Here is a 71,102-nt window from a genome sequence, read left to right as displayed (position 1 = left end):
ATGACCAGCATTTGAGCAGAATTAGAGAGTAGGGTTTAGTAATGCCCTTACAATATCACTAAAATAACAGACAGGCCTTCTGGTGCGTAGCTTCACCTTACATGGAGGATGATGAAGGAATCATTTTCATGGATGTCAACAATAATTAGGAACTGGCAAACATTACCTTCTATGGAGATATATTAACCTTCTACCTTCTGTGTCTATTGGCACACGATCACATGGTTGGATTGTATGGTATCCCTCTCCAAGCTAGAAGAAGACAGACCTGCTTTGTTCTTGTCTTGTTGGGGCAGACAATAAACACATTTATTTTATTGCTGAATATCATTTTGCTTCTTAAATGTACAAGAATTACATTTTTTGAAAAAATATATATTAAATACATCTGTAGCAGCTGTTGTCTTATTTTGACATCATGTCTTAGGAGAAAGTTTTGACACTATTTAAAATGATTATTTCGTTCTCGAAATGAACTCGGTATGGGAGGCAATTTCAAACTATCTACCATAATGAAACAATGTTTTTGCTTTGGAACCGGCCTTTTTCTGCTCTAGCAATTTATGCTGCCCCATTTTAGACCTACTACATGTATTACCACTTATAATGTTAGTATGTCTTATGCTATTTAATTATATACCTGCCTGCTAGATAATTTATGCTTAGGCCAGCTAGATAACAGAAAAATAACACTCCTACTCCACAGCTCACTGGCAAGCAAATAATCCCAGACATGACCCCTTGACTCTTTAGTAGATTCACAACCATGCCTGTACTCCCACGCAGTGTCCTCTCACATTCATATGACTGAAAACACTAGAGCAGGGCTCTCCAACCCTGTTCCTGGAGAGCTACCGTCCTGTAGGTTTTAACTCCAACCCTGTTCCTGGAGAGCTACCGTCTTGTAGGTTTTAACTCCAACCCTGTTCCTGGAGAGCTACCGTCCTGTAGGTTATAACTCCAACCCTGTTCCTGGAGATCTACCCTCCTGTAGGTTTTACTCCAACCCTGTTCCTGGAGATCTACCCTCCTGTAGGTTTTAACTCCAACCCTGTTCCTGGAGAGCTACCCTCCTGTAGGTACAACTGCAACCTGGCCAAGATAAAGCAAAGCAGTTCGACACATACAACAACACAGAGTTACACATGGAATAAACAAACATACAGTCAATAATACAGCAGCAAAAAAAGGTCTATAGTGTGTGCAAATGAGGTAAGATAAGGGAAGTAAGGCAATAAATAGGCCATGGTGGCGAAGTAATTACAATATAGCAATTAAACACTGGAATGGTAGATGTGCAGAAGATGAATGTGCAAGTAGAGATACTGGGGTGCAAAGGAGCAAGATAAATAAATAAATACAGAATGGGGATGAGGTAGTTGGATAGGCTATCTACAGATGGGCTATGTGCTGTACAGGTGCAGTGATCTGTGAGCTGCTCTGACAGCTGGTGCTTAAAGTTAGTGAGGGAGATATGAGTCTCCAGCTTCAGTAATTTTTGCAGTTCGTTCCAGTCATTGGCAGCAGAGAACTGGAAGCAAAGGCGGCCAAAGGAGGAATTGGCTTTGGGGATGACCAGTGAGATATACCTGCTGGAGCGTGTGCTACGGGTGGGTGCTGCTATGGTGACCAGTGAGCTGAGATAAGGCGGGGCTTTACCTAGCAAAGACTTGTAGATGACCTGGAGCCAGTGGGTTTGGCGACGAGTATGAAGCGAGGGCCAGCCAACGAGAGCGTACAGGTCGCAGTGGTGGGTGCTTTGGTGACAAAATGGATGGCACTATGATAGACTGCATCCAATTTGTTGAGTAAAGTGTTGGAGGCTATTTTGTAAATGACATCGCTGAAGTCGAGGATCGGTAGGATGGTCAGTTTTACGAGGGTATGTTTGGCAGCATGAGTGAAGGATGCTTTGTTGCGAAATAGGAAGCTGTTTCTAGATTTAATTTTGGATTGGAGATGCTTAATGTGAGTCTGGAAGGAGAGTTTACAGTCTAACCAGACACCTAGGTATTTGTAGTTGTCCACATATTCTAAGTCAGAACCGTCCAGAGTAATAATGCTGGACGGGCAGGCAGGTGCGGGCAGCAATCGGTTGAAGAGCATGCATTTAGTTTTACTTGCATTTGAGAGCAGTTGGAGGCCACGGAAGGACAGTTGTATGGCATTGTAGCTCGTCTGGAGGTTAGTTAGCACAGTGTCCAACGAAGGGCCAGAAGTATACAGAATGGTGTCGTCTGCGTAGAGGTGGATCAGAGAATCACCAGCAGCAAGAGCAACATCATTGATGTATACAGAGAAGAGAGTCGGCCCGAGAATTGAACCCTGTGGCACCCCCATAGAGACTATCAGAGTTTCGGACAACAGGCCCTCCGATTTGACACACTGAACTCTATCAGAGAAGAAGTTGGTGAACCAGGCGAGGCAATCATTTGAGAAACCAAGGTTGTTGAGTCTGCCAATAAGAATGTGGTGATTGACAGAGTCAAAAGCCTTGGCCGGGTCGATGAATACGGCTGCACAGTAATGTCTCTTATCGATGGCGGTTATGATATTGTTTAGGACCTTGAGCGTGGCTCAACTCTGAAACCAGTTTGCATAGCGGAGAAGGTACGGTGGGATTCGAAATGGTCGGTAATCTGTTTATTAACTTGGCTTTCGAAGACCTTAGAAAGATATGGTAGAATAGATATAGGTCTGTAGCAGTTTGGGTCTAGAGTGTCTCCCCCTTTGAAGAGGGGGATGACCGCGGCACCTTTCCAATCTTTGGGAATCTCAGACGATACGAAAGAGAGGTGGAACAGGCTAGTAATAGGGTTTGCAACAATTTCGGCAGATAATTTTAGAAAGAGAGGGTCCAGATTGTCTAGCCTGGCTGATTTGTACGGGTCCAGATTTTGCAGCTCTTTCAGAACATCAGCTATCTGGATTTGGGTGAAGGAGAAATGGGGGAGGCTTGGGCTAGTTGCTGTGGGGGGTACAGGGCTGTTGACCGGGGTAGAGGTAGCCAGGTGGAATGCATGGCCAGCCGTAGACAAATTCTCAATTATAGTGGATTTATCGGGGGTGACAGTGTTTCCTAGCCTCAGTGCAGTGGGCAGCTGGGAGGAGGTGCTCTTATTCTCCATGGACTTTACAGTGTCCCAGAACTTTTTTGAGTTTGTGCTGCAGGATGCAAATTTCTGCTTGAAAAAGCTAGCCTTAGCTTTCGTAACTGCCTGTGTGTACTGGTTCCTACCCTGAAAAGTTGCATATCACGGGGGCTATTCGATGCTAATGCAGAACGCCACAGAATGTTTTTGTGCTGGTCAAGGGAGTCAGGTCTGGAGAGAACCAAGGGCTATATCTGTTCCTGGTTAAAATTGAAAGGGGCATGCTTATTTAAGATGGTGAGGAAGGCACTTTTAAAGAATAACCAGGCATCTTCTACTGACGGGATGAGGTCAATATCCTTCCAGGATACCTGGGCCAGGTCGATTAGAAAGGCCTGCTCGCTGAAGTGTTTTAGGGAGCGTTTGACAGTGATGGGGTGGTCGTTTGACCGCAGACCCATTACGGATGCAAGCAATGAGGCAGTGATTGCTGAGATCTTAGTTGAAAACAGCAGAGGTGTATTTGGAGGGAAAGTTGGTTAGGATGATATCTATGAGGGTGCCCGTGTTTATGGATTTGGGGTTGTACCTGGTGGGTTCATTGATATTTTTTTAATTATTATTATTTTATTTTTATTTTTTCTCTCCCCTTTTTCTCCCCAATTTTCGTGGTATCCAATCGCTAGTAATTACTATCTTGTCTCATCGCTACAACTCCCGTACGGGCTCGGGAGAGACGAAGGTCGAAAGCCACGCATCCTCCGAAGCACAACCCAACCAAGCCGCACTGCTTCTTAACACAGCGCGCCTCCAACCCGGAAGCCAGCCGCACCAATGTGTCGGAGGAAACACCGTGCACCTGGCCCCCTTGGTTAGCGCGCACTGCGCCCGGCCCACCACAGGAGTCGCTGGAGCGCGATGAGACAAGGATATCCCTACCGGCCAAACCCTCCCTAACCCGGACGACGCTAGGCCAATTGTGCGTCGCCCCACGAACCTCCCGGTCGCGGCCGGCTGCGACAGAGCCTGGGCGCGAACCCAGAGACTCTGGTGGCGCAGCTAGCACTGCGATGCAGTGCCCTAGACCACTGCGCCACCCGGGAGGCCGTTCATTGATAATTTGTGTGAGATTGAGGGCATCAAGCTTAGATTCTAGGATGGCCGGGGTGTTAAGCATGTCCCAGTTTAACTCCAACCCGGTTAACTCCAACCCTGTTCCTTTAGAGCCACCCTCCTGTAGGTTTTAACTCCAACCCTGTTCCTGGAGATCTACGCTCCTGTAGGTTTTAACTCCAACCCTGTTCCTGGAGAGCTACCCTCCTGTAGGTTTTAACTCCAACCCTGTTCCTGGAGAGCCACCCTCATGTAGGTTTTAACTCCAACCCTGTTCCTGTAGAGTTACCCTCCTGTAGGTTTTTACTCCAAACCCAATTATAACTAACCCAAATCAGATTATCAACCAGCTAATTATTAGATTCAGGTGTGCTAGATTAGGGTAAGAGTGAAAACCAACAGGAGGGTCCTCTCCAGGAACGGGGTTGGAGAGCCCTGTACTAGAAGCATGAGCACAGATATAATATTTTTGCACAGGGATGGGCAACTCCAGTCCTCGGGGACCTGATTGGTGTCACACTTTTGCCCCAACCACAGCTAACACACCTGAGTCCAATAATAAACCTATCACAATCATCAGTTTAGAATGCAATTAGTATAATCAGCTGTGTTTTCTAGGGGTGGGGAAACGTGTGACACCACTCCAGCCCCCAATCCCAAGTAAAACACCAACGACCTCATCAAAAGGTTTGGATCTCTTCATGTAATGGCTAAGGTGTTAAAATGACAGCCACAGTGTCATAGGTTTTCCATTCGGGGTACCCCCAGAAATAGCTACACTATTATTGAGAAATTAAGTTAAGACAATTTCCCAAATACTTTCCCATACAGCAAGTGTTCCTTGCAACTCTCCACTACCCTTCCTCTCCACTAGTGTTCCTCCTCACTACCCTTCCTCTCCACTAGTGTTCCTCTCCACTACCCTTCTTCCCCACTAGTCTTCCTCTCCACTAGTCTACCTCTCCACTAGTCTACCTCTCCACTCGTCTTGGCCTGTTTCACCTTGACCTGTGTAACTGCAGCTGTCCTCGTTGGCTCCCTGCCCACTGCTGTCAATGGGCCTTTTGTTCCATGATGATCATCACTTCTGTTTCATAAACACACAGCTCAACTACTGTGCTACCACCATTTTCACATGCTTCTCCATTTGCTTTCATAGGCCCATTAGTTATGGTGACTACCTCACGCTACCTCACTGCTCCACTGTGATAAGGGGTGAGTGGTGATGTTTCTGGTGCAAAATGGCTGCCATGTCTTGGCTAAGGTGGGTGCTACACATTTGTTCCCCCATACAATGTAAAAAGCTATACATTAAATTGTTTTAATAGTAATAATTATAAGAGAATGTTTGTTTTCATTAGTGCTGATAAAATCGGTAGTGCAGACTGCGTTTCTGTCAGGAGAGGTAGGCTTACCCATTTTGTTAGTTCCCTTTATGCTGCTGACCCTTTATTGAAAAGGAAGACTTTCTTTACTTCCATTTCCAATTGGAATGTTGAACTGTTGGTGTTAGCAATAGGAAACAGTTAAGCATCCAACCTCTTCAAGGCTAGGATCTCTAGAGTTACATTAATACTGTACACAGTATTGCAAGTGGGTGGATTATCTTGCTCCAGTTAACCAAACTATTGGCTGATGTCTTTGAATATGCATAGGTTTCTGCTTTCCTGCACTCATGCACTATATGTGTGCAGGCACGCACGTTAGCATGTACAGCATCCACGCACGTTAACATGTACAGCATCCACGCACGTTAGCATGTACAGCACCCACGCACGTTAGCATGTACAGTATCCACACGTTAGCATGTACAGTATCCACACACGTTAGCATGTACAGTATCTACGCACGTTAGCATGTACAGCACCCACGCACGTTAGCATGTACAGCACCCACGCACGTTAGCATGTACAGCATCCACGCACGTTAGCATGTACAGCACCCACGCACGTTAGCATGTACAGTATCCACACGTTAGCATGTACAGCATCCACGCACGTTAGCATGTACAGCATCCACGCACGTTAGCATGTACAGCATCCACGCACGTTAACATGTACAGCATCCACGCACGTTAGCATGTACAGCACCCACGCACGTTAGCATGTACAGCATCCACACACGTTAACATGTACAGCACCCACGCACGTTAGCATGTACAGCATCCACGCACGTTAGCATGTACAGCATCCACGCACGTTAGCATGTACAGCATCCACGCACGTTAGCATGTACAGCATCCACACACGTTAGCATGTACAGCACCCACGCACGTTAGCATGTACAGCATCCACACACGTTAGCATGTACAGCATCCACACATGTTAGCATGTACAGCATCCACACACGTTAGCATGTACAGCATCCACACACGTTAGCATGTACAGTATCCACACACGTTAGCATGTACAGTATCCACACACGTTAGCATGTACAGCATCCACACACGTTAGCATGTACAGTATCCACACACGTTAAAATGTACAGTATCCACGCACGTTAAAATGTACAGTATCCACACACGTTAAAATGTACAGTATCCACACACGTTAGCATGTACAGTATCCACACACGTTAGCATGTACAGTATCCACACACATTAACATGTGCAGTATCCACACACGTTAGCATGTACAGTATCCACACACGTTAGCATGTACAGTATCCACACACGTTAACATGTACAGTATCCACACACATTAACATGTGCAGTATCCACACACGTTAGCATGTACAGTATCCACGCACGTTAGCATGTACAGTATCCACACACGTTAGCTTCCCAGTGGTCTGGACAGGAAAAGTTCTTGACAGAGTCACACTACTACTTTGGACTTCACACACATCTATTGTCTGGACTAGCTCTTCAACCCCAACCCACCCCCATGCCAAATACAACCTCCCTGAAGTTCAAATCTGATACATATTTGATAAGCGACGGGGCACATTTCACAGCATGGGCTGTCTAAATTATGCAAACTCCAGCATCCTCTTATGTCCAGAAGTGGAGTTGTGCCTAGTTGTCAGAGGGAACGCACTATGACAGGCCCATGCGATGGGGAAGGTGGTGTATGAAATATTTATCCCGCTAAGTAAAGCCTCAGCTGGCGCTGGTGGAGTTGACTGGAGGCGTTGTGTAACGTGCGATGAGCCTGCCAACCCCATCGGGCGCCCCCGGGTAATGCACTTCACTTTGACTAAGTCTGGAATGTTCCTTTTTCTGTTCCCATTTCTCCCTCCCCATTACTGCTTCCCTTTAAAAACTCCACCTGCTCAAAACTCAACCTCCTCTACCTACTCCAAAACTTTAGATTAACTTGAGGGAAAGATCAGCAGAGCGATACAACACCAGGGTAAGAGTGTGGCTCTATCAATGCCAGGGTTGTGGGTTCAATCCCGCTGGGGCTATAATGCTCAAATGTATTATGCACTCTCTGTAGATATTTTGGGATAAAAGGGTATAGGGTAAAGGGTATAGGGTTTAGGATAAATGGTCTGCTAAATGGCATTATATTGTGTATACTGTATATACAGTTGTCGGAAGTTTACATACACCTTAGCCAAATACATTTCAACTCAGTTTTTCACAATTCCTGACATTTAATCCTAGTAAATATTCCCTGTCTTAGGTCAGTTAGGATCACCACTTTATTTTAAGAATGTGAAATGTCAGAATAATAGTAGAGAGAATGATTTAATTCAGCTTTTATTTATTTCATCACATTCCCAGTGGGTCAGAAGTTTACATACACTCAATTAGTATTTGGTAGCATTGCCTTTAAATTGTTTAACTTGGGTCAAACGTTTCGGGTAGCCTTCCACAAGCTTCCCACAATAAGTTGGGTGAATTTTGGCCCATTCCTCCTGACAAAGCTGGTGTAACTAAGTCAGGTTTGTAGGCCTCCTTGCTCACACACGCTTTTTCAGTTCTGCCCAAATTTTCTATAGGCTTGAGGTCAGGGCTTTGTGATGGCCACTCCAATACCTTGACTTTGTTGTCCTTAAGCCATTTTGCCACAACTTTGGAAGTATGCTTGGGGTCATTGTCCATTTGGAAGACCCATTTAATACCAAGCTTTAACTTCTGACTGATGTATGAGATGTTGCTTCAATATATCTACACAATTTCCCCTCCTCATGATGTTATCTATTTTGTGAAGTGCACCAGTCCCTCCTGCAGCAAAGCACCCACACAACATGATGCTGCCACCCCCGTGCTTCACGGTTGGGATGGTGTTCTTCGGCTTGCAAGCGTCCCCCTTTTTTCTCCAAACATAACGATGGTCATTATGGCCAAACAGTTCTATTTTTGTTTCATCAAACCAGATGACATTTCTCAAAAAAATACGATCTTTGTCCCCATGTGCAGTTGCAAACCGTTGTCTGGCTTTTTTTATGGCGGTTTTGGAGCAGTGGCTTCTTCATTGCTGAGCGGCCTTTCAGGTTATGTCGATATAGGACTCGTTTTACTATGGATATAGATACTTTTGTACCTGTTTCCTACAGCATCTTCACAAGGTCCTTTGCTGTTGTTCTGGGATTGATTTGCACTTTTCGCACCAAAGTACGTTCATCTCTAGGAGACAGAACGCGTCTCCTTCCTGAGCGGTATGACGACTGCGTGGTCCCATGGTGTTTATACTTGCGTACTATTGTTTGTACAGATGAACGTGGTACCTTCAGGCGTTTGGAAATTGCTCCCAAGGATGAACCAGACTTGTGGAGGTCTACAATTTCTTTTCTGAGGTCTTGGCTGATTTCTTTTGATTTTCCCATGATGTCAAGCAAAGAGGCACTGAGTTTGAAGGTAGGCCTTGAAATACATCCACAGGTACACCTCCAATTGATTCAAATGATGTAAATTAGCCTATCAGAAGCTTCTAAAGCCATGACATAAATTTCTGGAATTTTCCAAACTGTTTAAAGGCACAGTCAACTTAGTGTATGTAAACTTCTGACCCACTGGAATTGTGATACAGTGAATTATAAGTGAAATAATCTGTCTGTAAACAATTGTTGGAAAAATTACTTGTGTCATGCACAAAGTAGATGTCCTAACCGACTTGCAAAAACTATGGTTTGTTAACAAGAAATTTGTGGAGTGGTTGAAAAACAAGTTTTAATGACTCCAACCTAAGTGTATGTAAACCTCCGACTTCAACTGTATTGTAGCGAATGGTGGGGCAGGAAACTCGGGTTGCTGGCATGAAACGCAATACACCCTACGCGTCGCTCAAATAGGGTTAACCCACTTGGTGGGAATTGTAATGTGGCTCATAAAGCAAGGATCACTACTATATACACTACCCGTCAAAAGTTTTAGAACACCTACTCATTCAAGGTTTTTTCTTTATTTTTACTATTTTCTACATTGTAGAATAATAGTGAAGACATCAAAACTATGAAATAACACATATGGAATCATGTAGTAACCAAAACAGTGTTAAACAAATCAAAATATATTTTATATTTAAGATTCTTCAAATAGCCACCCTTTGCCTTGATGACAGCTTTGCACACTCTTGGCATTCTCTCAACCAGCTTCACCTGGAATGTTTTTCCAACAATCTTGAAGGAGTTCCCACATATGCTGAGCACTTGTTGGCTGCTTTTCCTTCACTCTGTGGTCCGACTCATCCCAAACCATCTCAATTGTTTGAGGTCGGGGGATTGTGTAGGCCAGGTCATCTGATGCACCACTCTACAATATAGAAAATTGTAAAAATAAAGAAAAACCCTTGAATGAGTAGGTGTTCTAAAAATGTTGACTGGTACTGTATATATATGCAATTAGAGTTAGGAAGTTTCATTGCAAAGAGCTGTGTTAACACTGGAAGTGTTGGCCTCGTTTCTTGTGGTTTACAAAACGCTTCTTGTTGACAAGATCTACAAAGTGTGTTGAAGTCACCTCTCTCTTTGCCTGCATCAGCTACATTGTCTGCATTTTGTCTATATAAATCTGAAGTGGAAGTGGTGACACAAAACAGCATTGACCTTATTTTCTGTAGGTTTCTTCTTGGCATAGTCTACTCTTTCAAAATGGCCGCTCCAGGTTTCACTTCCTGTACACTGTGTTCTATAATTCTGAAGCTTTGTCTATGTTGGATCCTAGGGGAATCCTGCACCACTGAACCAGTCTCCAAACCAGGTTTAATATTTGATGAGATTAGTTCCGCTCACTGCTTCTACACTGTTAGTTCTGCTGACTGCCTTAGAGTCTAAATTGAGCAGGTGACTCAAGAATCCAGCTTTCTTCTGTCCAGATAACCCTCTGCTGGTATGCACATTCTAAATAGGGCACCAATCAGAGAGAAAACAGATTTTAGCCGTAAAAGTGTGTAATCCCAGTTTTCCATCTGTAATGATGACCATTGTCATTTGATGTCCAGATTTTCAGAGGCAAGATACATTTGAATGTGATTCCAATGATCCCTGAGAAAAGAAAGAAGATTGAACAGGATGTAGCACTGGCCATGTTGTGTTTCCCAATGACAGACAGGACTAATGTCAAAAACACAACTGGTTCTTGTCATTAAACAAAAGGTGGACATATGGCAGATTTCCCATTAAGACTTTACTTAATAACATGCGATTCCTGCTTTTTAGAAGTGTTGAATTGCAACTAACCGCCTGAAGACAATCTGCTAACCACCTACAGCACAGGTTTCAAGATGATATATTGGAAGAAAAGTGTTTATTTGGATTAGATTGATTTAGTCCCTTTAAGTCAGAAAGGACTGTGCTCTGCCACTAGTAGGGACTTGACGTTGTCTGTTAGTCAATAGATGTTCTGAGAGGTAGAAAGAGCAGGAGGGGAGGTGGAGAGTTAATTATATGTTTGGATTTAGGTTCTTTGATTGATGTTCATTTAGACAGCAACAGACAACACTCTCTCTAAGTACTCCGCACTTGTAAAAGAGCAGCACAACAGGGCTTTTAAATGCAAAGTGTGGCCAGTAAAACTCTAAACAAAGTAAAATCCTCGTCAAACTACAACGTAAACAAACAGATGTAAGAGAGGGGACAGACATGTCAGGGTGTTATGGTATCTGTGGTTGAACTAAGAGATGGAACAGACATGTCAGGGTGTTATGGTATCTGTGGTTGAACTAAGAGAGGGAACAGACATGTCAGGGTGTTATGGTATCTGTGGTTGAACTAAGAGAGGGAACAGACATGTCAGGGTGTTATGGTATCTGTGGTTGAACTAAGAGATGGAACAGACATGTCAGGGTGTTATGGTATCTGTGGTTGAACTAAGAGAGGGGACAGACATGTCAGGGTGTTATGGTATCTGTGGTTGAACTAAGAGATGGAACAGACATGTCAGGGTGTTATGGTATCTGTGGTTGAACTAAGAGAGGGGACAGACATGTCAGGGTGTAATGGTATCTGTGGTCGAACTAAGAGAGGGGACAGACATGTCAGGGTGTTATGGTATCTGTGGTTGAACTAAGAGAGGGGACAGACATGTCAGGGTGTAATGGTATCTGTGGTCGAACTAAGAGAGGGGACAGACATGTCAGGGTGTTATGGTAGCTGTGGTTGAACTAAGAGAGGGGACAGACATGTCAGGGTGTTATGGTATCTGTGGTTGAACTAAGAGAGGGGACAGACATGTCAGGGTGTTATGGTATCTGTGGTTGAACTAAGAGAGGGGACAGACATGTCAGGGTGTTATGGTAGCTGTGGTTGAACTAAGAGAGGGGACAGACATGTCAGGGTGTTATGGTATCTGTGGTTGAACTAAGAGAGAGAACAGACATGTCAGGGTGTTATGGTATCTGTGGTTGAACTAAGAGAGGGTACAGACATGTCAGGGTGTTATGGTATCTGTGGTTGAACTAAGAGAGGGGACAGACATGTCAGGGTGTTATGGTATCTGTGGTTGAACTAAGAGAGAGAACAGACATGTCAGGGTGTTATGGTATCTGTGGTTGAACTAAGAGAGGGGACAGACATGTCAGGGTGTTATGGTATCTGTGGTTGAACTAAGAGAGGGGACAGACATGTCAGGGTGTTATGGTAGCTGTGGTTGAACTAAGAGAGAGAACAGACATGTCAGGGTGTTATGGTATCTGTGGTTGAACTAAGAGAGGGGACAGACATGTCAGGGTGTTATGGTATCTGTGGTTGAACTAAGAGAGGGGACAGACATGTCAGGGTGTTATGGTATCTGTGGTTGAACTAAGAGAGGGGACAGACATGTCAGGGTGTTATGGTATCTGTGGTTGAACTAAGAGAGGGCACAGACATGTCAGGGTGTTATGGTATCTGTGGTTGAACTAAGAGAGGGAACAGACATGTCAGGGTGTTATGGTATCTGTGGTTGAACTAAGAGAGGACAGACATGTCAGGGTGTTATGGTATCTGTGGTTGAACTAAGAGAGGGTACAGACATGTCTTTCTATATTGGTCAGTGTGTTTATCTTATCTCTGAGGTAAACATTCTTTCTTAGAAACAGTACACAGCAGATACTGCTAGAGATGTAGAATAGTGTACATTTCAGTATTCCTCAGCCCTTTAAAGAGGCTGTATGGAACATAGCTTACTACATTTCTTTTTTTACCTGATCATAAACCAAAAACACATTCCTTGTGGGACATGAAATATGGTCAGGCCTATGTTGTTAACATTTGCAACCTGCAAGAAGGAGAACCTATTGCGAATCAGGAAGGCACTGCTGTTGAAGATGGGAGGACCAGACACTCAGTAGACAAGCAACCTTATATTTTCAAATTATTCAAATACAACAACAAAAATATTTCCAGGAAAACTATACCTTTACTACTATATATCATAGACATTACAATCTATTTGTGTGTGGCACTATTATGGAATGCTCCTTTAATAGGCCTAGTTAGAATGTTGTGTTACAGAGGGAACAGGCAGTCAGATGTTGATCTAGCCAAAAGACAGACAAGCCTATAGAGGAGTAGTTGAACTTGAGTTTCTAAAATTAGCTTGGGAAATGTGAAATAGTTCCGTCCCATGGCTATATGACAACACAACACACATTTACCCATACATGGTCTGCGAACCAAGTCTTTCTCTCTGATGGCATCATAAAATGTAATTAATAAGATCACTTACCTCAAAATTACTATAAGACACTGTGGAGATATGACAAACACAAACACAGTTTAAATAATAAGTGGAGGTCGCCATGGTTACCACCAAAACACAGTAGCCCCCTTAGTTCGAGACATTTAAGTAACTAGAATGTGTATCATAAAGTCCAGTCCCAGTCTATAGTTGGTTATAGAGTCAAACGATAATGATAATATTACCTTTTACTTTATTCATATTATTCAAAGTCTGGGTTTTAGAACGGATAAGCAGGGGCTCCATTGCGAATGAAAATGATAACTACCCGAGAAACGTTGTTTTTGTCGTTGAAATTTACAGAATGTATTTGTACTGTAGTTGTTGTGGTTACACTGATAATTATCCATGTACATATAACCAAATATGTTGACAGGGAAAAACATCTTAAAGTAGCCCGATGTTTACTTAACAGGTCATTCTGCCCATTAGAAACCATTGTATAATGTTCTAGTCTAAGGGTGTTTAGAGCACAGACTGTCTGGTGTGATTCTTATCAACAGGCCTTCCTGTCTTTGAAATTCCAGGGCTGCTTACATGGGCCCATGCCCACTTCCTTCACAGTTGCCTCAGACATTACAACTGCACATAAACACGCGGACATCACAGCACATTGGACAGTGATTAGGGGGTCCCAAAAGGAGACAGAGGCAAATCCAAATTAATACACTGAGTTCTTTGATGTTTTCTCACTGAGTCACTGCAGAGATGTCAGTAAAATAATTTTATTTGCAGACTGGGGTGAGGGGTATCAACGCCAATGTCATTTAACTAATTTCATACATTTCAACGCTTGTCTTGCTATAAATATAAAGTAGAGATTCAACCAGACATGAGTTCAACAATGTGAACAGTTCACAAATGTTTGCTAATAGTCTAATTTGTCTATATTGACTTGTTGCTTGAGAATTGTTGTAATGGTTCAACACGCTGATGCACAAATGATATTCCTAGTTTTGTGTCGGAATCTCCTCCAGGGATCTGGCCCCATTCCCTTTCAACGGACCTCTTCCTCCATCCCCCTCTCCCCTTGAGAAACTTGCAACATAGTTTATCAGATTCCTCTTCCTGGGAATATGTTGCCCTTTGGTTTTAATAGCATAACCCTCTGTGTCCATGTCCCATACTTCAACAGGAAGTGGAGGACTGTTGTAGAGAAAGGACATTGAGAGAGTGTTTGTGTTTTCACTGAAATGTATCCATATTATTATTTGTTCTGCTGATACCCGGCCGAGAAAGTCCAGAGTTTTGGGACTGAAGGTTTAATTCTTAAACTGACACTAATAGCAAGACATATTATCAAAATCATAACATATAAGTAGGAATTTAGCATTTGCTAGTAAGCCAGTGCTGACATGTTAGCCATGGTTAGTTTGAATAGCACAATTCAGATCATTTCACTTGTTGTTGTTGTTGTTATGACAACAGCTATGACATCTATTACAGGCTGTGAGCGTGCAACAGAGAGTACAGCAGTCCTTTCCCTAAGATGATCTGTCCTTGTCAAAAGGTTGAACGAGAAAAAACAACCAAGGGTGTTCTGTCATTCACATGCAACACATCAGACACTATCAGTTCAGTTCTCTGACTGTAACACTGTTGTTCAGGGAGCACCAATGATACAGTCACCATCATGATAACATCTCATGTCATATTGCAACTCAAAGTTATTGCATTCTGTTCTGTATAAAACACTAAACAGCGGCTACCTTGGCACTAACTTTGTTTTCATTGTGGGGAAGGAAGAAAAACAACCCCGAGTTTAAAGGTGCAATGCAGCCATTTGTATCTAAATATCAAATCATTTCTGGGTAACAATGAAGTACCTTACTGTGAATGTTTTCAATTAAAGCGCTCAAAAAGAAACAAAAATTGCTTCTTAGCAAAGAGCCATTTCTCAAGAAAGAATTTAGCTAGGACCTTCGGGGAGTGTTCTGAGTGAGGAGGGGAAAACAGAAAATTAGCTGTAATTGGCAGAGAGGTTTGGAACTCTCTTTCTTATTGGTCTATTAACTAATTTACTGCCTGGCGATGTCACCATGGAAGGCCAAAACTCCATCCCACCAGAACAGGCTGAAATGTCAGGACGTCTTCTCAAACAGCTCTTACACTAAAGGGGCATTCTAATTATTTTCAAAATGTCACAGTGTTATTCCAAATGCATAGTGTGGAAATATATAAAAAACACAGAAATATCACGTTTTTGACTGCAATGGGCCTTTAAGAAGTGGTGGAGGCAATGAACTGAAGTTAGAGTAACTTTGTGGATGTTTGTGTTTCCTGGGTTGTGAATGACAGCCAACATGTCAAAGACTACTGGAGTCTCTGGAACAGTCTACCACAGCTGGGCAGTGTGCTGATGGAAGAGAGAAGAGATCATGTTACCAGTGTTTGATGTTGTGATCTAGAGGACGCTCTATAACAGAGATTCACCATTTAAGAACATTGTTTTATCTGTGACCTGTGAATCTGGAGACCAGCCTAAAGGCCAACCTGCCAAGGGGAGATGACAGTCACGTTTTCTTTCCTCAAGCTACGGTCGGTGAGGGACAGAGACTGGGTCATGTTCAGTAGGACTCAACTTCGCAAAACGTTTTACAATATTATGAGCGTTGTTATTGGACAAGTTCAGGTAGTACCTCCCCTTTTCAAAATATATGGACATTTTTTCTACTGAACACAGCTCAGTCAGGTAATCTACAGTCAGAGTCTGGTTACATTACAGTCAATGAACTAATCTTACTAGACCCAGCTGCTATTGCATTGGCATCTATGGGAGAACCACCCCGTTAAGCAGACCGGAACTGACACATTTTTTTCAGTGGTAAACGGCCTGAGTGAACTATCTTAATTTATCAACCCATTTTGCTACTGTCTTCCCTCTTCCTGTTGACTCCCGGAAGCTACACCTTGCCCCCCAGAAGCTACCCCTTGACTGCCAGAAGATACCCCTTGACTGCCAGAAGCTACCCCTTGACTGCCAGACGCTACCCCTTGACTGCCAGACGCTACCCCTTGACTGCCAGACGCTACCCCTTGACTGCCAGACGCTACCCCTTGACTGCCAGACGCTACCCCTTGACTGCCAGACGCTACCCCTTGACTGCCAGACGCTACACCTTGACTGCCAGACGCTACACCTTGACTGCCAGACGCTACCTCTTGACTGCCAGACGCTACCCCTTGACTGCCAGACGCTACCCCTTGACTGCCAGACGCTACACCTTGACTGCCAGACGCTACCCCTTGACTGCCAGACGCTACACCTTGACAGCCAGACGCTACACATTGCCCACCAGAAGCTACCCCTTGACTCCCAGAAGGCTATGTGCCACTACAGTGTCGACCCTAATTGGGTCAAGAACAGAGTCAACTATATTATGTAACGATTAATAAAAAATAACTGAAAAGAACATTAGGATTATATGATTTATATATTTTTTATAGTAAAAGCAGTTTTAATAGTAAAGCCAGTAAAGCTATGTTTTTGTTATTTCTAGAAAATACCTTGATTCTCTATATTCTCTCTCTATATATTCTCTATATAAACCATCCATAAAGGGATATACATATAAATGCACATCCCTCTGTGCGGGCGAAGTCTTCAAAGTTCCTTTGGACTTCCAAGTGGATGTTTCGCTCAGCCACAGAGGACACCAGGAACACAAGCTAAGTGCTTTAGCGGCCGGTGACACTAACGCAATAGGACAGAGTCAGTGAGGCGCTGCAGAAGAAGAGTGCTGTGTGAGGTGACTTGTGGGACAATGGGGCCGCTTTTCACAAATAAAACACAACGCTCATCAAGAGCCTCCACTGTGTACTTTGGCTTTGTGTCAGGTGTTTATCTATAGCAAAAGAGGACAGGGAGACATCTGACCTGATGATAACAAAAGCTGTAACTATTAGGGGTATAGTCTACAGTAGTCTACATTTCTCCCTCTTCCAATGGTGGAACACTCTATAGTATAGTTGTAGAAACTCCACACTAGTGATGGTGTAAATGTTTTTCTATTTTAAAACAAACAGAATCATAAATAGATTTTGTTTCATATAAATGCCAGTGGCCAACTGAAATGCATCAGTCTGAGGATGGTATCAGGACTAACCTGCATTATGATATCTCTAGATTCCAGAGCTGTAAGACTCGCTCATGCCTGATACACCTGCATGGTCAAACAACACCTCAAGCTGAGGGGAAATCTAGTCACAACAACTTTTCTGGGGGGAGGGGAGGTTGTGACGCTTTGATATTCCTTTGCTTTCTCATGCTTTGCATCAGGTTACCTGTGTACAGTTACAGTACGAGGCGTAAGATATTACAAAATGGCTGCCTTCCATTGAAGGCCAGAAGGGTAAACATCTCGCTATGATCTTAGTCTAAAAAGTTCTATAGTAAATTATGTAAAGCACCGAGAGTAGTCCTGACAAGGAACAGGGTCTGAATTTAGCTCAGAGCTCATCATTTAAAATACTTCTGAGATTTGATGTCGATGTCCCCTTTAAATCAGACTGGAGAAGGCCATAAAGAGATGACCATCCAGCTTGTCTCTGGTTGAGAGTATGGTATTGACGTCTCTGGTCGGAAAGAAAGTAGCTTGTCTCATTTTTGGCCATTTTCCGTTAGTTTACCACGATCCCCAATAGTTAAACCTCTGACATAATGGAGTTTACACTGTTCTCACCGCTTTACATTAGACGTTTGACTCAAGACACCATCTTCTACGTTTGTGTTTGAATCCTGTATATTGTTGTATTAAAGATACACTGTGGATGCTAATATCTCATGAAGCCACACCAATCTCTAGTTTTAGGCAAACTATACTGAACAAAAATATAAACGCAACATGTAAAGTGTTGGTCCCATGTTTCATGAGCTGAAAAATATTCCAGAAATCTTTCATACGCACAAAAAGCTTATTTCTCTCAAATTTTGTGCACAAATTTGTTTACATTCCTGTTACTGAGCATTTCTCCTTTGCAAAGATAATCCATCCACCTGACAGGTGTGGCATATCAAGAAGCTGATTAAACAGCATGATCATTACACCTTGTGCTGGGGACAATAAAAGGCCACTTTAAAATGTGCAGTTTTGTCACACAACACAATGTCACAGATGTTTCACGTTTTGAAGGAGCGTACAATTAACATGCTGACTGCAGGAATGTCCACCAGATAATTTAATGTTAATTTCTCTACCATAAGCCTAAAACATAGTTTTAGAGAATTTGGCAGTACGTCCAACCAGCCTCACAACCGCAGACCACGTGTAACCACGCCAGCCCAGGAACTCCACATCCGGCTTCTTCACCTGCAGGGTCGTCTGAGACCAGCCAGCTGATGAAACTGAGGAGCATTTATTTTCTATAATAAAGCCCTTTGTAGGGGGAAACTAATTCTGATTAGCTCAGCCTGGCTACCCAGTGGGTGGTTCTGGCACCCAAGAGGGTGGGCCTATGCCCTCCCAGACCCACCCATGGCTGCAACCCTGCCCAGTAATTGTGATATCCATAGATTAGGGCCTAGTGAATTTATTTCAATTTACTGATTTCCTTATATGAACTGTAACTAAAATTATTGAAATTGTCGCATGTTGCGTTTATATTTTTGTTCAGTATACATGCTCATGGGCGTGGGGGAGGTGTGCCCCTTTCTATCCAATGAGATCACCTCTGGATAATATTTCTGCCCATGTATGAGACCCCTTCTTGTCTCCAGAGCATTCTGAGAGCCATACGTTCTGTGTAGCACCTTTAATTGTAAGCAGCATTTCTCTTTTTTTATCCCATCCATTTTCCCTCTTTAAAAACATAATGCGGGGAAAGTATTTTCAACTTTGCAAAAGTAATGAGGCTGAAGAATCGACTGTGTGGAAGCAGTGCAGTGAGATGGAAGGACCTTGGAGGACTGCTAAAAGCAAAGCCGCTGAATTCTTCCCTTCCCCCCGGCAGAGATCTATAGGACATTACAACTCAAACAGAATGAGTCTGAAAACAGTCATTGAACACAGGTTTGATTTTCAGAGCAAACATTTAACTGTGACTGACTGGATTTAAACCCAGCTCTGCTATACACCACAAGACTGTGTCAGCCCGCTGCAGAAGCTCTGGGAGCTAATACTAGTCGTGAGATTGACCTATATAGGGCTACCGAGTGGCACAGCGGTCTAAGGCACTGCATCTCAGTGCTAGAGGCGTCACTACAGACCCTGGTTCGATTCCAGGCTGTATCACAACTGACCGTGATTGGGAATCCTACAGGGCGGCTCACAATTGGTCCAGCGTTGTCCGGGTTTGGCCGGGGTAGGCCGTCATTGTAAATAAGAATTTGTTCTCAACTGCCTATCCAAGTCAAATAAATAAAATATACAGTGCAAGTCGTGTGAAGACATTGAAACGCTCTGTGTAAATCCATTCCATGACTATAGCCTGGCTGTCTTCTCACTCTGTGTAAATCCATTCCATGACTATAGCCTGGCTGTCTTCTCACTCTGTGTAAATCCATTCCATGACTATAGCCTGGCTGTCTTCTCACTCTGTGTAAATCCATTCCATGACTATAGCCTGGCTGTCTTCTCACTCTGTGTAAATCCATTCCATTACTATAGCCTGGCTTTCTTCTCACTCTGTGTATAATGTGACTGACTGATGCTCTCTTTCGATACCTCTCCCTCTCCATTGGATCCAAAGATCTTGTTTTGCAACAGTGAATGTCTACATATAAATAACTACCCTCCTGGGATTGATTTGACCTATATATAGCCTATAACCCCAGATGTACAATAAACATGGTCAAAGCATGATAAAAGGATGCTCTATAGTTAGATGCAACTGTTTGACATATTGCCTTTACAGAGTAACAGAGGCTAAATATTTCCATGACTGCGTTTCACGCTTCTGCCCAGTCTTTCCCTGATTGTGTTTCTATACAAAGTGTTGCTGTACAAAGTCAGGAAGCTGCCTGCCCTTTGAGATTTAGTAAGGCCTTGTTGAGAAACACTATATATAGAAAAGTATTTGGACACCCCTTCAAATGAGTGGATTTGGCTACTTCAGCCACACCCGCTGCTGACAGGTGTGTAAAATCGAGCACACCGCCATGCAATCTCCATAGACAAACATTTGCAGTAGAATGTCATAACTGAAGAGCTCAGTGACTTTCAACGTGGCACCGTCATAGGATACCACCTTTCCAACAAGTCAGTTGGTCAAATTTCTGTCCCGCTAGAGCTGCCCCGGTCAACTGTAAGTGCTGTTATTGTGAAGTGGACATGTTTAGGAGCAACAACGACTCAGCCGTGAAGTGGTAGGCCATACAAGCTCACAGAACGGGACCGGTGACTGCTGAAGCGCATAGCGCGTTAAAACCATCTGTCCTCGGTTGCAACACTCACTACCGAGTTCCAAACTGCCTCTGGAAGCAACGTCATCCCAAGAACTGTTCGTAGGGAGTTTAATGAAATAGGTTTCCATGGCCGAGCAGCTGCACACCATGCGCAATGCCAAGATCACCATGCGCAATGACAAGTATCGGATGGAGTGGTGTAAAGCTCGCTGTCATTTTACTCTGGAGCAGTGGAAAGCGTTCTCTGAAGTGATGAATCACGCTTCACCAACTGTACAGTTTGGTGGAGGAGGAATAATGGTCTGGGAATGTTTTTCATGGTTCGGGCTAGGGCCCTTAGTTCCAGTGGAGGGAAATCTTAACACTACAGCATACAATGACATTCTAGATGATACTGTGCTTCAAACTTTGTGGCAATAGTTTGAGGAAGGTCCTTTCCTGTTTCAGCATGACAATGCCCCCGTGTACAAAGTAGGGTCCATACAGAAATGGTTCGTTGAGAACGGTATGGAAGAACTTGACTGGCTTGCACAGAGCCCTGACCTCCCGCCCATCGAACACCTTTGGGAGGAATTGGAACGCTGACTGCGAGTCAGGCCTAATCGCCCATCATCAGTGCTCGACCTCACTAATGCTCATGGCTGAATGGAAGCAAGTCCCCGCAGCAGTGTTTCAACATCTAGTGGAAAGCCTTCCCAGAAGAGTGGAGGCTGTTATAGCAGCAAAGGGGGGACCAACTCCATATTAATGCCCATGATTTTGGAATGAGATGTTCGACGAGCAGGTGTCCACATTCTTCTGGTCATGTAGTGTACGTGAGATACACCGGCCACTGGGCATTTCTCCAGCATCATGCTTTGGCATAAACTTGATGTAGTTTTGCTTTAAACAATTTCAATATTTGTTCATCACAATCTGTTCATAAAGCTCAACATAAAATGCATATCATAAAACATAAAAAGATGTATAGGATTCTGTATACTTCGATACAGAATAATTGTATTGATTCTGTACTATTAACTTTGATTAAAACATTTGACTAGTCGTTAATGCAGTTTAAGAATGCAGTAGTAGCAATCTATGTTATAAAAAAAGAAAAACATGTACATTGATTTGAAAATGTGAATAGAAGCTCACTATATACTATAACAGATAATACTTTGGGATCATATGTCATAATCTAATTAAATTAATCGAAATGTGATGTTATCTAAGCATTTATTCAGGATTTAAGTTAAATATCCCTGATCTTTGTCTTGAATAATATTTTCAGCTGATGGAATCATTACCGTTATGCATTATACAAAAGAGCATTTTAAAGAAAACAGACATGGGAAATATTTAGCCTAAAGTAGGCTTATATTGAATATCAGCTTTCTAAAATTAAATTCGGCTAATAAAAGAGAATGTTTTATCAGTGATAATCAATCGTATTAGGCTATATAAAACAAATATACAACTCACAATTAAATAATATTAGCCAATGATACACAAAAATATATTTTTCTAATTAAAATGGCCTATAATGTCACAAATATTAAATATAAAAGGCCTATTCATTTGGTATTAAATACTAAAGTATCTCAAATAACTGGCACAAATAATAGGTTTACGTTCGATGTGTCTGTAATTCTATGGCTGTTTAAAAAAAATTTTTTAAGTCAATTGGTATCCAACAACACTGAAATTGTATATTAAATAATCTTCTTTTTTTTATCATGAAAATTTTCTCAGTCATTATTTAAAGGATAATTTGATTTGACAAGAAAATAAGATACTCGAAATGCATGTCAAACAACCATACCTTGAGATGTATAGGTCAATAATAAAACGTGTGGGATGCTCATTTTATAGGCAGACAAAAAGAGAACGTATGGGTTGATAAAATATGTTCTATTGGCTCATGGTCTCCCATAGAAACGGTGATGCAGTTATGAAGGGGCTGGGTTTGACACCAGCTGAGGCGGATCTCCAACATGATTACAGCACACACAGGGCTGGAACATAATTGATGACCTAATTGCAAAACAGGGGAACGACCGCGGAGACGCGCTCCACTGAAAAAGTTTACTTGTTCTCCCACCAGATTCCCCAACCAAACGCAATTGATGTGAGCAGAGGTGCATTCGAGCACTTCTTTCCCACTGTCGCACCTTCACACTGCACTTATCCACCTTTAAGTTTATTTTTTATGAATGATTATCTCTCGCAATACATCTTTGGATACCTCGGCTACACCACGAACTCACCTCGGCACATCTTTCTTGAAGTCTAAACGCCACCAAGACTTCTTCAACCACAAGCGCACTTGGAAAATACTCTGAACTTCACATTTCTTCTAACTGACGCTGAAGTAAACCTCAACATGTCTATCACAAGTCTGAAGTCTGATTCCGAGACGAATAACGTTTCCATAGAAGAGGAGGTAAGAATATGGTCTCTTTTTTTGTTGTCAAAAGTTCTGTATCATAATGTCTTTGTTTGGAACCGGTTGTGAGCGTGGCTACGAAGTCTAGTCTGGAAGAGATGTAGAGTAGCCTGCAAATAGTTTTGCTCCCCAAAATTGTAGGCTAATTAATGATCAACTGATTTAAAGCCCATTGCACGAGAATAAGGGTGTGAATGTGACGTTCCCTTTTTAGGTATGGTTTTTTAAACAGTCGTTCGAGTCCATTGGAATCTCTGAAAAGGGTGTGCCTCCGTTTTTATAAATGGACGTTTACATTTTGTGATCGCAAGTAACACAGGATTGTGTATTTAAATTTTTTTGCGAGACTTGCTGTCTTTAAATTAGGCCTACAGTAGATTGTTGTTATGGCCATGTGAAATATTGGTTTAGACTATAGCCTAATTGCAATGACATTTGTGCTGAATTTCAGGATTTTATTTGCTTTTAAACTCCCAAATCTATAAAATTACAATTGTAGATCTATAGGTTATACTTAATTTTAACATTCGTTTTTCAAATCCACACTAGGCCTAAGAATTTCAGGTTTCTGTCCTGTCGCAGTATGGACAGACCCACCTAATTTCATATACTGCGGATCAACTTCATCTCACACGATCGGCACCTAACAGAACCTGAGACTCTTTATGCCATAATACACATTTCCGATCCTTATCTGATCTGTGGTCAGTAAAGAAATGTTAAATGTATTTTTAATCTTGCAGTGTAATTTAAAAAATTTCTTCTGTAGGCCTACAGCAAGTGGATTGATGAATTGCCAAAAGGACTCAATTTAATTTACATTTATTTGTATTTAACTAAGCAAGTCAGTTAAGAACATTCTTATTTTACAATGACTGCCTACCCCGGCCAAACCCTCCCCTAATAACCCGGAAGATGCTGGGCCAATTGTGAGCTGCCCTATGGGACTCCCAATCACGGCCGGTTGTGATACACCCCGGGATTGAACCAGGGTCTGTAGTGATGCCTCTAGCACCGAGATGCAGTGCCTAAGACCGCTGCGCCACTCGCGAGTCTTTATCCCAATCACTTATTTAATTTTGATCCAGATTTCCGCCCTATTCCTTTAGGTATGGTTTTATTGCCTTTGCCTTGTATTATTTAGGCCTACACACACTTGATGCATTTTTTATTAACCTTCAACATTCACAATTGTCCAAGAAACCATATTGTTCTGAGTTTAAACCAATTAAAATCATTACATGAAATCTGTTTACAGTGAAGCTTATCTTCTATTCCCTAGTCAGATGTTCTAATTAGTCCAATGAATTTGTCTAGATGGGATGTGGCTTACATTACGTGCCTTAAACTTGCATGCGAGTTCTGTCGCCGGAGCACCTGAAATGTTGGAGCCGGGCTGTGGTTCGCAGGCGCGGGTCAAAGGAAGGAAATGGTGTCACACTGTGCACTGTTGTCCGCTGCTGTTCCTCTGGCAGTCCATTGTGCTGCACGGGCCTCCCCACAGAGTGGGACCCAATGGCCCTTCTGTAGGCCTGTTTATTTCCTCAGCCACTGCAGGATCCAATGGACAACATTACAGGCCCATGTTTGTTGAATTCGCATGTGGAAATCCAACCCTTTCCCCCTCACTAAATAATGGCTGCATTTACACAGGCAGCCCAATTCTGATTATTTAAAAAAAATGTATTGTTCTTTTGACCAATCAGACCACCTCTGAAAAATATCTGATGTATAAACATAATTTAGTGGACCTTTTTTTAGATTTGGGCAGCCTGTGTAAACGCAGCCTGAGTCATGAGGGGCTGCACATCACTACTTTGTACTTAGATGGTCTCAAATTTGACATTCCTCCAGTCCTCACAATTTAGGTGGTGTTTGTCGCCATAGTACATCCTTTGTTGGTTTTTTATACTGCATGTTCAAGGATTTGGGCTGACATCTGGGGGGGGGGCTTGTAGAGGGACAGTATCCCAGTCATTGAGTTGTTGTGGTATGGTACCAGGTAGAGTAGTGTTGCAAATTGATTTGTCCCACCACTCCAAATGCGATCACAACGCACAGGTTGAAATAGCAAAACAAACTCTGAACCAATTATATTAATTTGGGGACAGGTTGAAAAGCATTAAACATTTATGGCAAGCTAGCTAGCTTGCTGTTGCTAGCTAATTTGTCCTGGGATATAAACATGGAGTTATTTTACCTGAAATGCACAAGGTCCTCTACTCTGACAATCCACACATAACGGTCAACCGAATCATTTCTAGTCATCTCTCCTCCTTCCAGGCTTTTTTTTTCTTTGGACTTTATATGGCGATTGGCAGCTAACTTTCATAAGGTGCATTACCACAACCGACCTCAGTTCATATTTCAATCACCCATGTGGGCATATGTTAAAAACCAATGAGAAGGCACGTGGGTATATGCTTCTAAAAACCAATGAGGAGATGGGAGTGGCAGGACTTGAGGCGCGTTCTGCGCAGTGTTGCAATGATTGAATAACGTCAGCATGTAAGCAAGTGGTATTGATCTTTATTCAGTCAACTAGGAATAGGTTAGTCTGATAGGAGATGAATGTAGGAACTGTCATTTGTCCAGCACAGAGACATTTAGAATTAGTGTTGATATTTCATACTGCATCAGAGGTGGACAATCCTCCCCTGCCGACGACCTTCTGTTTGCAGGTTTTTGTTTTAGCCCAGCAGTAACACCTGATTCCACAAATTCTTCAAATCGAGATGGCGCTCCATTTTCAGGGGGAAGGTTGTGTGCACGATATCCTATAATATGTAAACGAGTAGAACCTGGCCATTGAATATGTCCTTCAGACACGATTCATATATGCATGAATGCATTATGCCATTTAGCAGACGCCTTTATCCAAAGTGACTGTCATGCGTGCCTGATATTTAATGTATGGGTGACCCGTTTCAAGCGCCATGCTCTACCAACTGAACTGAACTGTACAGGACCACTTTTCCATAGTCTTATTGTCATGCTTGATTCTATTAATGTCTAAATATGGGTTTTCCTATCAAATAAATGGCATTTGAATCCTATGCTCTAGAAGATTTTTCAAGATATATATAGCCGTATTTCACCTATCGGATCGCATTAAATGCCCAGACATAGAATGCTGATTAGTCCATTCTATTCATTCCGTTTCTATGCATTTAACCCTGTCCGATAGGCGAAATCCGGATCGATAACTTTTGAAAAAACGTGTCCCTGGAGATACTCTATACTGTTTTTGTTGTTTTGTTTTCCAGGTACGAACACTTTTTGTTAGTGGCCTGCCGGTGGATATCAAACCTCGTGAACTGTATCTGTTGTTCAGACCATTTAAGGTAAGCATGAGATTAGTTTCCGAGGCGATGGAAGAATTTGGCATCCATATTTAACTCATTGTCCACTGCAACGGAGACGGGAGACAGTCCACTCCTGTCATTGGCTCTTCTGTTCTAATTCCCTGCATTTTTATATTAAAACATTTCACAATGAGAATAAACAAAATACATATCAGTAGTATTGTCTTTGTAACAGAACGTTTTAACGGACAGCTTCATCGGGTGCCAATGTAGCTACCTTTGACGTTTTTACAAAAGCAACTGCCCATATGGTTAATTATATATTGTGATTATCATCTTACAATACCACAGAGGACTCAAGAAATATTGAAAGTAGTAACGCTACATCACTGTTCATCTACACTACATTGTATATTATTAATCAACATGTACAGTTTCATTAACCCCCCCTCCCTGACCAAAATGGAAGTGGTATCCCTCACACATGGATAGTCTTGTGGAATGTGTAAATGAATAGCACTGCTATTGGCCAACTATCCCGGTGACCCAACTCCCCTCCAGGTCAGGAAGATTAGGATTCTTCCATTTCCTTTCATGTGTGATTCAGTCCAAGCTTTCAAAGCAGTTCTATGAAATCACTGAAACCAGTCCATTCTCCGTCTGTTTTCATAGATTAGATTCCATTGGATATATCGTTTGTCATAGTATAGACGACAGCCAGTCTATCTGCTGTTGTATCATTCTGTATATTGGATCTGAAGCTTTATTTTGGCAAAGGACCTCCCAACCCTTCCAGCTTGCTTTTTCTACACGCAAAGATATGGTAGACAGGTTGTTGAAAAAACACAGGCCCACATGCTTTTTAGTGATTTGTATGAAGCAAAGTAGATGGGATTCAGCTGCCTCTGTTATTAGTTGTATGCATTTAATGTTACATTTCTGTTGAAGGTGGTTTGCATTTCCTGACTGGACTGAAACTCTCCGAACCTCACATCGTCTTAAGTTGTTTAGTTTCCCCATGTCTGTATATCAGGATTAGAAGACTTCTCATCCATCAATACCACAGTCAGGCTAAAATCCCCTACATTCCCCAGGAATCTGACTCCTACTGACATCCAAACCAAAGATTTCTTGGCCCATTTAAAAGGACTAAGAATGATTCACATTAGTAATTCACTGGTTGTTGAACAGCCTATGAAGTTGGTTGAAAGTTGTCAACAAACGGATTAGTTCAGGAGAAGGCTGGAGCATCAGTTAACATTAAATACAGTTGGACCTACAGAGTAAAATATAATGGTTTCCTTTAAAATTAGACAAATACCTAATTATAGGTCTGTGGATTTCTCCATTTTCTTTTTTCAACATATCTGAGTGCATGTCTGAGTGGAGTGCATGTCTGTCTTCCTGCATGTGACTTCATCGTTGTTAATTGGATGTCTTTTCTTCTTACAGGGTTACGAGGGTTCACTGATTAAGTTGACGTCAAAACAGGTGAGACGCTTTCTGTTATTACTGTAGGGGACTCATGGCCCCCAAATGAGGGCTATATGAGGAGTACACCTTGGATGGAGAGTGGCATTGTTCAGTTTTCCTACCACCATTTTGGTAATCAAAAAGTGGTACATGGCTAATTAACGTAGGATTGCTAACATTGGTTTAGTTAATTGTTCAATAGGAAACAACCTTCCCATGCAGTTGCCATGCGTTCATCTTAAAATATTAAACCTGTATGTGGTTTAGCTTCTGTTGTGAATTGTTTTCAAACTTATTGAAAAAGTGATTTACTTATGTGATCCATTTACGCTCGCCTTGTCTAATGCATTCATGATTCAGTCCCATTGTATTCTGGCCATTTACCTGAAGTGTACTTGGGCAGTGTTCCTGTGCTAACCTGTTGAGGTGGACATTAGGGGCCCTTTGTCTCAGTGTTCTCTCCTCTCTTCCAGCCAGTTGGGTTTGTCACCTTTGACAATCGGACTGGAGCCGAAGCTGCCAAAAACGCATTAAATGTAAGCATCAGACCAGGCGGACCGTGTTGACAGTAGCCGTGAATAGTTGCAGTGTCTTCATCCTCCCTGAACACAAGGATTTTGCCCCAAAATGTGTTTCATTTGTTTCTTTCTGTGGTATATAGCTACATGCTAATGCTTTACGTGAAGCCTGCATTGTGCTTTATAACTTGGTATAAGCCTTTTTACAAGTCTTCTATCATTAGAAGATTAGGCCTAAAGGTGGCATACACAATCATGATGTAATCGAGTCATACAAAACAGAACTGTCATAATGCAGGCTTTAAGTTAAAGAGTTACGCTACATTTGACTCAATCTCTTCTGTCCTGTTTCTAACCTATGAGGTATGGTTGGGGGTTCACTGCTGGGCTAACGGAGTTCCTCTGATCACTCAAACAAAACATTTTGTCTCTTACAATTCAAGGGCAGGGCCATTTTTGGAAACAGAGACCAGAATCCTGTAGACTTACGGTAGTTAACTTTGGTATAATTGGACACATCTTTCGTAATATGTTATAGCTCTCCTAATTTGCATATCACTGCTTAGCCATATAATTATAGAGCTACATTGGTAGTGTTTTGAACACCTTCTGTAATATAACTTCTTATTCTGTCACTACGTAGCCACATTGGCTGTATCTAACACAGCTCATAGCATAGTCTTCCTTATAGGAACATCACAGCCTGTAGCCACGTAAGCAGTCTCGCACTCACACACACCAACATACTCACCTGCATGTGGGCACAATGCTTAGGGCACAGAAACACAACCAGGGTCAACCACATCCAAGGCCAAGTCTTTCACAGCTTCCTCTCCTCGTTTCCTTCTCTCCATCATGAAAGGGCTCAATATGGTGGAAGTAATGTGCCGAGTACCTATCCAAACCATGTGTCCTTAAGTAGTCATGGAGAGGAGACTACTAGTGCCCTGTGAGACTACTTTAAAAAAGCATGCATCCTTTTCCTCTTTGATGTTGTCACTGATCTGATGCGGTTGGATTGGTCAAGACAAAAGGGATACTTAAGTTTTCTTATCCAGTCACGTATAAGATCAGTGGTAACCTTAATGAAGGTGGGGGGAAAAAATATGCATTGGACAAGTATTGGAGTGGGGCCAATGGAGAGGGTGTCATGTAAGGCTGTTGACACACTTGCCCTAGGCCTAGACTCACCTAGGCCACCTTTACAATACTGTGTCCCCGTCCCGTCTCTCCTCTCAGGGCATCCGTTTTGACCCAGAGTGCCCCCAGACCCTGCGGTTAGAGTTTGCTAAAGCCAACACGAAGATGGCAAAGAGTAAGCTGATGGGCACACCGAATCCCACTAATATCCACCCTGCTCTAGGAGCTCACTTCATTGCACGGGACCCATGTAAGTTGTTACGGCTTCACAACACCACTCTAGCCTCTACCCACACTCTCACCACTGTGCCAGTTATTCCCCCCTTCTCTCTTGCTTGGCGCGTTGCAGTAAACCCCACAATTGGGTGGAATAATCTAACCGAAGACTAACTCACCCGCCACATGCATGAGTCATCGGACTGTAGAGATAATTTATAAAACTTTTTCTTCAATACAGATTTTCTACAGTATTGGTGCTAGCCTGACTCGGCCTAGACTGCAGGTGCCCCCTCTCTTGCCCAGGCACCTGCTTGTTGCCCCTGGGTGGGAGGGGTGGCACTGGATGACCCTAGCGTTAATGACCTTAGTGATGTTTAAATGGTACTGGGATAACTTCTACCGGGTTTAGTTATATTGTTTCCACTTAAAGGTCTACAATGTTATGACTGTATTGCTTAACTTTGCCGACTGTAAGTCAGCCCAAAGTAAATACTTTTTATCAGGAATATTCACGCAGAGGAAAGCAAGACAATGGTGACGTTCCTACTTTAACTTTACAGTTCATGTACTGTATAGAGGATTCCGTAGGGTTTTGAGTCCAATGTTCTAGTTGGCGTCCATTTCTGTTCATTCAGTTAACAGCCTCTAAGCACTACTGATAATGTCAATGGGGGAATTTGAACAGATAATTGTTATACCCAATACTGTTTTCTCGGCCCTTTTACCTCCTGCATGTTTCCAGATGACATGACAGGGGCAGCATTAATTCCAGCGTCCCCGGACACGTGGACCCCGTACCCCCTGTACACCACGGAGCTGACTCCCGGGCTCCCTCACGGCGCCTTCGCCTATCCAGCGGCAGCTGCTGCTGCTGCAGCCCTCCACGCCCAGGTACGGGACCAACCGGTCTGTCTCTTCCCTTTTATCCTTCCATCTCTCCACTCACTGCAGTTCAGTAAGAATGGAAGCCAATAGGCCCGCCCTTGTGCTCTTGACATCCTCCCAGAGACTCATTAGCCCAGTGCCAATTCAATGCCTTGCCGCCATCCTTAAAGGTCGACTCAGCAATACAACGCCATCAAACACGTTGGCATTGACGTCTGCAAGTGGGAAGTCACCCCAACAGAATTTTTGGCTCTTTTACACACTTCCTTGAGGCATGTCCACTGGGATGAGCTGTTAGTTGCAGCCTTGGCAGATCTGAATTTTGTTTTCTGTGAACAGGAAATTGCCCCGCTGTGTATAATATCGTATAGTCTACCTTTAACGCTCTGTTAAGCTTCAAAGCGACTTATACCACAGAGGAAGTTATTTCTGACTCACTGAACTAGTAGCATCCCCTTCTCTGTTCTCTACACTAGTAGCATCCCCTTCTCTGTTCTCTACACTAGTAGCATGTCCTCACAGCCCCTCATTGATTCTCACCAGGGAAGAGCCCCACTGCTTCCTAGGTGTCTGGGCCTGAAAGCTGCAAGTGTGACTGGAGGCTTTAATGCATCCCCACCTTCAGAGTTCACTTCCTTCCTGTTAAGTCTGTATCCAGCCTCACACTGTAGTGCCATTAGGGAGAGGCGTCCATAGAGATCATATTAAATTACCTTTTCTAAATCTATGGAGGAGACACTCCTACCCAGTGGTGGAAATGGACTAGACTCAGAGGACTACCCAAGTAGGGAGGTCTGGGGACAGACTGATGGACGTATCGCCGGCCACACAGTTTATACCTGGAATCCAGGGGTCACAATCTGTAGGAAAGCATTGAAACGTTGCAGCTAGAAATAAAATGAACAGATGTAATTCGGCTACATGTCAGAGACATGTTTATTCTTTATATTTTTCTATCCGAACCTTCAACAATGTTGTCCCCTGTTGAACGTGGCCCTGTTCTAAATGGTTCCCCCTCAATTCCACCACTGCTTCTCCCTTCAAGTGAGACTCTTGTGAGGAAACTAGCCCATGATAAAGAAGCCAGCTATAGGACCCTTCAACCAGCCTTTCCATCGGTGTGCTGTAGGAATGCTCTCACTGCAAACTGAGGCAGGAAACACTGAAGTCCTGCCATTGCTAGCTAATTGCTGTCTAAGTGCTGGTGTTATGGTACAATGGGCTACACTGCAGTAGTCAGGCCCGGCAAGAATAATGGAAACTTTCTGCCCCGGGTCATTTGAAGTTCAACGCCAAGCTCACTTGTGTAATGTATGAACATGGTGGAGTGTTACCCTGTGAAATGGGCAGCGATTGTGTTGTTTTTCATTGGATAAAACAACCTCAGAAATGTGTGGTATTTACTGGGAGAAAACTGTCGGTCATGACGACCTTCTTTGGCGGTGATAACTTACTGTCCACGTCCTTGATTGGAACAGAAGCTTTTCTGTTTGAAATGGAAAGGAGAGTTCCTAATTGCCATCTGATGAAAGATCCCTCAAATGCTCTGAATTTGCTCCGCCAACACTCCTCTGTCGAATGAATGAGGAAATACACTGAACTTCGTGTAGTTGCCAAACCACCAATGAATTGTAAGTCTCTAAAACCAAAGCTTACCTTACATTTACCGGTAGTTCACCCTGTCGTGGTCAAATTTCAGGTGTCTGTTTGAAGTCCTAAGGCAATAACTCATATACAAAGTATGAACCGTTGTTCCTGTCAATTTGTACTGTCATGGGGTACCTGTTTGACCTCATTTAGTCCAACCAAACTAGTTGGACCAGAGGTATGGAAAGGTAGTTGTCAATCAGTTGCTTTTAAGATGGAAATGTTGAACACATGGAATAGCTTGCTTGTCTCATTTCCATGAATGTCGTGTTACGATACTGTTCATTGTCATAGGGCGGCTATGACCCACATTCCTATGGTCTTTGAATGACCAGTGCTTAAAGGGACAGTTCATCCACATCTCTTAAATGTGTGTTATCCTTTTAGAGCTTTTCAATAGGTGACATGACTTCAGTCCACAATTAGGATAATGTTAATTTCTTTCCCTTTCTGTCCAAAGTCTTGTTTCCTACATTCCTCCTGTTGGGAAATCTCACAGGATGTGATCAATTGTTATTTTGTCTGACTATGGTTTCTTTGATCTCTCTAGATGCGCTGGTACCCTACTCCATCTGAAACTAACCAGCCAGGATGGAAGTCCCGGCAGTTCTGTTAGATATTTAGTGAGTATCTTTATACAAGTGCTTTCATCAAAGGTTTTTCATAACATACAATATGGATTACATTAAAATGATTGAAATTGACTTTTGTTGTCCAATTTCCCCCTTCAGATGTATTTTGGGAACCATACCTTCTCCGTCCAGTTGAAGGGAGGTTTAACTGAGCTCGTCATTAATTTAATCAGGTTTATTTAATGGACAAATGTGCATTACAGACCTATTCATGTTCTCTGGAGGGGTCTGGACTGACAACCTTGCCATCGACAGATTGAGCCGATTCCTTTTGGCAACTATTCCGGTACCTTCTTAGCACTTCCAAACCTCACGTGAGCCAAGTAAACGCCACAGGTCATTATTTGCTGAAGAGAATAACATTCTGAAGAAGTTGTACATTATAAAGCGACTCCTTGGGTTATGGCCTAGAGAGCTCAGAGCTCAGTCATTGCATGTTGAAGTATTTTTGGCATGAATTAGAAAGCAGAGTTCTGTGTCCTTGTGTTTCTTAGTGCTTGTGTTGCCTCTTTACCTGGACCTGAAGTCTAGACGATGAATCCCCTTTGCTTCCTGTGTATTCCTGGTCTTACCTGTGAAAGATGGACTGTTGTGTAGATGGCTCCTCTTGCATGGACCTTGTAGAATGCACCCCTAGGTTCTGACAATCCCAGTCTCTCCCAAAATATCAATGTCTATAAAGAGTATATTTGAGCAAATGCAAAGTACAAGTATTTTTGTACTTTTGTTTAATGTATATTTATGCATTTTGTGCTACTAAATAATGAACGTGTATGTTTGTTTAGGAGTATTTTGTGTTTTGGTGTTATTTTGATCTATAATCCTGTAAGTACTTTAAAAAAGTGCATTTGTTTTTGTTTGAGGGTCTACTGAAATATTCAAGAATTCTAACAGTGGCCCATGTGCCATTTGGACTGCTAAGAAATTGATTGCTGTAAAATGTTGATTATTCAGAATGTGAAACTGTACTACAAATATGAAGGGGTTGCTTTTGGAAGCCATTTTTTAATGGCCTAGCAGGATTAGGTGGATGGAGAAATTTAAGTTTGCAGTTTAGAAAAGTTTCTCTGTATCTGCTGAACATGAGATGTACAAATGTTCCCGTTTTATGAATTAAACAAAGTGAATGCATTTGTTTTCTGATTGAATTAACCAGGTCTAAACTATGCATGTACTTGAGTGTTATGCGTAAGCTATGGTTTTGCTGACTCCACTTTACACTACATCAAAGCTCATTTCAGATGTTTCCAGGTCAATTATTCATTTTAAATATACTGTTGTATTAGTCTCTTTGTATTACCAGTAGAGCTGACCTACACCACCCACTCTAACCTCGGAAGATGTTATGTGTTTCTGCCCAACCAAGCATGATGGCTTCTCAAGGGATTGTTAAGTGGCCATTTTCAATAGAACCAGCTGCTTATTTACATTGGGTGATGCACTGCTGGGGTTCTGTCCATTTTCATGATCTGTTTTGTGGCCAGAATAAGCATTTATTACAGTATTCAATACAATTTTGGCTAATGACTAGTTAATACTTTCTGGACCCCAGGAAGGCTAGCTATATCATGAAATATAAACTGTAAGACAATGAAATAATTTGACGTTAAAGCAAAGATGCTGACTTGTCAACACAAACTAATCCACATGGGGTAGAAATAAGAGTACCAAACTGCCTTTCCTGGCCTGTTCACTCAATACAATTATTGGTTGTAGGCACTCTTGCTCTAATGACAATAGTTGTCTCATCATGGGTGAAACAATGATTTCAGCAGCATACTGTACACAACCTTGGATGTGGTTTGTGATTAATTCTGTTTGAACATTCAGAGTTGATAAAAAGCAAAGAATCCGTAGCTTGACCTTCAGGAAAACAGGACGGAACACAAGACCTGTGCTTTGCAAGATTTGATTTGACAGGATATCGATGACGCCTGCTGTGACATCATGCACGCTATGGATTAAGGACAGATGGGTGCTTCGGCACCAACCAAATCTGGAAGTAAAAGGTAGAGCAGGTCAAACATCCTACAATAAAATCTTTCCAAGTCAATGTAATCAGTGCGCAATGAACGAATGAATATGGTTGGTCATTCAAAATCTAGTGTTTGTGAACGTTTCAATGAAATGGTCTTATGTAGATTTATAGCCTAGACCTATTTGAATTAGTATGTGTTTGTAAACTGATTACTTTCACAACAGATAAACTATTTAATGATGTTCAATACCCCATTACAATAGCAACAATGAACTGACATACAGTCCTATAACCAAATAATTTACCATTAATGATGAATAAATTATGATTGAATGATGGATGGATTAATTAATATAACTATTGATCCCTTGGGGGGGCTGTATGTACTGTATAACCACGTGCATGTATGTTTTTTTGTATCATTAAATACTTGTTTGAATAGGTTAGACTAGAGGTGGCCCCTGTAATATAACAACTGAATTTTCCCTTATGGTAACATCCATTGGGGGAAATGTACATTATTCATAACCACTCAGATAGGCAGGTTTACATAGGGAATGTTTTGGCATGGTGGCCAATGGCCAACAGTCTGCATTTCCATTTCCTGCAGTCTGCAGGAAAAATGAGTCGTTTAAAGTTGTATTTGTTACATGTACAGCACCAGTACAGTGAAATGTTTAACTTGCAAGCCCTACCCAACAGTGAAATAGTGACAAGTTCCAAAGCAACTACAGATACGTATACAAATCCATAAGAGAGGAACAAGGGCATCATCTACATGTATGCAGTCACACAAGAACCATATTCACTTTAGTAGAGTAAGCATGCCCCCTTGTGACAAAATTAAGTAATAAAATGTGTTCTGGTGTTGGCTGACTCCATCTGTTAACAACCTGTAGCCTCCACTCCTTGGCACATGAGTTCATCTGAGAGGATTGGATATGGAGAATATTCAGAACCGGTCTTGACCCCCCTGGGGCCCTAAGCAACATTCTGCTAAGGGGCCCTCCTACCTGACCCGTGAGAACATGTAAACCATTTACCATTGCCACACAGTCACACCTGACACCTCAGTGCTCCCACTACAATCCTCCCTGCTTTAAAACAGTCTGCTCCATCTGTCAGTCTAAGAATAAGTAGACCTATACAGAACAGACTGAGGTATAAACAAACAATATTTATTTAATATAATATTTTCTATAGAATCTTAAGTTTATACTAACATAAATAAGAAATTGTAGAAAATAATATATAACACTGAGCTTTGGCTCTGCTCCCTGGTAATGAGTCCAGTCCTCACAATATTATACAATTAGCTTTGTCTATACAATGTAAACATAAGCATATAGGCTATGGCTGGAGCTATATGTCTCAAAATAGTCAGATAAAACCTATACAGCTGTGTGATTAACTTTGGTTCCCTCTACAGCCTGGGCATTTTCAGCATCAGCATGGACACCAGTCTGTCTGGATTGTCTGGAAGAAATTGAGAAAGTATGTCACATAGTTAAGCAGTCATTTACACAAATGCACTTCTGCTATACAATCTTAAAATGTTACTAAGTGTGTAAACATTTGAATGTTTGAATTGAAATCTCACCATCGAAATATTCCTCTTCTGCACTTTGAGGCAAAATCATCAATGATGTCATCATAGGACATGCGTTTCACCACGTCATGATTTCTACTCATGATGGCCAGACCACTCAAACGTTCCTGTGACATGGAAGACCTCAGGTAGCTTTTGATGAGCTTTCATTTTGAAAAGGTCAGGACAGAGTTCCTCCAGGTTTTTCTCACAGAGAAAGGAAAGCAGCTCAAAGGCAGTCATCTTGTCTGATGACAGATCAGGTCAATTCTGAATGTCCTGTGCCAGATCCATTCCACTGATGTCTCTGAAGGTTAGAGTGTTTTCAACTTCCATGCAGTGAGCCTTTAAAGATTTACTGGACATCTGAGAGGCAGTGCTAAAGTTCAGCAATACTCCATATTTGGTTTTCACCTGGTTGAGTGTTTCAAATCTCACATCCATGGATGTCACAGCAGAGTCAACCACAATGTTGAAGTAGTTGACATCAAGGTTTTTCAGTGCATCAGTCCCTGGTTCATCAGGAGCCTCATAGCTGAAATGCCTCTTGCTGATTCTCAGTCTCTTCTCTTTCAGAAAAGCCTCCACATTAATTTCTTCACAAATGCTTTTGGCTGTTGTCTGGGCCTCAGAGAATCCAGTTTCCCGGTATGTAGTGAGGGAGGCCTTTGCATTTGAGATTAAATTCACTGTGATCTCCAACTGCATTGAGGCGGATTGGAGGAGCTTGTTCGCCTTCTTTGTCATTGTCAGTATCTCACACCATAGAACACAGCAAATCAACAAGCGGTAGGATCCAACTTCCTCTGCAAGTGCTCGTGCCTCCACTTTGGCCACAGGATCGTTGATCGTCTGTCTGGCTTCCAGTAATGCCTCCCGAACCTCAGAAGCCCGATACCTGATTGCATGAACACTTTGGAGCCTACTCTCCCATCTTGTGTCACTCCGTAACTTCACGGTTATGTTCACGTGCTTCTTCAAAACACTCCATCTTTGTGTGCCAGCTGAAAAGAAGGTGAAGAACTTTCGCTAATGCACAAAAACCCCAACTGCTTCTTTTGAAGATTTGGCAGCATCTGCAATGACAAGGTTTAGAGTATGTGCTCCACATGGGATGAACACGGCTCTGGGATTATTTTTTTTTAGCAGTCTGGCTTGTACTCCTTGGTGCTTGCCCTTCATGTTGGTCCCATTATCATAAGCTTGCCCTCTGCAATATTCAAATGGAATCTTCAGCTCGTTCAGCTTCTCTAAGATGACAGTGGACAGATTCAAGCCTGTTGTGACCTCAACATTCACAAAGCCGAGGAAGTGATCCTTGATCTCTGGCTTTCCCTTTAAAGCCACACTTCTCAGAATAATGAACATGTGCTCCTGGTGACTAATGTCAGATGTACAGTCCAAGATAATGGAGAAGTACTTTGAGTCTCTTACTTGAGTCACTATTGCTTCCAGAATCTTGTCTCTCACAATCTGTATCAGCTCATTCTGTGTGCGCTTCCCAAGGTAAAGAACGTGTGTCTCTCCATCTTTCATTTTGTTCAGATGATTTTCCATAACGGGGTCAAATTTTGCCAGTAATTCAACCTCTTTTAGGAAGTTTCCATTATCTGGTTGGAAGAGTTTGTCTGATGAACCCCTGAATGCTAGGTTTCTTTCAGCCAGAGATTGGGTGATACTTATTAAATGTGTAAGGACATCCCGCCATCTCTTTCTTTCAGCCTCCAAAACTGTCATTTGTATCTGGTCAAGAGTCTGTCCCCAACTTAGGCGCAGATCAAGTTCTCTCCACTTAATCATATTGTTTGTGTTCAGGACTACCCTTGTGGTGTTTCAGAATGGTGTTGATATTTGACCAGTTATTCACACCGTACTTTATTATTTTGTAGTCTTTGGTAGAAAATAGCTTACAGCAAAAACATACACAGTGTTGTTTTTGATCATCTTTTCCCATTTGACAGCTGTCTCTTCAATAAGCCTGAATGGAAACCTCTTCTAGACTTGTCTTTAGGGTAAGAAAAACCCAGTCCTGGTTTGAATGGACCTCTAACTCAGTCCTCATAAAGTCTGTGAAGACTGGGGGTCAATCTGCTGGGTCATTTGGTGGAGCAGCAACTGTTCTATTAGGGTCTGAGCTGTTTGTATCTGATGCTGGCTGTACACCTCTGGTTGTGCTAGTACTGGCTGAGGCTGCCTGTACTTTACCTGGGTCTGTGTTAGTACTGGCTGAGGCTGCCTGTACTTCACCTGGGTCTGTGTTAGTACTGGCTGAGGCTGCCTGTACTTCACCTGGGTCTGTGTTAGTACTGGCTGAAGCTGCCTGTACTTCACCTGGGTCTGTGTTAGTACTGGCTGAAGCTGGCTGTACTGGGTCTGTGTTAGTACTTGCTGAAGCCAGCTGTACTGGGTCTGTGTTAGTACTGGCTGAAGACGTCTGTACTGGGTCTGTGTTAGTATTTGTTGAAGCCGGCTGTACTGGGTCTGTGTTAGTATTTGCTGAAGCCAGCTGTACTGGGTCTGTGTTAGTATTTGCTAAAGCCGGATGTACTGGGTCTGTGTTAGTATTTGCTGAAGCCGGATGTACTGGATCTGTGTTAGTACTGGCTGAAGCCAGCTGTACTGGGTCTGTGTTAGTCCTGGCTGAGGCTGGATGTACTGGGTCTGTGTTAGTCCTGGCTGAGGCTGGATGTACTGGGTCTGTGTTAGTACTGTCTGAAGCCGGCTGTACTGGGTCTGTGTTAGTACAGCCGGCTTCAGACTGGGTCTGTGTTAGTACTGGCTGAGGCTGGATGTGGATCAACTGAGTCTGTGTTAGTACTGGCTGAGGCTGGATGTGGATCAACTGAGTCTGTGTTAGTACTGGCTGAGGCTGGATGTGGATCAACTGAGTCTGTGCTTGTACTGACTGATGATCCAGCATCTCCTCTACTGACAAACTTAAGCACAGCACCTGTAAATTATAGATAACAATACTATTTTATCAGCTGCATCAGGCCCATTCCAACTGGCTCCCCCAGATTTCCTTTTATACATTTTCAAGTATAAAATACTATTTATACCATGGCTTGGCTGAATACTTGATGGTTATTATTTACTGAGAGATGTGCATCCATATTGCCCAGTACACCCAGCTAATCAACATTTTAAATCCAATATATAAATCAATAGTCACTGTCAATCCATTGCTTTCCATCTTGCATTAGTCCAGAGTTGTAACTAAACCTTGATTGAGAGACTAGATAATCATTGTCTTGTTTTAAAATGATGTGCACCTATGAGGAGTGCCATCACGCCCATATATTGTCTGGACTGGTCCCCACAGAGGTTGCTGCTGGAAAGTGCGAGTTTCATTTCGTGCACGCGCATATGAACGCATGTTCACGCGCGACGCGGTTATCTTTTCCGAGCTGCAGTTTATAAACACCGTTGCCCGTTGGCGTTTATCAAACGTAATAAATAGTTGTATTTCGCTCTCACTTTTGTTAGGCACAAAGTCACAGAACAGCCCTGGAAGTGGCTGGCAAGCAAGCAAGACACAGACAGACCAAGAGATGCACTGCCCAGCTAGGTTAGCAAGACAGACAGACTAGAGAGAGATGCACTGCAAGCTAGCACATCTACTTAACGTTACTGTTATTTGCTGACATCAAACTTGGAGAGGATAGAACACAGGTTTACCTGATTGCTGTTCCCGCAATTCACTCACATAGTTCCTCTTCATCCTCTCATCGAAGTAGTAAACATTGACACCCGCTTTGACACGATGGGAGGCGGGGCCCTACTCAACTTGCGTAGTGAGCGTATAGGGCCGTCCGGCTCTGAGAATATAACACCACGTTTAACCATTCAATTAGGACGAGGATACTTCTTTAGTTCTGTAAAATATTGCATTAGATACGGTTTATTATGGTCAAGACATACCTATGGGCCAAGTTGTAGGCTACAAGGTGTTGCTATAGGCTAATAAAATGATAGTGACATTATTTCATTACAAAAAAGAGAGCTTTACAATATCAATTTAAAATGGCTATCAATTATACATAATTTAGTTTCAATAATTATATGTGGACATTTACGTTTTTTGACTGTGCTAGAAACACGAGGTTTTTCATGGAATTGCATATCAACTGACCTAAAAAGGAACATCGCATTAATTTCATGCCAGGGGGTCACATGGTGACTGAAGTGCAAGTGAGCAAATGTTGCCGTGCTCTTACATTTAAAATGTATCAAATTACAATGAGGAAGTTTGATAGATAATGCTATGTAACATTTGAGTAATTGAACAGATTTAAATAAGCAATTGGGGGTTACGTCCCTTGCTAAGAGCACATTGATAGATTTACCTAGTCAGTTCAGGGATTCGAACGAGCGACCTTTCGGTTACGGGCTCAACGCTTTTAACCGCTAGGCTACCTGACACATTTATCTGCAGAAGTCTCGCCATTTATTTCAGCACATTCCAATAACTTGCAACTGTTTCACTCCAGCATTCACGCGTGAAAAACGCCAGTCAAATGCTGTGTTCATAACCAAGTGGGAAGGTGGTAATTTCCCGTTGTGAAGTAGTAAATATTAGTTGGGCGTATTCATGTGCTTTGAAGTCGTTAAGATACGCCGATTGGCTAATGGCAAACAAGCTGCGTCAACCATAAACAAAATTTACAGCTATCATGCTCGCAAACCAATTATATTGTTTAAAAAACATATTAATAGATAGCTTTTTATAAATAATGTGTTGTTGTTGCATTTAACTGCTGAAAATGCTGTTATCTAGGTAATTCCCTTAGTAGGTGACGTCAGATATGAGAGAAGTCGGCCTTCGTGGATGATAGATGAGTGACCCACTGGTAATTACTAGTTCAAGTGGATTTTTCCCAGTCGTATGCAATGACTGTATATATGAACGGACAAAGCCATCGATCACGTGACACCATTCATCCTGTGAAGACTCGATAATGCATTGAAGCCAAATGAAGTCGGTTAGATGGAGTCATATGCCGCGTTCAAAACAACTGGGAACTCGGAAATATACGATGTCAAATCATGGCGTCAGTGATCTTCAGATCGGAAAGTCTGAGCTCTGGAAAGAAGCAGGGTTCCCAGAGTTGGATTTCCGAATTGGATGACACTTCAAATAGATTTTTCCCAATTCCGACTTCCCAGTTGTTTTGAACGCGGAAATAACATGCGCAGTTTGAGCCACTCCAGGAAGTGACGTTATACAGGCTAGCTCAGTGCTGCCCCCTTTCATTGACTAACTCAAATTGAAGACAACCGGGGTACTGCAGGCTGCCCAAGGGTGAAAGTAGATTACATTTCTTCCCAGTACGGGATCTCATATGTGTGCACACTCTGCGCGTGCACCACCAATTTGTATGGGCCTAATCATAGAATTATATTAATTCAATATAATCGATGTGGGCCAGTCGTAAAGATTTGTCATTGAACTTCTAAAATGTACTATTTTTTATTGTGGCATAAACATAAGCAGGCATTATGTTTTTATAGGATTATCAATAACTTCAAAGGGCTCCTTTACTGGGCTACCTCCACACGTTCATCCACTCGCAACATATTTCCAGCCTCCAAACAGTGGTGAATAGAACGAGACATCTTTTACACAAAACACCATAAAGGGTAATGACATTTGGCGATTGTCATTAGGACAGAATGTATGCGTCCACTGTTGTCTGCGCAAGTCATTGAATCCAGTGTACCTAATGCATTGTTAGCAGAAAACGGGATCCCCGTTATAAGTGAATGTAAAAATGTCAATCTTTGTGTAAATAAAATATTTTTTCAAAGACAGTCATGGTGCCAATAATTGCTTCTAATACAACAGATGTATGTCCATGAACCGATTATTTTAAAATTGCACATAGAAGAAGCTTTATAAGGATAATTTAGTTGCTAATGGCAGCCTCAGGTGTAAGGTCATGTAAGGCGGCCCCAGCAAAATAAATAGTGGAGTTACGCCGTTCCGGTAAAACACGAGCCTACCACAATAAACTATAGCCTACTACACTATTATTTATCATTACCGCATGTCAGAGGCATGACAAATTAGTGAATTAGACTTTAAAACGGGTACTCCAAAATGAGATGTGGTTCGATGAGAAGACTGCCATTTTGCCAAGGCAGAGAAGAGTGGCCGACATCGAGACTTGTGAGAGGGGGGCAGTGTTTTCTCCTGGCCATATGCGGTAAATACCATCTTCCCACTTGGTTATAAACGCAGGCAAAGTACTTGGCAATGGTACCGCCCAAATCACCTGATTGGATAGGCATACGTTTTCCTAATCAATGTGGATAATTGTCTACCGACTACATTCATAAGTATGACCTCGACGTGAGTGGCGGTTGTTTGAAACATTTCTGTTAGATATTTCCTACCATGGCGTTTTCATTGGTAAGAAAAACACCAACGAGTAGTTGTATTTCGCTCAATGGTTTTTGTCTTTCAAACAACAGTAGCACATGAAAAGCATATAGGCCTAGGCTACAATTAAAAGTAATCTGCTGCTGCTAGCCTAATAGGTTTAGGCCTAAATCTATGTAAAATGGACAAAAAGCCAATATCGTGACTTTTAAGCCTGAAAAATGAACCTAGAATATGTATTATCCAGGGTGACCGATGTAGCCTACGAAACCATATATTTTAACTTCAAATGTTAACATACATTACTTGAATTACATCCAACTGATATTTTAACAAGTTTGTTCTCATTTCTAGAGAGACGAACTTCGACCCCATGACAATTGGGCACCAGAATCTGCGGCCTTGTCCACTTGCAGTAACGCGGACATATATCGTAGAATGAACACCATGCTGGGCAACTCTCTGGATTTTACTGGTGTGTGCACCACGTCCGGCACCAAGGGAAAGCTAGACATGCTCCTGACCGGTAAACTTTCTCGCTGCACGTGTACTTTGGAATGACACATCGTTATGCTTGTAATCAATGGCAGTAAAGGGGAAACTATTAGCATACTAAACATACAATTTCCCTTTTTTAATGGCTTTTTGAAGTCTACACAGCTCTTTGTCATAATTGTGGGAACAGCTGATTCATGCTGCAGCATTGCAGCACTTCTAGGCTAAGCTTTCCAGAGCTTGAGGTCTTTGCCAAGACTCTCAGACACTGCAATTCTACTCTGTATTTAACCTGATATATTTATTTTAAATTCAGTCATGCACTAGGCCACCCAGCCTGTCCACTTTGTAGTTTCTAATGAATTGAAAAGATAATTGGAGTGTAACTTGTAACATTGTTATGCTCAAAGTTCTTAAAATAAGAAATGCCAAAATGCACCCTGGTCTCAGAGCATTTGGTATTCTGTGTAAATCCGAGACACTCCATTTAGTATATTACTTTTCGTCATCACATCTTTCGGATTATATGTTATGAGTTATGTTAAAGAATTATCTAAGAGATCATTTTAGTGTTAGTGAAAGGGTTAGCTAACATGATAAGTAGTTGCAAAGTAGTAAGTAGTTGACGTTGCAAATTGCTAAAATGCTAAAGTTGTCAGTGAGATTCACTCGCAACCTATGGGTTGCTAGACGTTCATGTTAAACGCCCACCCCGACCAACCACCTTAAATTAGATCGGTTTTATGTAACTACCAAACGTGACATAATATTCTTTGAAATCAGGATTTACAGTTACTATGTTACGTCTAGTCTGAGACCAGGCTGCAAAACGTCTTACACTTTTATTTGTATGGCTTCAACTCAGTTGGCACCAATGGTTTTTGACCACCAACTTGTCATCCCTTATGAACCTTCCATACAACTGTGTAACCAGACTTGGGGCATATTTTAATTTGATCATAGGCTAGTATGATTGTTTTTTATGCTGAAACATAATGATTTACAATGTTGATTATGACTCACATTTCACAAAAATTACAACAATCATCCCTCCTTGAGATTGGGTGTGAATGACGCATTATAAATCTGGCAATGTTAATCCAGCTAGAAACAAAGCTTCAATGATGACCTATCCTCTACCCAACCACCACCCTAATCCTCTGCCTTGAGTTGCTGAATCAGGACCGTAGATAGCAGTTGGAGGCTGTCCAGCCCTGAAGTGCAATGGGGCAAGCTGGCAGTGCAAATCACTCCGTCCTCCTACTTCTGATCAGGCAGCTGCTGCAACTATAGCTTCTGTGTGTCTGTGACACTGGCAAATCTGGGAGGGTGAGCCAGCCAGCTCAATACACCAGGGATTTCTGCTCTGTGCCCCCTCCTACCCTGCAGCTAGAATACTACCACACCCCTCTCTCTCTGCCGGTCCCCCACCTTCTCTCTGCTCATGACTCTCTCCCTCTGTCTGCTGCATCTCTCTCTGCCAGCTCACTCAGGAAACTAGGCTAGAGCTACTGTTAGCAGCAGCAGCGGCTGGCTGCCACCGCCATCGCTGACAGACGCTGTGCCGGGGGAGTCTGAGAATATCTCCAACAGGAATTTTTCATTACCCAGTTAGAGGAAACGGAAGGGGGGTGTGGCGGTGGAGCTGATGTCATTAGCAGGGGGGTGCGAGTGAATCAGCAGTCTGGTCACATTCTAAGTCGGTCAGTGATTCAGATGGAAATGCATGGCAGTTGCAACGGGCACAGTCGCAGCAGGTTCACCTGATCAACATGCAGGGAAGGGTTGCTACAGTCTGACTTCATTTCTATCAGTAAGATTTTGTTTTTGGGAAAGCGAAGCCATTTCACTCGACACCCCCTCCCTTCTCATGTCCTCTTCCCTCGGGCAGATGCAGGGTGCTTAACTGTGTATTAGCTCATCTCTCCTCGTTCGTCCACAGACCTGCAGGAATCGGAGCTGGCTGCAGTGGGCAGCAGGATGCTCTTCCCCAGTAGCAGTGGCAGCGGAAGCTCTCTCCACGAGGGCGCCTCCAGAGGCCTGCCAGATGTCAACGACCTGGGCCTGGGCCTCCAGTCCCTTAGCCTGTCCGGCTGGGAGCGCCCCTGGAGCAGCCATGACACGGACACACACACCACCGCTGCTTCCCAGGCCCACACCAGCTCTACCTCCAGTGAGTACTGGAATACTTCCTTTGTAGTGAATACTGAACTATACTGTTGACAGTGTACATTTAAGACGAAGTACATTAACATAAAGGCTTTGGCTGTCCTGTTAGTCTACTGTACCACCTGTTCCAATGTGCTGGGGAAAAACTGCTAGTTGCTAGTCTGGTACTTAACATTGGATTTAATGAATGCTATAGCCTAGTTAGGTTTTGTGTGGCATTGTGTCAATGTAACTTGCTCTGGCTTTGAGACAGTATGCTGCATTTTCAGTAATGACTTCAGTTCAGGTGTTGGCATTGGAGGTTTCTCTTGGGTTTGGTCTGCAGTATTTTAGTGATACTGAGCTATTGTCCTCCCTAGATTTAGAGCTTTCATCTGGCTGTTGCAGAGGATGATGTGGCAGTTTGTCCGTTGTCTGTGGACCTGCTATTTATATCCCCGAACAGGGTGAACTCGTATTTAACTTGTTTTTCAGATATTCAATAGTGTCCCTACTTAATTGACTTAAATAATGCCTTTTCCCATCAGGATGAGAGGTTGAATATACTTCCCTCAAGCACCTTGTACGTAATTATTTGTTTTGTGGAATATCTCATTCCATGTTTTAGCTTAATGACATTACCCTGCCTCCAGTGTCGCTTCCCATCTCACTTTGTACTGACCCAGTTCTTGTGACGAGTTTGTGTCACAACATATCCATACCATCCCAGACACAAACTTGTTAACAGCACTGCCCTGAATGGGGCTTCTAAAGTGGGCCAGTAGAGTCAGATTCCCTTGGTGCCTCATGTTCAGCCCACTGGGACAGCTAGACCCACAGTAAGTCATTTGTGTGGTTGTCAGCTGATCCAGTCTGCATTGTCAGATCAGCCCAATGATCGGGGCTTGCCTAGCTCCTTACAACCAATGAAGTTCTAATGCTGTAGGATGGTAACCATACTAGTTGTGAGTTAGACCTATAGTTTCATTATGGAAGGTTGCATAGCAACTATAACAAGATGTGATGGGTTTTTAACCTTGTTCTCTGGTTTTTGCCTAATGGTGCGTTCTCTATCCTTTCAACATCTTGGTACCAGGAGTTCAATGGAAACTATTTAGTCATGAATTTTGATATGGCTGTGCTTGGCTAATGAGTCTGTCTAGTCATAGTCTAAGAAACTGGCAGTGTGGCAGAATTCTAATCTGGAATGGACAGACGGCCACTATGCTAAGGCCTGATGGTTTATCAGTCACCATTGATCACTCGAAAGCAGCCATTTTGTAACTCGTAGATACAAATGGGCTCCCAGAATATTTTCCTGTTATTGACAGTGTGGGCCTGACAAGTGTGGGTATATCAGATTAATGTAAGTATCTGCTGGTTTTTATGCTCTAATCTGGGAGCTGTGGACTCTGACCAATTTGGTGAAATTGATTAAAAGGTAGAAAAGTGTTAGGGCTGGTTGAATATAGCCTTATCTCAGCTTCAGCCTCTGATGCTGCTAGTTGTAAGAGCTGACTAAAATTCTGTTATGGTCTCAGTGCTGGACATGCTGGGCAGTCCCCTGGGCCAGATCCTGGGCAAGCCCCTTGGCTATAACCCCCCCAGTGAGCCCATGGGCACGGCAGCTGAATTCCTGGAAAAGTTCCCCGGCATGGCTCGCATGACCAGCCGCCTGGACTCACGCTCCTTCCTAGACTCACGCTCCAGCAGCCCTGTAGACTCTGAAACCAGTGGCTTCAGCTCCGGCTCGGACCACCTCTCAGACCTGCTCGTAAGTATCTGTGTACTTGGGTGTGGGGGGGGGGGTTGTAAACTTGAAGTGGTTTTTGAATTGATTTATGTCAAATGCATGTCACCGTAAATTTACATTCCACTCAAATGATTGTCATGGTTTAGATTTCATGTTTATTTTTAGGGGCAGACTTTTAGTTTGTTGATCAAGGTCATGTCATATGTTTTGCTGTAGAGTAGTTAATGGAGTTTTCTGCCCTTTCTGCTGAACTGAAGGAATGTCTCTAACCCCCTCCTCCCAACCAGTCCTCCCTGAGGATCTCTCCCCCCCTACCTTTCCTCATGTCCAACATGCAGAAGGACTCTATGAGGCTGAGCTCTCTGGGCTCCAGGCTGAACTACCAGGACCACGGCTCCCCTCTCACCCCACCGCCCAGCGCCACCAGCTCTGCCACGGCCCTGTCCCGCCGCTGGCCCGGGGCCTCAATATGGCCCAGCCTGGACCTGCTGGAGACGCCCGACGACCCCTTCAGCATCGAGAGGGAGGCCCGTCTGCACAGGCAGGCAGCCGGTATGGGACAATGCTAACACGCTCAGCTTTCTATTGAATCTACATGTTCTACTGCTGTTAACAGCTCAGTCTTGACTTTCCCTTCAGCTGTAAATGAAGCCACCTTCACCTGGAGTGGACAACTTCCTCCCCGCAACAACAAGAACCCTCTGTACTCATACAAGGTCTTCCTGGGAGGAGTACCCTGGGATATCACTGAAGGTACAGCTGCTTCACCGTTTCCATGGCATTAAATTGACTTATCTTATTTTAGACGCAAACCTTGAGAGGAACAATGTTAAACAATCTTGAATCTAATTGGTTCATAGTACACTGTTTCTGTAACTGACCTATTACTGGTCTGACTGCTGACCCTTTTCTCCCCAGCCGGTCTGATCAACACATTCAGTGGCTACGGCCCTCTGAGTGTGGAGTGGCCCGGTAAGGATGGCAAGCATCCTCGTTGCCCTCCCAAAGGTAATATGCCCAAAGGTAATGACAGGCTGGTAGGATATTTACTCTTATGGTTCTAAGGTGGCACAGTGGTGGGCACTGGGCACGCAGTGGGATGGTGAGTTTAGACAAGTGTACTTGGTCATTCAATGGTTCCCACAAACCCTACCCCACACAAACATGTGTTTTGTGCAAGAAGTGGAATATTCTTTGTTTGTCTACCATGTTGATAATGAGTTTGAGAATACTGCTCACCTTGCCGTCTTCAGAATGGAGGTCGGAGTGGATCGTATCACTTGAGGACTCACTAACAATTAAGAATAAACAATGAGCAACACTTATTGGAATGTCTTTGTTCACATACACCATACTAATACTCTTGACCGTTAATAGACTAGCAAATTCACTCTGTCAGTTAGCCTGGTGTTTACGCTCTGCTGTGCTCTGCTGTAGGCTACGTCTACCTTGTGTTTGAGAACGAGAAGTCTGTTCGTGCGCTGCTCCAGGCCTGCACCCAGGACCTCCTCCACCCCGAGGAGAACGGAGAATACTACTTCAAGATGTCCAGCCGCAGGATGCGCTGCAAGGATGTGAGTGGGGATGCTTGTGTGTCCTGGTGACCGCACCCAGGGGGTTTTGACTAACTGCTGTGTTAAAATTCTCTACCATTTTCTCAAGTGTGAGACTCAATAAAACATAATAAATCCCAATCAAAATGTCTTTAAACTAGAGATCTGCCAACTTCTGTCTGTAGTGTCTGAACAATTTGAGTCTCTTGAACATGTACACCCACAAGCCTCACAAGATTTATCTGAAGATACCTAGAAGATTTAAAATATACTTAGTATATATGGAAATGGTTTAGTTCCTAAAATGAGGTTAAATGCATGTAAAAAAAAATTGCTCTACAGGACACACTTTAGAACAAACTTCCTTTTTTGGGGGGGAGGGAGAATTGTCCCATGTAGTGGATCTGTTATTCAATGCATTTCTATGGGCTAATAGCAGGAATGCTTATTCAAATAATTTGTATTAACAGTTTAAATTCTTCAGGGAGTCTTAAATCAAATGTTATACCATGGATAATTCAGCCAATCATTTAAAAAATCCATGTTAGCTTAGTAGATGAGCCAGTTAAAGGCTATAACAAAATAATGACCTCTGGGGGGGGGGGGGGTCTCCTGTAGAGGTTCTGAAAACCACTGGTTTAGTGGAAAAGAGCTTGGAGGTAAATATTTCATGTTAACAGGATATCCACAAACATTTAACATATCTGAAATGTTAACTTGACGCACGGATCCCTTTAGCGGGATCATTTCCATAAACAACCGCTGAATTGCAGAGCGCCAAATAAAAAATATTTATCATGAAATCACAAGTGAAATATACCAAAACACAGCTTAGCTTGTTGTTAATCTACCTATTGTGTCAGACTTTGAAAATATGCTTTACAGCGAAAACTCAAACGCTTTGATTGCTTATCAATCACTAGACAAAACAGTAAGAACAGCTAGCCGCAAATTAGCTTGGTCACGAAAGTCAGAAAATATATAATTAATCGCTTACCTTTGATAATCTTTGGATGTTTGTACTCACGAGACTCCCAGTTGGACAAATGTTATTTTTTCGATAAAGATTACTTTTATAACCAAAAACCGCCATTTGGTTTGCGCGTTATGTTCAGAAAACCACAGGCTCGTTCCGGTCCTGAAAGGTAGACAAATTCCAAAAAGTATCCGTTATGTTCGTAGAAACATGTCAAATGTTTTTATAATCAATCCTCAGGTTGTTTATAACATACATAATCGATAATATTTCAACCGGACGGTAAACTATTCAATACTACAGAGAAAAAATGTCGAGCTACAACTCGGGCGCATGAACTAATCAAAGGACACCTGAAGCATTTTGATAAATCAAAATAAAGGCTTGAAACTGTCTAAAGCCTGGTCACAGCCTGAGGAAGCCATTGGAATCTGGTTGATACCCCTTTAAATGGAGGGGCAGGCAATGGAAAAGGGATTTTTCCAAATAAAAGGCACTTCCGGGTTGGATTTCCTCAGGTTTTCGCCTGCAAAATCAGTTCTGTTATACTCACAGACAATATTTTGACAGTTTTGGAAACTTTAGTTTTCTATCCTAATCTGTCAATTATATGCATATTCTAGCATCTGGGCATGAGAAATAGTCAGTTTACCTTGGGAATGTTATTTTCCAAACATAAAAATATTGCCCCCTAGCTGAAAGAGGTTAAAGAAAGAACACTGCTAGACTATTGCGACACACCCCTTGACCCTCCTCTCTGATCTCACAGGTGCAGGTGATCCCCTGGGTGATCTCTGACAGTAACTATGTGCGCTGCCCCTCCCAGCGCCTGGACCCCAGCAAGACTGTGTTTGTGGGCGCTTTGCACGGCATGCTCAACGCAGAGGCCCTGGCCAGCATCATGAATGACCTGTTCGGCGGCGTGATGTACGCTGGGATTGACACCGACAAGCATAAGTACCCGATAGGTGAGATATTACTGTTGAAAGACTGGCGGCGACTAGCCATGACTGTGGAATTATATTGGTGAATGTAGCTTTATTGTGAATGTATGGGGTGTGTTCTGTAACTGTCTGAAATGCAGCAGTCATTAAGGGTCTAATGTACGTTGACAGGCACTGCCTCTGCATTGCTTGCCATTTGAGTTTTCGGCTGGGTATCTGTAGAGCATTTAGCGATAACTGTGGAGGTAAAGATTTTAACAAATTTGAGAAGTAGCCTATTGCTGTCTGGGTTTGACCTTGCATTGTAGACTGGCTGGGTCCTGTAGAGGTGTAATGGTATCAATCCTTTTCGTCCTTAATCTCATGATGTACAGGTTCTGGGCGTGTCACCTTCAACAACCAGCGCAGTTACCTGAAGGCTGTGTGTGCAGCGTTTGTAGAGATCAAAACCCCCAAGTTTACAAAGAAGGTAAGAGCCGTCTGGTTTTAAACACGTGACCAGCATTGACTGCTTTCAACTATAGTGAACTAAAAATATAAATGCAACAATTTCAAAGATTTTACTGAGTTAGTTCACGAGGCCCTAATCTATGGATTTCACATGACTGGGAATAGAGATGAGTCTGTTGGTCAGAAACCTTTAAAAAAATCTGAATCTCGTCACAATATTTTTGTGCATTGAAAGATTATCTTTGCAAAGGAGAAATGCTCACTAACAGGGATGTAAACAAATTTGTGGCCAAAATGAGAAGCTTTTTGTGGGTATGGAAAACATCTGCCATCTTTTATTTCAGCTCATGAAACATGGGACCAACACGTTTCATTGAGGAATTGTAATGAAGGGTAATTCTGCCCTTCTCTCAATGGTCTGAATATAAGCACTGTGATGTCCCTTCTCAGGTTCAGATCGACCCCTACCTGGAGGACTCCATGTGCCAAGTGTGCAGTCGCCAACCCGGGCCGTTCTTCTGCAGGGACCAGGTGTGTTATGACATTGGGTTGATGTGAATCTAGGATTACACCTATCTGGTCTAATCATGTTCAAGTATGTATCTATCCACTAAGGCCTCCTACTAAGCCTTTATTCAAGAAGCATACATTTGTGTAAATTAAGTTTTATGGTATTAATGTTGAGGCACATCAATGATACACACATGTATGTTAACCACAGTGCACAAGGTAAGCTCACTACTACCTGTGTTCTCCTCAGGCCTGCTTTAAGTACTACTGCCGCTCCTGCTGGCACTGGCAGCACTCCATGGACCTTCTGAGCAACCACCGGCCCCTGATGCGCAACCAGAAGAACAGGGAGTCCAGCTAGAGCAGAGGAGTCGAGCGAGGGGGCGGAGAACCCCACACCTCACGGGTGAGGACACACAGCGGGCGTCCGCAGAGCACGAGTGTCCAGCTGCCCCGACACCAGGGGCACCATGGCACTCCCACCAGGATTGGGGGAGAAACACTGTAGAGAAGTCTACTGCTGCACTTGCTACTTTTTGCTGTTTACTTGTTCACGTTGGCACTATGCACAGTGACCTTGTTGGGATAGTCAGGGGCCCCACACTTCCTTATGCAGTTTCCCTGACTTGTGGCCAGACGAGGATGATTCAGGCCAGGGTTCAGAAGTAGATGAAAACGCCTTGATTTTTTTTCTTCTTCTTATCCTTAAGTTTTTTGATTTTGTTTTACATGCGTTGCATATTGAGAGAGCATGCACGTCTCATTGCCTTTCGTTGGTAGATACCATACAGTGCCTTCAAATAGTTCCACCCCTTCCCCCCCACCCCCAGTTGGCTTACTGTTTTTCCTGTGCAAGCCAGCTGGTGTTTTTTACTTTGGAAGATGAGTTGGGCTTCATTTAACCAGTCGCATTTCAGACATTTTTACGCAGTTTTTTACTAATTTGTACACAAACGGTTTTAAGTCATGACAAGGAAATTTGGAACCGAATTCTACCTGGCGGCTTTTTAATTTTTCCCCCTCCCCTTGGTTTTTCCTCACCCCGAAGTATTAGTCTGGGGCTGGTGGTAGATTTGTTCTCCCTACGATGTTCTACTGCAGGGGTATGCAACCCTGTTCCTGGAGTGTCGCAAGGTCTGCAGGATTTTGTTCCAACTTGGCACCACACCTGACCAATTGATCTGTTCAGTGATTTCCTAAATTCAACACCTGGTCTTCCAGGTTGGTTAAAATGTATAACATGAAGTGCATGTGGCACTCCAGGACCAGGGTTGCCTCCCCCCTGTTCTACTGAATGGGCACAGATTAAGGTGTTGAAGCATTACTTTTCTTGTATTGTTGGGCAAGTTCATAAAGCCCAACGTTACTGGACACTGCTTCAACTGGGTTTCCATGTTTTTCAATCAATTGGATGGATCTTTACTGAGACGAACGGACATTGACGTTTTGATTGTAAGTTACATAGTTTTATTGTTGCACTTTTTAATTTGCACTTTAGGAGAGGGTGGCAGTGATTTGTAATCACTGTTTTTGTACATCAACAGAGGGGCCCTGAGCTCAGATATGAAGCCCAGATCTGAGCCCAGATATGAACCGCTGCTTGTTTCCTGTTGAATGTAGAACTTCCACTTTGCTAAAAATGTACCAAGAGCTTGAGTAGACCTAACACAGCTTTCCCTGTGCTTTCTTACTCCATCGCCTTCCTTGTTCCTGTTGGATATATGCATATTAAGCTGTGTGCCAAAGACTAAGTGTCTTTCCCCCATCAAGTTACTCATGCTGAGCTTGTCTTAGCCCAGCTGCTTTTTAGAGTTTTGAAAGTCTACCTCACTGTGGTCTCTTTGCTGCTACTTACTGATGTGGATAATGTTCAGATTGGGCACAATAAAGGTGTTTAAGCATTACCCGTTGCTTCTGGTCTTACTTGTATACTAAAATCTTGTGATGATTTCCATGAATGTGTGGATAGCTTTTGGATGATATGACCTTAGAAATAAGTAGATTTAAAGGGATGGAGCACTTTTTTGAAATTCTTTTTCAAGGCAATCATTTACCTCAGATCACCACCCCCAGCTGTTTAATGATGCAAGTAGCGTAACAATGAGCCATTACAAGCTGAAGGAGAGCCGCACACTGTAGGTGCTCAGATGCAATAATTTAATAACCAACGTTGACAGACAAGAGGTTTTCATCAGGTACCACAATGATTGTTAAAGTTTGCATACCCCTTATTCCACATTCTTTTGGTTAAGTAGATTCTCGGCCTCCCAAGTGGCGCAGTGCTAGCTGTGCCACTAGAGATTCTGGGTTTGAGTCCAGGCTCTGTCGCAGCCGGCCACGACTGAGACCCATGTCAAGAAGCAGTGTGGTTGGGTTGTTTCGGAGGATGCACGGCTCTCGACCTTCCCCTCACCCAAGTCCGGGAGTTGCAGCAATGAGACAAGACTAACTACCAATTGGATACCACAAAGGGGTAAAAAAAAAGTAGATTCTGACCAGTCTATACACTACCTCATAATGACATTGAGAATATGTTTGTACATTTATTAATTGAAATATAGATATCTTACATGTGTTCACACCATTGAGTCAATACTTTGTAGAAGCACCTTTGGCAGCAACTACAGCGTTGAGTTGTCTTGGGTATGTAATCCGCTTTGCACATCTGGATTTGGGAATTTTCTTAGAATTTAAGAGCTTGAGAAAATTGTATGGAGTTGTGGTGAATGATAATCTTTCAGATTTTAATGGGATTCAAGTCTGGGCTTTGGCTGGGGCTCTTGGACTTTCACATTTTGTTGCCTTGGTTGTAGGTTTGTCATTGTTCCGGGAATGTAAATCTTCGCACCAGTCGGTCATTTTGCACTCTGAAGCAGCTTCAAGTCAGGGATTTGGCTCATTGTTCCCTTTGTCCGTACCAGTCCCTGCTGCAGAACAGCATCCCCATAGCATGATGCTGCCACCACCATACATGGGGTAGGGATCTTGTTAGATGGGTGAGCTGTGCAGTAGCTGTGCGTGGGTAAAATCACTGAGGAAGCCAAGGCCCTCCTCCCAAAAAAGCCATATAATCGGTGTTGTGATAATTGCGTTTGCGCGAACCTGTTAGTTCATATGCCTTGCGACCGTGATATATGCCTCTAATGCCAGCGATGTGGCAGAATACATTTCAACCAGCTTTGTTTTACCAACAAAACCGGATAGCAACCTCTGTTCAGTGTAGTCCACAAAGCAGATTGCATGTATAGTAAGAGTTACATGACCTACAGCATGGTCAAGCAAGTTAATGTTTGACATTTTCAGACCACTAAACAACTTGAATTAGAATGAGTTACTGCAAGTCTCAAAGAAAACAGGAGCTTCCATCACCATTTCAACATCAAATCAGTCTAATAGTGACAAGTAAAAGATACCGTAAACTATTTAGTCTAATCAACGTAAGCTAAATGTGGCTGTCCATGGTTGATTTCAGTTCATGCAAGTAGAAAAACATGACCCACCCTACTTGTAGAGAAACGCCAATGCCATATCTAAACGGTTTATCACTGTCATTCAGTACACTATTTTTTGTCCTAGGCTACCTGGCTAATATGGTTGCGCACCTAACCAATTTAGCGGGTAATCTTTCAGGAATATAATTACATTTCAGTAAAAATTGAAGACCTCCCAACTTATTAAAAACATTATTTGGAATGAAATACCATATTGATTTAGTATAAATCAAACATCTTTTCAACCAGTTGATCTTGAAAGTTATGTCAACAAAGTCCAACACTTCCAGACCTCCTTCAGCTTTTATTAGAAAGGACTGACTTTTTTAGTTTGAGACTCATTTTTCCAGATGAAGTCAAGAAAGGTCTTATTGATCTCTTTACAAGTAGCAGGATTTACAAATAAAGATGAGGGATACACAAAACGAGACAGTCCCTCTGCCTTTGACAGAAGAACTCTCCCAAGTATAGAAAGATCTCTTTGTAGCCAATTATTATATATGTTTGGTTTTCTAAATTTTAGGAGAGATTAATGTTGTCTGACTGGTTTTTTGACAGATGTATTCCTAAATATTTAGCAGTCCTTTACAGGAATATTTTCTATTTATCATCAGTCAAATAAACAAGATGTCAGACTTAGAAACGTTCCGTTTTAATCCTGATGTTATAGCATTAAGGGCATGGGCGACCTGGTCTTTGTCTCTTAAGAAAAGAGTAGTATCATCAGCCAGTTGGGAAATTTTGATTTCTTGGTTAAAAATGGTTAAGCCATAATTGGGCATCCCTGTCGTACACTTCTGTTGATACTGAATCATTTGGAAGTATTAAGGTTTTGTAACCCAACTATTTATATCTTTGTAGAACATGCAAAAGACTTCAACATTTTCACCAAATCCAAGAAGTTTAAGTGACCTAAAGAGATTCATGTTCAATTATGTCAAAGGCTTTACAGAAGTCCAAAAATAAGACGACCGCATCAGTCAATTGCATCTGAATAATCTATAAGGTCTAAGACTAAATGAATGTTAGAGCTTATGTGGCAGCCCTTCATAAATCCTGTTTGAGTCTCATTTATAATGGTATCTATTCCTTTAATCTTTTGGCATAAACCAGAGCAATCAATTTGTAATCAATATTTAATAAAGTAATATGTCTCCAATTGTCAATGAGAAAGGAGTCTTTATCGGGCTTCGGAATCAATGAAATGAGGCCCTGTTTCATAGTGGAGACCATTTCCCCACTTTTGATGCAATCTTGAAACATATTAAAAATCGGTTCTTCTAGTAACTCAAACTGTCTATAGAATTCAACTGACAGGCCATCAGGGCCAGGTGATTTCCATTTTTTTCATTGAATTCAGAGACTCTCTAATTTCTTCAATTGACACCGGTGAATCGCAAACTGAGTGGAAATCATCCTCAATTACAGGGACATAATTCCGAATGTGGCAAATGTAGCTTTCACAACCATCTTCCTGAAATTGAGAGATGTAAAGGTTTTCATAAAAGGAATTGACAAAGGATGTTATTGTAATGGGATCTTTGCATAAAACATTGTTAATTTTGAGTGCAGTTATAGATTTTCTTTTGTAGTTTCTTTTCAAGTGCAAAAAAGTAACTAGTGTTTCTTTCCCCCTCTTCAATCCATTTTACTCTTGACCTTACAAAGGCACCCTTTGCCAGATCCGTGTAAAGCTATTCTAATTATAGTTGTAAAGACTTAAATAGACTTCTTCAGATATATTATCTTTCTTTAGAAAACTGTCAAGCTTGCTCATCAACTCTTTTTCTCTAAGGTTCTTTAAGTGCATCAGCTCTTTGGCATGTTTAATGGCTAAAACTCTTGACTTTATATTTGAAAAATTCCCATCTACTTCCATGACCCAAGTCTTTTCTTGAAAAAATATCTTTGGCTAACGATTTGATGTTTCCAATGAGAGTAGGATCTTTGAGAAGTGAGTTTAATTTCCAATATCCTCGAGTACCTTTTGATTTTTTAGTAGCTTGTAAATTCAGGAAAATTAAGTGGTGATCAGAAAGGGGAGCCAACTGATTATCTACATCTATAACAAATTGTAACAAAATGGGGGAAATTAGGAATAAATCCATTCTAGATTTACCTGACAGTTTTGTTGGTCCAGGTATAACCCTTTGCATCTGGATTGAAATAACGCCAGGCATCATCAACAGAGATCCTTGCATAATGTAGTGATGATATTGCTATTTAAGGCTTTGACTCGTTCTAGGAGGAAAACGATCAACAGATGCATCAGGTGTTTCATTAAAATACCCTCAAATAATTAGAAAAGCCTTTGAGTATTTGTTTCTTAAATCCTGTACTTTCCTGGTAAATTGGGTAAAACGGGTCTAATTTGGAGCATGCGAGTTATGTCGCTATACATTACAAATGATGAAAATAGCATTGTCAAGTTTAACAGTTAATATGACCCATCTCCCATCTTGTGAAGATGTGGATTCTAGAATGTCACCTTTAAACTTGTGAATAAGTGTCAACACCAGCAGAATGATTTGATCCATGACTGAAATAGGCCATGTCTCCCCATTGTGATTTCCAAAATTTCAAATCACTTTCACCCGAATGAGTTTCCTGAAGGACAAAATCTGCATTACTGCGTTTACAATATAAAAAAAACTTTCCTTTTTGTAAGAACTCTCAAACTCCTAGCATTCAGACTAACGATAGTGAGTGAGTTGAAAACGAACTCCTGCATGAAAAATAACACAAATTAGATAACAGAAGTAGTAACGTGAACAAAACAAACAGTGAACCTTGAGGATTACTCCGACGGAAAACTACGCACAGCTGAGGTAGCGGTGGTTAACAGTATGACAAATCTATTTTTTTTTAGTTGGCAAGTGTTCATCAGTTGTAGTTCGAACGGTACATTAACTCGTGGCAGTACTCACAGTTCCCGTTTGATTAATGTCAACAGTTACCCAGTAATCATTCATCCTTCGATAAACGCGTGTGGGCCCTTGAACCCAGCCTTCTTTCCCTCTTGTCGTGCCTTCCGTATACGCGGCCACAGTTTCTCCCTGGCAGTCTGATCCTGCGGTATCAAAGCTTCTTTGATGCTGAGCTTCTCGTCCAGAAATGTTACCCGTGGCCATTTCCCAGATGTCCCTGTAATGGCACATAGTTAAGCGCAAAATTATATTGCGACTTCGTTTCCCAAGTCGATGTACCACGTCGATCACGTCTCTTAGCTTGTCTTTGATGCACGGAGCCACCTTTCCCAGGATATTAATGACTGCTTCCCTAATATCCCCTCCCTCTTTTACACCTTGGATTTTCAGATTCCACCTGCGAGAGTACCTTTGAAGTTCAGCTACATTCTCACACAGCTCATTATTTTGGGATTGCAGTTTCTTCAACTCATTCTCTAGGAACGTTCTTTTCCTTGTTCTCGCTCACAATTTTGTGTAGCTGCCTGACAGTTGCTGCCAAATTATCGATATTCTTTGATGTTGCTTCGGTAGCCCGCTCTATGATGGACACTTTGGAGAGCGTGGCGTCTTGTTTAGTAGACAGGGACTGGATTGCAGAGAAAAATTCAGACATGGAAATGTAATCTAAACAACACGAGATGCAAAATTCAAGTTCTGTCAGTGACGTATGCTCTCAATGGGATTTGACGAGTGACGCCATATCAAGATGGTTTTCCATGACACTTTTTTTTGATGCCCTAGGACCATTCATAGTTGAGCTCGCTCAGTTTAGCTCCATGCTGATTGGCTTAAAAAAAAAATTGTCAAGTGAGGCCAGATCCTCGCTGGCTTCCCTTGCCTTCAATGTTATAGGTGGCAACAATGTCAGACTCGTTTGTCTCTACTTATAGGCCAGCTATCTGATCGAGTGGCACTTCTTCTCTCGCTCTGATGCTTTCTCCTGTGAGATTTTCAGCCTCTTGTGAATTGAAGGAAAAGGATGAAAAAGAGCAAAGATACATTTTATTTTTATTGGTACATTTTCTGGGAAGCCTGGCATCACTTGGTATCCATGACTACTACACAAGAGCTGTGCTTGGTTTTGGAGCTTTGCATTGAGGCCTACGTGTTACATTGCTAGTCTCAGACCAGTATTTTGCCTTATGAGCTGTCTTTCATGTGCCTTTTTGCAAACCAAGCGTGTGGTCATGTGCCTTTTTCTCAGGAGTGACTTGTCTGGTCACTCTCCCATCAAACCCAGATTGGTCAAGTGCTGTAGACTTGTTCTCCCATCTCAGCCAAGGAACTCTGTAGTGTTGTCATTGGGTTGTTGGTTACCTCACTGAACAAGATCCTCCTTGCCCGGTTGCTCAGTTTGGTCGGACGGCTAGGCAGTCTGAGTAGTTCTATTTTTTTTTCTCCAATTTTCCAATTATGGAGAACACTGCTCTTGGAAACTTTAAACAACAGAAATTGTTTTATACCTTTCCCCAGATATGACTAATCACAATTCTCTCAGATCTAGGGACTTGGACTTCACTGTAGTTTCTGCTCTGACATGCGCTGTCAACTGTGGGACCTTATACTGTACAGACAGGTGTTACTTTCTAAATCATGTCAAAACAATTGCATTGGCTACAGGTGGAATCCAATCAAGTTGTAGAAACAGCTCAACTATGATCAAAGGAAATTGGATGCTCAATTTGGAGTGTCATAGTAAAGGGGTGTGAATATATTTCTGAAAACGTTTTCACTGTCATTATTAGTTAGTGTGTAGATGGGTGAGGGGAAACTTAATTTAATTCAGGCTGTAACAATGTGGATTAAGTCTGAAGGCCCATCCTCTTCTAGATAATGAGATGGATCCTCTGAGGGTGTTTTCACAGTCCTCTTCAGAGGACTGAGATCAGTTCTTTTAAAGTGAACTCTTGAGGGGGATTTTTTTGGGGGAAAATAGCTGTTCTCTGTATTCACACTGCCCTTGACATTGAATTAGGACTCAACTCTTTTGCCAGTTCACTTTATTTTTTTTTTAGGTCAGTCCTCTTTGCATTCACACTGCTGTTTAGAAAGGAACATCCACTTGTGGTTTTTACAAAGTGCAGGTCACGTCATTCCGTCAGAACGTGTTATCGGATAGCTATATATAAACCTACTTATATGTTGCATGCTAATAGATTCCAATCAGAAGATACTATTAACATTGGCAACAATACATAGAGTAACTGCAGATGCTGTAATTTGGGTATACAATTTTCAAACTAGGCTACTGCCCCTTTAAGAGCTAGAATTGATTTTGTAGCCTGTTCTGATTCTCACACTATTCAAACCATTTTGGACAACAATTCTGCGTGTGAGGGGAAGCAGTGTTGTAGTAGTCTATTCCCACACCACCCACTAATGACAAGCCAACCTGGTGAGCTTTGTGTTCACATTGCCCTAAAAAAGGGAACTGGACTGAGGAATTCAAGCGAACCGAACTCGAGATGGTCTCAGTTCGGTTAACTTTTGAGAGGTCTGAGTTCCTTTGGCGTGTTCACACTGGACAAAAAAATTAAGGGAACAGGCAGAGTTCACATTGTCTGAAAGGGACCCAGTGTGAAAACACCCTTAGACAATATTGAGATGGAGGCAGGTAGTGTGATTGTTTTAGCCTGGGATTCAATCCGATCACAGGTAATAGACATTGCAGCTTTTAGGTAATGTAACCACGGTAAATGGTGCATAGTTCAATTGGAAATTGACTGTAAAAGCTGCAACGTCTATTACCCACAATCGGATTGCATCCTGACCCCTAGGGCTGTATTCAATCAGATCCGCTTTAGCCGACATCCACATAGCGGTTGTTTCGGAAGTGGAACTGCTTTAGCTGTCAAATCCACAAGCGGCTCCTGGCATTACACCTAAAGCGGACATTGCTATTGGCCTGTACGGAGTCGAATTAACAGAGATCCCATGAATCCTAATTTTCAATGTGAGTAATTATTTCTATGTATCCTACACTTTCTCATTCCGAACTTAACGACAGTGGGGCGAAGCGTGACGATTGCAAGAGCAGCTGCTCAATGATTTGACGGCTCCAACACACTTCTTCCTCCCGACCACTTTATTTCTATTATGAGTCATTTAACAGACACTTATCCTGAGCGACTTATGATAGTGAGTGCATAATGATTTGTTTTCCCTTTTCATACTAGTCCTGTGTGGGAATCAAACCCACAACCCTGGCATAGCAAGCACCATGCTCTACCAACTGAGCCACAAGGGAGGTCTGCTATTGCTGGTTAACATTTGTTCTGATTGAATCCCAGCCTTAGAGTAAGATATTGTGACCTTGCAAAAGAGACCGCTACAGTGCTTCCTTTCCACTTCTCTTTATTGACAGAGATATGAAACGTGTCTAAACTCCCCTGGGTGTTTTGAAGTTCATTCCAACGGTAGGCTGGGTGACCTGCAGGTTCGACAGGTTGCCGAAGTCCTAACAGAGGAAAGATTTCAGATTTAGTCAAACAATTCCTCACCTAGCTCTAATGAGCATTACATTCTGAGGTCCATCATAGGAAGGTAACACTGACTGTGCACAGCAAAGACGGGAAAGCTTTCCAGTGCTCTACTTAGTATTGGGAAAGCTACCAATTACTTGGCAGCAGAAGTTGAGCTAAAGCAATATTAGACACTATCAGAGAAACAGTGCTTAACTAAAGTGTGAATAATGATCATATCTAAATCTGATAGATGCATTTCTATTGGCCACAGACGATCTTGTAGTGGTGTTAACTCAGCTACAACAGAAAATTCAGAAAAAGTAGTTTTTAGGTCAGTGTGTTTACATTCTGCTCTGTTAAGTTATGCCCAGTGTGAGATAGGAGGCTACATTGCTGGATGAAGTCAGAGTACTCAAACCACAAGCACACATCTCGTTTAGACAGGCAGTGAGATCTGAGAAGGAAGGTTTTGAACATACCAACAGCTTCAGCATCTCCTTGGTGTCGGGATCCACCTCGATGATCTCCTGGTCCAGAGCAGACACCTACAGACACAAAGACCATCAGCTTTACAGTGGATCTCATAGGAACCTATCAGGAGCCAGTGTTCTCAAGATAGAACCGAGCACGAGTGTCTGAAAGATACAGGGTTTGAGAGGGATAGACGGCCCAACAAACACAGGGAAAATCTGTCAGTTCCATCTTCCTGCATTATCAATGACCTGGCAACAATCATGCCACAGCCACTTTCGATACAGGTAGGCACCAAATTACAACCTTATAGATATCAGCAAGGACATTTCTCAAGTTATCTAAAGCAAGATGAAGGACCAAACTGCAATGTAAATCTGAGCCATATATTCAGAGAGTTGGGCCAACTGCTCTTAATTGTAGACATTCAGTTAGATAGTATTGTTTAAACATCCCTCATGTAATATTATTAAAGCAGAGGCTAACGTGGCTACCATAGAATGTTGTAAATGCATCGTAACGCAGGAATCTAAATGCACGGCTCGGAGGTAAACCACCGAGGAACCCCACTGACCTCTGGGACATAGTTGTCCCTCCTCTCCCTCTCCTCCTCCTGCAGCTTGATGGAGATGCCTCTGACGGGGCCCCTCTGGATACGCTTCATCAGATGGGTCACATACCTAGGGAGGGGACACGCATGGGAGAATACAGACCATATAAAAGGGGCATTTTACACAGACAATACAGTGAGATTTGGGCTCATATATGACTCTATTTATGCGTGGGAAAAGATTTCCTAAATAAAAAAATCACTCTGGTGATTTATGTCCAACAATGACAGAGATAAGCACTTGAGGGTGTACTGTACACAGATGGGTACTCAGAACAGTATAGAGTAGACGGAGTCAGTAAACTAGCGCATGGATTTAAGCATCTTTTTATTTTAACTTTATTTAACAATGCAAGTCAGTTAAGAACAAATTCTTATTTACAATGACGGTCTACCAAAAAAGGGATGGGGGCTGGGATTAAAAATATAGGACAAAACACACATGACAAGAGAGACAACACTACATAAAGAGACCTAAGACTACAACACAGCTTAACTCCTGGCCTTGAAAACAATACAACATCTGACTCTAATAATCCCTTAATCATAGTTTGACGAGTGACATAACTAAGACCGAGTCCGTAAAACAACCTGAACATGTTTCATGATGTTTGATTAGACAGGGAGGCGTTGCAGTGGTTTACTGACATTGTATCAATCAGCTTTGAAAATGATCTGATGTGAAAAAGACCAATTAGTGGCAAAAAGATCAGAATTGGGTTGCCCAAGTGGGCACCAACAGACACTACAATTTGAGCGTCTCTTTCCAATCCCTTTTATTGGTAAGTGGCAAAGATCACTGACTATGGTCAACACCTACAGCACAGGGACAGTTCTCAAGCAGATGAGGAATGAGGCACAGGGCCTCATGTTGTCCAGACAACCTCTCACCCCTGAAGCAGGCTGGGTCAATTTGAGAAAACAAACAAAACAATGCCACAAACACTCAGATAATCAGAATAAGACTTCAATAGAAAGGCTTTTACCTACTTGTATATTTGCAACAATAAAAAAGCCAATTTCTGCATGATGGCTCAGGAAGCAAATAACCTACATTGGGATCAGACAATTATTAAATGTGCAACAAGCCCAATATTGAAACACCACTTGTCTACAGTCAGGCCAAATATCTCCGACTTTGACCTGGAGACTAGAGGTCAACGGTCATTGAGAATGAACTGAGCACAAGTGTTCAACTATTGAGACAATACTAGTCCTTTAAATAACAGGACTATACTTTTAACACCTTAAACCACTGAACAACCGATGTGCACAAACATACAGGAACACAACACATCTATTACAAAGAGTTCTTCAAAGTAGTTCACAACGAGTACATTATGTTTAAGATATCCATGCAGGAACTGAATCCACAACCTTGACATTGCCAGCGTCATGCTCCAGCTCCAACCAACTGAACCAAGAATAGGAGCTTACCCTTTCTTTACATTATTCTATCTGTAAGACAAAGCAAAAAAAGCCCCTGATTTAACAGACAGGAATGTTGGACGTGGAGCTAAGAAGCCTGCCGTGGTTCAGCAACACAAGCTCCTTGAAGCGACAAAATAGTAAGCCTTCATTTGGTCAGACTTGCATCCTTCTAAAAGTACTGAGCGTAGCCGTACTGCACTGGCCTGGTTATGGATACGCCACAGACGCTGGAACCGTGCTGGAAACTACAATGGGTTAAGAAAATATCTGAGCAAGCACAGTATGATTTGGGTCAGCACGATCATGTGACAGAGGTATTGGGTGGTCTGAGGCCTGAAAGTGACCCAAGCTTGTATTGGTGCATTCACTAACCCAGAAATCTTGTTGCGCAGCTTCTTGCTGGGGATGATGGCTATCTCCTCACACACTCTCTTGTTGACGTGGAAGTCACTGCCCAGCCGGGTGTAGTACTTCTCAATGATGACCCTGGCGGCCTTTTTTACCGTCTTGGTCCTGACTCGTCCCTGTTGGGAAGACCATCAGCTTGTTAACGGCAGAATCACACCAGTTTCTTTAGACAATACCTCTAAATTGCCAACATTCTCTCACATATCTGTAATTACTACGCAATATCACTGCAATTATTAATGTTCACTTGGAATTGTTTCAACCTCTGACAACTAGTAGTTTAATGCAAACTAGCCGCGCATAGCACAACTACAGGAACAATATTCAACAGAATATGCATAGCTAGTTAGCTAGATGCATAGTGCCAACTGTTTCTTCTTGACAGCAGAGAGCTAGAACTCCTTGAGTGACAAGTAACTGAATTTGACATCAACCAACATTAATTCCTGGCTGGCTAGCAGACCACCACAAGACCATTGACATAAAATAGCTTTAGTTAACTACACTGGTCTGGATGGCAAGATAGCTAGCTAAGCAGCTAGTTAGCTAATAACATTTCTAGCTAAACAATCTTAGCTATATCATTCTTACCAGACGCGAGGAACAGCTAAACTACGTACTACACGACCCGTAAACACAACTAGCCAGCTAGTTGATATAGTGGTCCGCAGTGACAAGATTGAAAGATCTTGTGCTAGCTACCGGCAAGCTAGCTTGCTACATTCACAACATAGCTAGGGAAACGACACAATAAACTGGTAAATAAAATGCAACAAATCACAAATAAATATCTGTGAAAATGTGTCGTATTTGAATTAATATTTGATATGCTTGTAGACGTGTCTGGAACTGATAAAAGGTAAGGATTGAAACAGATTGTGATGTATTCAATTTGGTAAAATACCCACCATGTTGGCTTGGGCTGGCGGAAAAGAACTGGGGAAGTTGTGACCGGAAGTTTATGTTACGAAGCAGGAAGAAAATGCTGCAGACATTTGTTTTTGTAGCTTTGCAACACTGCCCGCTGCTGGTTGTCTACCTTTGACACACTAAAAACATTTGGTGCATTGAATTTTATACAAAAGGTACTGATCCAGTCCACTTCGTAGTACAATAGGCTCCCGAGTGGCACCTCTAGCATCTCAGTGCTAGAGGTGCTACTACAAGACCCTGTTTCGATTCCGGGCAGTATCACAACCGGCCGTTAACGCCAGTCCCATAGGGCGGCCCACAATTGGCACAGCGTCGTCCGGGTTAGGGGAGGGTTTGGCAGCGGTAGGACGTCATTGTAAAATAATAATTTGTTCTTAACCGACTTGCCTAGTTAAATTACATTAAAACAAATTTGATTTAAGATTCACTGAGTGTAACAATGTATTCTTACTGGTGTGGAAGAAGTAGGCTGGCTTGAAAACTGAAGCAGTGCAGCTGCAACCTAGCAGGAAAAAGTCACAGGGAGATTCAATTGTGAGTCCTCTCTCCTCGCCTCCTCAAACCCCATTGAAGAAAGTCGGAGGGGATGAACTCTGGCTCTCTCTCATCCAATAGGTTGTAGAGGAGACGAGAGGATGTAAGGAGTACGCTATTGAGATTCTCCCATAGGTTGAACGTGACCTGAGAAGATGTGACCATAAAAATATCATTTTCTATGGGTGGCATGCGTTCTCAGCAATTCTAAGATGGCTCATTATAATGTAATGTGACACTGTACGGGAATAAAAACAGAACCATACTCACAAGAAAAGGTTAAGAGATTTTTTTTTATTTTTACCAAAAAAAAGGGTGCAAACTTGTGTTTCCCCTTTAAAGCGTGGAGGGAATAAAAAGTGAATTTGTAAGGATACGTGACACGTCTCACATGAATCCCTAGGAAAATAGGCCTTTCAGATAAAAAGTCTGGTCATTTATCTTTCTGTACTTAAAATTAAATTATAATAAAAAGAAAGAAATCAAAAGATGGGTCCTTCATTCATGAAGCCCTTAACTAGGGTAAACCATTCAAATAGATTTGAAGTAACATTCATATTTCAACACAATATTCATAATACAGTTGTAGGATTCATTTCTTAAATCATAGCTTTGAAAATAATTGCCAGAGCAAGAGTAGGGGGATAAACTTGTGGTACTGTACAATTCTACTTTCCACAGTTTGAAAGAAAAAACATCTTTATATTCTTTAACAGAATCCAACTGACAAAAACAAAAAAATATATAATGGTGAACTCTGTAAAACTTAAAAGAATTAAAACATTGCAGTCATGTGTCACACCCAACTTCTCTCCCAGACATATTATACAACCAACCCAAGACAACTCTACAGTACAACGACAGGAAGAAAGTGCCAGAGAACCCCCCTCCCCCCAAAAAAGACTCGCCATCTCTTTCCATTCATTCTCCTCTACGCTGCTATAAGGATTTACATGCCATTTGGACATGCAGGAAATAAAATGGTGAATAACACAAGACACAAGTCAATTGAAAGCAATGAGGTCTGACTGACAGGCAAGGTGTAGTACTGTATAAGCAATGACACCTGAAATTGGAATGTGCTCTGGGTAGGACTTATCAAGCCAATGGGAGGACTTTGTAGAGCTCCATTATGGCCAGAGAGAATAACTTTGTACGGGTGGCTTAGCTTCATACGTCCACCTCAGGAAGCCTTGCCATTAAAACAGGCAGACATCTGCTCCAGATAAGCCATGCAAATACACACTATAGCAAATATCCCTCATTCTAGACAGGCTGTGGAAAGGCTTGAGGAAACTAGAATGCACATATCAATTTGTAGTATTCATGTTGATCAGCTGTAAAGCCAAAATTGCAGGAAGGAAATTAATTTCAACAGTGATACAACACCTGCATTAAGAAGACCACTGTTAACAGTAGGATACAGATACATCAAAGTATACAAGTGACGTTCCACTCCAAAATAAAACGGTCCACTGAAATGGAAATGTACGGTTGAGGAGTGAAAGTTAATTAAAACAATTAGTAATTGACAAGTGGTTCAATAATTATGGTATTACTGTCAGCCACCTTAAGAACACAATATAGACCTTAAATCGCAACGTTCTCTTTCAACATTACAGGTGGGTGAAACAAATATAAAAAAAGGGCAGTGGGACACGAGGTGGAATTCCATCAGAGTTCTAGTTGACATTTTCCTGGCACAGGTGACGGCGGCGGATAGTAGTCCATAGAATGGCATTAGGAACAGAAGGGACCATTCAAGGCCATTCTCTGGATGTCTGTCTCACTAGATTCAACAATACCTTACACAAAGTGAACTGGTATGTCACAGTGTAACTGTAATGGCTAGTCTACTGTGGGTCAATTAAAAGTAGTGCTTCTCAAAACATCCTCAGGAGACAGCCAGAGGATGCACATTATTGTTCCAGCCCTGCACTAACACACAATGACGCCAATATTCAAGGAGTTAGTGATTGGCTGAATGAGGTGTTAGCGCTGGGCTACAACACCCCACCCCGAGAACAGACTGAGCAACACTGGATTGAACTCCTGACAGAAAAGCCTTCATACACCCAGCAGGTGGAGCCATTCTGCTGACATGTTTGACATGAACCTCCGACCCTGTTGTGCAGCAGCGACTGATGTCCCTGAACGACAGAATGCCAATCCAACCCTAGGCTAAACCACGAACCCAGAGACATCCAACAGAGGCAAGCTGGACAGCAATGCCAAACCCCTCCCTCAAAACACCCATTCAAGAGGCACTATGAGGAATACCCGTCATTCAAAAACACCTTTTCCTCACCAGTTATTCCCTCAAAGACATCTCAGAGGTATACCGTACTGACCTCTAAAATGTAAGACAACAGAAGTCCAATAGATGTATCATATTCGAGTACTCTCAACACAATAACTTAGACCCCAGAGAAACTAGTTCAAGTCACAATGGTGGGAAAAAATAAAACATAAAAATATACAATATCATTATGCACATACAAGCATGCCTGCTCATAGAGGTCTGTTGAGCCGGTTGGCGTCCCCTCAGGCATTGTGCCTCCATATGGGACGACCAACCTGGGTCATGTTCAGCAGGGAGAAAAAAAGATTCCAAAACGGAGGAGGTACTACCTGACCTTGTACAATAACACAGTTTATTGATTACAGTTGCAAAACGTTTGGCAACAGTGTGCCCTACTGAACACAACCATGGTCACCAGGACATCAGTATCCAACACCCCACCAGGAGGCGACATCACATCATACATTAATGTCTAGGGTGTGTATGTCTGTGTGGGTTTACATACGTCATGGCACAGGGGTTAAACAAGGAGGGGGGGGTTAAAGCCAGAATTGTTAAGTGTATTGTTAGAACAGAACTAGCACACAAGGCCGCTACAATTAAGTATATTGAGCACATCCATCAATACAGTACGGGGAAAGCAAGGTCTTAGGTCAATAACAGTGGGTCAACAAATGTAGTGCAGTCAAAAGTCTAGCTTTTTGTCCCTCCGTCCGTTTCTCATACTTCATGGCTATTTGAAAGAGAAAAATACATATGCTCACATTTGAAATTCACATTAGCTATATATTTAACAAAAAATCTACATAATTACATAAAACCCAAAAGTCACTCCTATGGAATTAATGCTGTGAAGAGGATAGGCATGGTGACATTGTCGACGTCCAGTTTGTTGGTTCAAGGCAATCCTCCATGACACTTGCAAGGAAAAACAAAGAGATATTGAAAAAAACACCATATAGACAGATTTTCACCAGGTACTTCTTCTTAATATCCTTTTGAGGCAATCCCATGTTTTCCATTTGGGACTTGGCATTTGGGATCAATCATCATTAATGGTCTCACAGATGATGCTTTGCAGCACAGGGCAAATACACTGGAAACAGAGGGGCAGAAAATGTGAAAGAGCATTCCCTCAACGACACAGAACATGAGATCATTGTAAGAGACCAGGGGCTTACACAGTGTGTTGCACCGTTATGAACATTGCAGATAGAGACTGAACGCACAAAGCTGACATGGCACTAAAATGTACATGACGGTTCACTGACAAACATCCAAATTAACTTTAAGTGTTGCCCCTAGTCGACATTATTTCTGAACCACCTATTCTACAGATACTGTACCACCAGTGGGGAACTGAACTCCACATTGGGTGGTATGTTATGTCATTACATTAAGCAGGGACCATAGATATCCTCTCAGTATGGAGAGCCTGGCCTCCTGTGTCACCCTCTCCTGGCTCTGTGGGGTGCTGGTTTGGTTAAGGCATTGGACAGTAGCAGTAAAGACGACACTCAAGCCACCACCTCCCTCTCTTCTCTCCTTAGCGTGCAGTGTGAAGGAAAGCCCACTCGGTTGCTACCATGTGGACATTGTTACGCTGAAGTCCAAAGCGTTTATAGAAGTGTATCAGTTCCAACTGATATTGGTCCATTATTTACATGTAGTCAGTCAGTAGCCAACAAGCTTTCCTCTCCCAGGACTTGTCCCATCTACTAAATTCTCGCATAAACATTTAACTTCCCGCCCATACATTCAGTGTGTGTTTATGAAAGAGCAGGAGGCTGACAGACAGTCTGTTGTGTTTCCATTGTCCAGCTCATCAATCAAGCTTAAACTAATTGCAAAAGCCAAGATCCCAATCCCGGCAACAACGGGGCCCGCCAAATATTCCCAAGCATCGTGGAGGAAAAACGACTCAATTCAAAAAGGAATTCCCATCGACAGACAGCCACACTTGTATGTGTGTGTGTGTGTGTGTGTGCGCGCACATCGCCTCTCATCACTCTCCCGTGGTCTTCTTCGTTGGTCTGAATGGGACTTCATTGATTTTCTCGATTAAGAACCTTATCGAGCAAGACTTTGAGCGATCTAGGCGTGCTGCTGATCATTTGTGTCGCGGGGTGTTCTTCTTCCGTTTTCTTTTGAAGAAGCAACAGCACCTTTAGATGGGGAGAGAGACTGGTTAGAAGCAAGCCAACACTGGATACAATGACTGGGTCATGTCCATTAGGCACCAAACGGAAGAAAACAGACTAAAGCAGTGATGGGTCTAACCTAAACTTGTCCAAAATTTTGTTTTAAAACGTGCCCGAATGAACACCACCCTGGTAAACTGTTAAAGTGAGAAGTAATTTCATTTCAACATCTAGAGGACAAGAGGAGAAATGTGTTACACACTAGCTGTGTTTACACAGGCAGCCCAATTCTGATCTTTTGCCCAATTATTGGCAAAATATCTGATCTGATTGGTCAAAAGACCAATTAGTGGCAAAAGATCAGAATTGGGCTACCTGTGTAAAGGCAGCCAATGACCATCAGTGTACACAGATTATACTGGCCTCAAGGGTTAGCAACAATAGCCAGGTCCCATGCCTGTATGTGCCGTCTTCTGACTAGCCTTGCCATGCCTGTATGTGCTGTCTTCTGACTAGCCTTGCCTGAATGGAACACTGGAAATGGCATCGCTAGACAGAGGAACTGACCTGAAGCCAGGTTACAAGAACATAGATGAGTAAATGGATGCCATGAGATGTTAATTTGTTAGATCCGTTCCTTCTAACCAACATCAGAACACCTCTAGGAGTAG

The 71,102-nt window shown here is 42.4% G+C and overlaps 4 protein-coding genes, 2 long non-coding RNA genes and 1 other non-coding gene across 14 annotated transcripts in view; 2 read left to right on the top strand and 5 right to left on the bottom strand.

Moving 5' to 3' along the window:
- The first annotated feature begins 22,615 nt into the window (after positions 1-22,615).
- LOC139575002 (RNA-binding protein, mRNA-processing factor 2a-like) lies at positions 22,616-34,031 on the top strand. Of its 2 annotated transcripts, none has more exons than XM_071399884.1 (8): positions 22,616-23,078; positions 26,348-26,425; positions 27,839-27,877; positions 28,333-28,395; positions 29,617-29,767; positions 30,479-30,627; positions 32,819-32,891; positions 33,000-34,031. In XM_071399884.1, the coding sequence occupies exons 1-7, from the start codon at positions 23,019-23,021 to the stop codon at positions 32,882-32,884; spliced, it is 606 nt and encodes a 201-aa protein (XP_071255985.1). In that variant the 5' UTR covers positions 22,616-23,018; the 3' UTR covers positions 32,885-32,891; positions 33,000-34,031. The 2 variants fall into 2 exon arrangements, with proteins under 2 accessions (XP_071255985.1, XP_071255984.1); XM_071399883.1 differs by having other exon boundaries at positions 22,714-23,078; positions 28,297-28,395.
- A 2,004-nt stretch (positions 34,032-36,035) lies between these two features.
- LOC139575003 (uncharacterized) lies at positions 36,036-37,470 on the bottom strand. Its single transcript, XR_011674863.1, has 2 exons — positions 36,479-37,470; positions 36,036-36,354 (listed from the first exon to the last, which is right to left on the bottom strand). It is a non-coding gene; the product is annotated as an uncharacterized lncRNA (long non-coding RNA).
- Positions 37,471-42,782: 5,312 nt separating this feature from the next.
- On the top strand, positions 42,783-53,581 carry cpeb1b (cytoplasmic polyadenylation element binding protein 1b). 4 transcript variants are annotated; one of them, XM_071399879.1, is made up of 12 exons: positions 42,783-42,878; positions 43,203-43,374; positions 45,286-45,516; positions 47,033-47,265; positions 47,532-47,796; positions 47,884-47,997; positions 48,163-48,252; positions 48,682-48,818; positions 50,543-50,741; positions 51,092-51,186; positions 51,618-51,698; positions 51,928-53,581. In XM_071399879.1, exons 1-12 carry the CDS (start codon positions 42,864-42,866, stop codon positions 52,036-52,038), a joined length of 1,743 nt encoding a protein of 580 aa, XP_071255980.1. In that variant the 5' UTR covers positions 42,783-42,863; the 3' UTR covers positions 52,039-53,581. The 4 variants fall into 4 exon arrangements, with proteins under 4 accessions (XP_071255980.1, XP_071255979.1, XP_071255982.1 ...); XM_071399878.1 differs by having other exon boundaries at positions 48,163-48,267; XM_071399881.1 differs by lacking the exons at positions 42,783-42,878; positions 43,203-43,374 and adding an exon at positions 45,019-45,156.
- A 5,547-nt stretch (positions 53,582-59,128) lies between these two features.
- LOC139575001 (uncharacterized) lies at positions 59,129-59,461 on the bottom strand. Its single transcript, XR_011674862.1, has 2 exons — positions 59,331-59,461; positions 59,129-59,299 (listed from the first exon to the last, which is right to left on the bottom strand). It is a non-coding gene; the product is annotated as an uncharacterized lncRNA (long non-coding RNA).
- Positions 59,462-61,474: 2,013 nt separating this feature from the next.
- LOC139575000 (small ribosomal subunit protein eS17-like) lies at positions 61,475-65,516 on the bottom strand. The gene is made up of 5 exons (XM_071399882.1): positions 65,430-65,516; positions 64,486-64,637; positions 62,647-62,752; positions 62,081-62,146; positions 61,475-61,594 (listed from the first exon to the last, which is right to left on the bottom strand). Exons 1-5 carry the CDS (start codon positions 65,430-65,432, stop codon positions 61,517-61,519), a joined length of 405 nt encoding a protein of 134 aa, XP_071255983.1. The 5' UTR covers positions 65,433-65,516; the 3' UTR covers positions 61,475-61,516.
- On the bottom strand, positions 62,234-62,361 carry LOC139577372 (small nucleolar RNA SNORA71). Its single transcript, XR_011675264.1, has one exon. It is a non-coding gene; the product is annotated as a small nucleolar RNA SNORA71 (small nucleolar RNA).
- A 746-nt stretch (positions 65,517-66,262) lies between the features above and the next one.
- LOC139574998 (casein kinase I) overlaps positions 66,263-71,102 on the bottom strand; it is a 43,850-nt gene continuing 39,010 nt past the window's right edge. For all 4 annotated transcript variants that reach the window (XM_071399873.1, XM_071399874.1, XM_071399875.1 and 1 more), the window contains one exon: positions 66,263-70,455. In XM_071399873.1, the coding sequence (XP_071255974.1) occupies positions 70,401-70,455 (55 nt within the window). In that variant the 3' untranslated portion in view covers positions 66,263-70,400. The remainder of the gene's footprint in view (positions 70,456-71,102) is intronic.

Source organism: Salvelinus alpinus, chromosome 5, assembly GCF_045679555.1.
Source record: "Salvelinus alpinus chromosome 5, SLU_Salpinus.1, whole genome shotgun sequence".
NCBI lineage: Eukaryota > Metazoa > Chordata > Actinopteri > Salmoniformes > Salmonidae > Salvelinus > Salvelinus alpinus.
This window is presented reverse-complemented; position numbering and strand designations above follow the sequence as displayed.

What these genes read in the sequence shown, in the direction of transcription:
- LOC139575002 (XM_071399883.1), top strand. Translation starts at nt 23,019, where the DNA reads ATGTCTATCACAAGTCTGAAGTCTGATTCCGAGACGAATAACGTTTCC. An exon ending in TTAAGTTGACGTCAAAACAG is followed by an intron (nt 27,878 to 28,296) that starts GTGAGACGCTTT and finishes GGTGGACATTAG; the next exon opens with GGGCCCTTTGTCTCAGTGTT. An exon ending in CTTCATTGCACGGGACCCAT is followed by an intron (nt 29,768 to 30,478) that starts GTAAGTTGTTAC and finishes GCATGTTTCCAG; the next exon opens with ATGACATGACAGGGGCAGCA.
- cpeb1b (XM_071399878.1), top strand. An exon ending in CAAAGGTAATATGCCCAAAG is followed by an intron (nt 48,268 to 48,681) that starts GTAATGACAGGC and finishes GCTCTGCTGTAG; the next exon opens with GCTACGTCTACCTTGTGTTT. An exon ending in CCCCCAAGTTTACAAAGAAG is followed by an intron (nt 51,187 to 51,617) that starts GTAAGAGCCGTC and finishes GTCCCTTCTCAG; the next exon opens with GTTCAGATCGACCCCTACCT.
- LOC139575000 (XM_071399882.1), bottom strand. An exon ending in CTGCGCAACAAGATTTCTGG is followed by an intron (nt 62,753 to 64,485) that starts GTTAGTGAATGC and finishes TCCCCTCCCTAG; the next exon opens with GTATGTGACCCATCTGATGA. An exon ending in AGGAGATGCTGAAGCTGTTG is followed by an intron (nt 61,595 to 62,080) that starts GTATGTTCAAAA and finishes TTCCTCTGTTAG; the next exon opens with GACTTCGGCAACCTGTCGAA.